This window comes from Drosophila takahashii, chromosome 2R (assembly GCF_030179915.1).
Source record: "Drosophila takahashii strain IR98-3 E-12201 chromosome 2R, DtakHiC1v2, whole genome shotgun sequence".
NCBI lineage: Eukaryota > Metazoa > Arthropoda > Insecta > Diptera > Drosophilidae > Drosophila > Drosophila takahashii.
This window is the reverse complement of record NC_091679.1, coordinates 8,790,908-8,853,165: the sequence shown is the minus strand read 5'-3', so window position 1 is coordinate 8,853,165 and position 62,258 is coordinate 8,790,908. Positions and strand designations below refer to the sequence as shown.

Genomic DNA, 62,258 nt, shown 5'->3' with positions numbered 1-62,258 from the left:
GGAATCAAAGGCTCGAAGGACCAAAATGAAAGGGATTCCTGTAATAAGGATAAACCTTCACGTTTGAGTTCTGTATAAAAACTGATTTTATTTCAATAAGTCTTTGCTTACGTAACTAACATGAAATTCTTATAATATATCTATCTATGGTATACGCAGAGACCACATCTGTTTGCCTGAGCGGGAGCCTTATCAACGGTCTCCTGCAAGGCGAGCCTTTGTGCAGTGTGAGAACTATATTTACGGTCAGTCTCAAGTGACCTGTACTTAAGATTACAAGTGTTAGAACTGCAACCTTGGTTTTTAGTTACAGATCGTTATTTACGGCTCTAGATCAATTAACATATTGACATATACTGAACTCGTAATGTATTAGATTTATTATAAAAAGTGTTCTTTTTGAAGAGTCTTCCATATTGAATATCTTTAAAACATTTTTATTATATGCAGATTGACTGAGACAAGTTTGATCATTTTTTCGATCAATTTTTATGCCAAGAAAATTTTGTATTTTACATAGGTCAGTCATTTGAAACGTACTTGAAAGAAAAGTTTTAAATTTAGACATACTTTCGCAATTACTGGTTGCAATTACCACATCGTTAACATATAATAGTATATATATATTTTTACTTATATCTCCCTTATTGAAAATATATATACAACGGTCTACTTCTAGATTCTGATATCCAAAATTTTTAAAGTTAACTTTCAAAAACCTCAAATCAGCATCGTGCAATTTGCTTAAGGCCAAAAAGAGCTTTATTTAGTTTACATACGTTATTATACCCGTTACTCGTAGAGTAAAAGGGTATATTGTATTCGTGCAAAAGTATGTAACAGCTAGAAGGAAGCGTTTCCGACCCCATAAAGTATATATATTCTTGATCAGGGTCACTAGCCGAGTCGATCTAGCCATGTCCGTCTGTCCGTTTGTCTGTCTGTCTGTCTGTCTGTCTGTCCGTCTGTATGAACGCTGAGATCTCAGAAACTACAAAAGCTAGAAGGTTGAGATTTCCCACACATATTCTTTGGCTTCCTACGCAGCGCAAGTTTATTTTAGCCGAGCGCCACGCCCCCTCTAACGCCCACAATCGCCCACTAACGATTTTAAAATGTGTCCTGCGCCCACATCTTTAAAGATTTCCGAGAAGTATGAATGTAATTTTGTTGTGTATATTTATACCTATCGAAATGTAGAAAACATTTTTTAAATCGGACCATTCATTAATAAGTTATACGCAATCAAAATTGTTTATATATCTATCTCACTCGCACTCCCTTTAGCTGAGTTACGATTATTAGGTAGTCGGGACACCAACCCGAGTACAGCGTTAGCACTCCCTTTAGCTGAGTGACGCGTATTAGATAGTCGGGACACTAACCCGACTATAGCGTTCTCTCTAGTTTTTATATTGATTAGAAAATGCTAAAAGAAATCTGAAACTAGAAATTGGTTCAACAGGTGCAAAGGTCTCTTCATAATTTATCATATATTCTTGGGTGAAGCCCCTTGCTACCAGTCTTGCCTTATATTTTAGTAAATTACCCATTAAAAACCCACTTGCAATCTACTATGTTTTTATACACGGACCTTTGCACTAAGCACCATGTATTATTTAACAAACAAGAAAGGAAGTTAACTTCGGCTAGCCGAAGTTTATATACCCTTGCAGGTTTTCCTACTTAAAATGTTGTTTTTACAATGTCAAAAATTAAAACGCCTACTTTCTACAATGTTTTTTTCTATTTTTTTTTTCATTATTCCTATGGGAGCCATAAGATATTGTGGTCCAATCCGGCTCGTTCCGACATATGTACTACCTGCAATAGAAAGAAGACTTTTGGGAAAGCTTCATCGCGATAGCTTTAAAACTGAGAGACTAGTTCGCATAGAAACGGACAGACGGACAGACTGACAGACGGACACACTGACAGACGGACAGACGGACATGGCTAGATCGACTCGTCTAGTGATGCTGATCAAGAATATATATAGGGGAGAGTGCGGCAATTTCGTCACTGGGGCAATTATGTCACGCAATATTTAGAAATCCATAAGTCGTAAAAATATATAATTTTTTTGTTTTAGTCCTTCAAGACGGCATGACACAACCAATGCATTTTTTTTGCACAGAAGGTTAATAAAGCTTTAATATTAAATGTGTTTTAATAGTTTAAAAGCTACAATTAATTATCGACGAAATTTTTTCTGTATGCCACAATTGAAAAGGGATAAGATACAGCTTTTTTTATATAACACACAGTTCTATAATGTGAATTTCTGTGTTATTGATTTGTAACTTCGCGCCTAATTTCGGCAGAAAAATAATTATTTCTAAAAAAGTACCGTGTGGGGAAATTTCGCCACCCTATGCTTAGGGTAAATTTTTAAAAACATATTTTTTTATTTGACGAGCTGGCCAACGAACAGACTACCAACAGCAGCAACAAATATAGGACGTCAACAAAAATGGTACGCTTGATCAGTGTAGCATACTTACAGGCGTTAAACTCACTACATTTTTCAGGTGACGAAATTGCCTCAGTGGTGTGGCGATTTTACCCCCCTATGCGGCGAGGTTGCCCCAGTATATTGGTTTTACTTTTTAATTTTTTATAAATCACCAAGGTAATTAAAAAAAAAGGGGAATGTCACATATTAATGCTTGGTGCTAACCGCATTCAACAATAAAAATAGAAATATGATAACGCGTGTCAAGATGGACAAAAAATAGCTTTGAAAAAATGCTGACGAAATTACTCCACTCTCCCCTATACATTCAAGAACATCACATGGACGTACACACATAAAGCTAAAAATACCCTTGAGTTCTGGCGTCCCATGTCGGGGACAATTCCTTAGGCCAAACGCTCGGCCGCTGTCGACGTCAGCAGAGCAGTCGGTATTTATATATTGCGCTCTCTTTCCTTGTCTTATAATTTGTTGTTGTACTGAAGGAAAAAGCGGAACTCCCATACAATTTTCTCTATGTGGCGTCCTCGGTGCGTCCTCGAGTACAGATGACCTGTCCTCGGGTTTTCCTTTGGTGATTACTGAGGGAAAAGTGACATCTGGTACTGAAGGGTATTATCACAGGATGTCGTTGAGTTCAGGTACAAATTTTGTGGTGGAATGAGAGAAGGGACCTCAGAAAATTGCTTATTAAGGGCATCTACATCAAGGTCTGATTTAGCCACTGCGTTTTGTTTACCTATCCCCAGGCTCCTCAAATCCTTCCAAACTTGACTAGGGGTCTCTGCACTGGCGAATTTATTGTTATAAAATCTACTTTTAGAAGAGGAGATAAGGTTTGTGACTACATTTCTCAGTTGTTTGAAAATAATGTGCAGACTCTCGGTTTTGTATCTTTTCCAGCGTTTATAGGCATTATCCCGCATGTTAATTTGTTTTTTAATTTCCAAATTAAACCAAGGCTGATTGGCTGGTTTATGTATTTTTGTTTTTAACAGGACACAGTGTTCAAATAACTGTCGAATGTTGGAGTTAAATAATAGGAGTTGGTCCTGTGCCGAAGTCAAGTTATAAATACTGGTCCAATCATACTTGTCAAATAAAAAGTCGTGGTGTATTATCAGAAATAAAATCATATGTCAAAAAAATCTAGTCATGTTTAGAGAACGATGGCACACACAATTGATCATAGAGAATAATTTTGGACGGATCACTAACAAAGAAAACATCTAACAAAGAGCTGCAGGTACTACACCCAGAAAAATGATAGACAACATTTCAGGTCATGCATAGCCTAAAACATTTTAAATGGACTAAAAGTTCCTTTTTAGGTCATGTACTGCATACAAATTTAAATTTGTGATATATTTGCCCTACTATTTAGGTCCCGTATTTAGGTCATCGTGGGCCTTAAAATTAATGCATTTTACCTAAATAAATTTGCACGGAACTCTGATACCGTTCTGGCGACGCTGTAATTCCCAACCAGTTCTAGCGCGGCTTGCATGGTAACCCACTTCGATCGTTGACCAAGACAGCGATTTCACTGCTGATGATTGTATGCATGTACAGTGAAGCCTCTTCGCTCCTTTTTGTGTGTTGGCATAATGACGACTTCTTGAAGACTAAACCGACATTGACCTCGAGTTAGATACATTTTTCAGTACATATTTTTAGGCCAAAGAAAGCCTTAAATTTTGGTTAGGGGTTTTCTCATATTTTTAGGCAGCCAATTACCTAAAATCTAGGCCAAAAATTACCCCCATTTTAGGCCATTAATGACCTAACTTTTTAGGTCATGGAATCCTAAATTTTAGGCCATTCAAGGACTTAGCTCCAGTTTTAGGCCAATTTTACGTAAATTCTAGGCGATTTTTTGACATTTTAGGTAATTTTTTTTCTGGGTGTAAGCTGTATCTAATATATCTGTTGGGTACGAAAACGTTATCCTGGCTGGAGATCTTAATAGCAACATAATCAAAGAACAAAATGTGCAGAATGATTTTAGATCTCTTGGACTAAACTTGGTTAATTCCAACTTACCTACCTCGATGTACATCAAATTTTGGTCTGCACGAGCCCTTTCGCGTTCTATGTAATAACTATAACGTTCTTTATCATTTAATTTGCACATCAACTTCTATCCCGGTATTAAAAACTAACATTTTAACTCATTTGCTTCACTCCTAACTGCATGTTTTTTTCTTTTTATACCCGTTACTCGTAGAGTAAAAGGGTATACTAGATTCGTGCAAAAGTATGTAACAGCTAGAAGGAAGCGTTTCCGACCCCATAAAGTATATATATTCTTGATCAGGGTCACTAGCCGAGTCGATCTAGCCATGTCCGTCTGTCCGTCTGTCCGTCTGTCCGTCTGTCCGTCTGTCCGTCTGTCCGTCTGTCCGTCTGTCCGTCTGTCCGTCTGTATGAACGCTGAGATCTCAGAAACTACAAAAGCTAGAAGGTTGAGATTTCCCACACATATTCTTTGGCTTCCTACGCAGCGCAAGTTTATTTTAGCCGAGCGCCACGCCCCCTCTAACGCCCACAATCGCCCACTAACGATTTTAAAATGGGTCCTGCGCCCACATTATTAAAGATTTCCGAGAAATATAAATGCAATTTTGTTGTGTATATTTATACCTATCGAAATGTAGAAGACATTTTTCAAATCGGACCATTCATTAAAAAGTTATACGATTTATAAATTGTCAACATATATCTATCTCCCTCGCACTCCCTTTAGCTGAGTTACGATTATTAGTCGGGACACCAACCCGACACAGCGTTCGCACTCCCTTTAGCGGAGTGACGGGTATTAGATAGTCGGGACACCAACCCGACTATAGCGTTCTCTCTTGTTTTTTATTATTTGTCCCGTCTTTATTGGTTTTATGTATTCTTCCTCGCGAACCCGCATTTTTGCCCAAATTTACAAAAGGGCCCCGCGCGTAACAAGCACGTGCTTGGTGTCGTTGGGCCACTTGTTTGTACTTCTCGTAGTGCATCAACGTCCATCATATATTTCACTACACCCAGTCATCTATCAGGGGAAGCGGGTATCCATCACGAACAGTTATTTTATTAAGTTATATATAACACAGGCCGACAAAATGTGACATGGGTCGGTGTCCAGGCCTGCCACCATTTTATTTCGATAAATGATGCTTTTTTAAGCATAAGTTGCCACTACGCCTATAGTCCATCAGCTCTGGTATTTGCGGTATCTTTAATTTAAGAAAATCACAAAATTTCTTCGTCTTTTGGGATATATCTTCAAGAGTTGTCCACCAATTTTGGTAATCTTTTCGGAATTAAATAGTCACATGTCTCTTTTATACGGCCGTTTTGGAAAATTCAAACTAACTCAACCACAAGACATGGTGGGCGCATTCAAAATTTTAAAATCACAGCAAAGTTTAAAAATCTTCATTTGTAAACAGCATTTAAAAATTAAATAAAAATATTTTCTTCTACAATGCATTTTTGATACAGGTGTGACTGAATTTGCTGTGCAACCAGGCGTTCAAATGACTTGGACAGAAATGGTAGTATTGAGATGGGTCGAAATTCAGTTTTAGTTTTAGGAATCGGGAGTATATAAGTGGTAAATATGGTATTAAAAATGTGGGAGATGTGATGAATTAACTTTGTTACCAATATTTTTAGGAATTTTGGGCTGATGTTGTCCAGACCTTCAGCATTGGATTTTACCCTTAGTAAACATTCAAGAACATCACTTAGACGGACTCACATAAAACTAAAGATACCGTTCAGTTCCAGATGTCACTTTTCCCTAGGTAATCACCAAGGGAAAACCCGAGAACAGGTCATTTGTACCTCAGGACGCACCGAGGACGCCACATAGGGAAAATTGTATGGGAGTTCCGCTTTTTCCCTTAGTACAACTCAAAGGAAATTTTTTCAAAGTCCCGGGGATATACCAAGTGCCTTATACGAATTTGTCCTTTGAGATGTCCCGATGTTGGACATGACCCGTTAGATTTCACGGGGGACATTCAGAATTTGTCCTTTGGGTTGTCACTTAGGAAATCCATCATCGTGTCACCTTGTGTCATAGGTGATTTCATGGATGATATAGATAAAATAAAATACATACAAATTTATTTTTAATTTTTATTTGCTCTTTCATTTTATAAATTGTATTTTGAGTTTGTTTAACCTACATTTTCTTACAATTAATTATAAATAATACCCCTTGTTTTTTTTGTTTTTAATATTAATGTAAGATCGCCGTCCTCATGAATTTGTCCGGGTACGGACACGGGTACGGTGAACATTTGCCCAAGGATCCTGAAAAAATTAAAGACAGACATACATATGTTTTAAAAATATGTTTTACTTGCATATTTTTATATTTACCTTTTTTAAATCAAGTAGAGACCGCAGCGAGCATTTTTAGCGCTGGCCACGGGAAATGTATGTATGTACATACAATAAGAAAAAAAATCGCCCTGAATTTTAGAAAATCGCCATACTTTTTAAGCCAAAGGCAGCTCGCCTTGATTTTTAGAAAAAAGATTTTTAAAAATCAGAAAACAAAAATTCTTAAATTTAGGGTTAGTTTTTGCAAAATTGAATGAGAAGAAGAAAAAAAAATGGGGAATCGGGAAGTTATGCCGACTCCACCCCTCTGTCGGAGTGGGGTGTTGTTGTTGGGGTTCCCGTTTTTCAACTTAATTTTCTCTCCTCTATTTAAACAAATGGATGACGTCACGATGTTTGTACACAAACACACTTTTAATCTTAAATTGTAACTAAAATAATAACTGAAATTATTATATTATTTATTAATGATAAACATAAAAATCAAATAACTTACTATCTTGAGAAAAACATTTTGGTCGCTCGTGGAAATCGAACCCCTTACCTCACAGTTTGCAGTCAAACACTCTACTACACTCATAAAAATAAATTTTTAAATTTTGGAAATCGCGCCATTGAATCGGCCTACCTTTGAAAATAGAAAAAAAATTTCTTGTTATTAGAAAATTTGCCTTTGAATACAGAAAACCTTTCTTGATGGAAAAAATCAAGAATGAATTTTTCTTAAAAACAGAAAAAAGAAAATCTCAAATGTTTGTTTTGCCGTCGCAGCCAAAACATTTTTGTACGTATTTAAGGACAAAATCACCTTTGAATATATGAATGAAATGACCCTAGAATATAGAAAAGTAGCCATTGACTTCCTTCGGCTGCCGAATATTAACGACAAGAAAAACGAAGTGGGACGAAGGCCCCACTCGCCCCGACTACTACCCGGCTACCGACTTCTCTGATCACCCGAGCATCAGTTGTGAACGTGACGTGATTTTCAAGCGGACAAGAGGTGAAGCCTTTTTCCAAATATTCAAAGGTATGTAAATATATAATTTTTTGTATAGCGCGCGTACAATTGTATGTATGTAATTAAATGATAAATTCCAAATCTTTTTACCAAGCTTATACCAATTTAGTTGAATTGTTTTTTAGCTAAGAGCTACGTACATACATACATTTGTACATAAATTTGTGGGTGTAGAGCTCTATAATAATTTATCTTATTACTCGCATTTTATTTATTTTTCAGAGTGAAAATACCTGCAGTTGCATCAGCCAAATAATTTGTTTAGCGAAGCTGTAATTTTGTTTTAAAACCTTCTGAGGTAAGAAAAATATGTTGTATTTGTTTGACATACTTATGTATGCATGTAAATATCTATGCATGTACGCAGCTCACCCGATCTGAAACCCGATTTTCAACCCTTCATTTTCTACCTGTCTTGCTCCTCTCTCTCGGTCGTCTGACCAACGTGTTTGTATTTTGGCTATTATTAACATTACATTATTTCAAAAAAGTTGTTTATCTAAAAACAAATCATTGATATCCTAATAACTCTTTTTTTCTAGATGAGGAAAAGCGAAAAAAATGGATCACCTTAGGTCATATGAAGTTCAACAGACCTTGGGTAATAATAATTTTTTCTTAAGTCAAAAATGTGTTATTTAAAAATGTTTAAATGTTAAGTGTTAAATGTTTTAAATGTAACTAAATATAGTATGTAAAAGAAAAAACCAAGTTACATTTTTTTTTTTTGGGTTTCAGTGTTAATATAAAACTTTCTTTCAAGAAATATTATTTCTTAAATCAAGAAATAAAATTTCTTGAAAGGAAATTTGAACAAGAAAGAAATTTTTTTGTTTAAAAGGTGCCTTTCTAAAAAACCCTTTCTTGAAACAAGAAATTTAATTTCTTGAAACAAGAAAGAAAGCTCCTTTGAAACAAGGAATATTATTTCTTAAATCAAGAAATAAAATTTCTTGAAAGGAAGTTTGAACAAGAAAGAAATTTTTTTGTTTAAAAGGTGCCTTTCTAAAAAACCCTTTCTTGAAACAAGAAATTTAATTTATTGAAACAAGAAAGAAAGCTCCTTTGAAACAAGAATCGCCTTTCTTGTTTCAAGAAATATTTTTTCTTCTTTTAATGGTGGGTTTCTAAAAAACCATTTCTTGTTTTAAGAAATTTAATTTCTTGTTTCAAGAAATATTTTTTCTTGTTTTAAAGGTGCGTTTCAAAAAAACCGTTTCTTGAAACAAAGGCGAGGTCACCTTTGGCAAAAATTCAAAAAAAAATTTTCTAGATTTAACGGAAATTCTTCGATTTTTTTATGAGTGTAGCTGCGCCAGGGAAGCATCACGAGAGACGCTGTACAAAGTACATTCTAATTCTGTTCTCTTGGGTTCTAGGTTTATACTCTTTTTTATCCATTATGTGTGTGTTAGTTTACCTAAATCCTTATTTGTATAAAAGTATACAATTTATGAGCCAAAAAAAAGACTAAAAAAATGTCCGCCTCGACGTGGGATCGAACACACGCTTCCAAATATAAGCGTAGAAAACAAATAATCCGCTTGCATTAGATTGGGCTACCGATTGGGCCAATTTCTTAATATGTAAGGCGATTTTTTCTTAGTTTGAAAGAAACATTTCTGAATAACTGAAAATGTTTTTGAAAGTGGATAACAAGAGGAGTTGATCTAATCAGGGTAAGTTTTTCTTATTATTTAGAAAAATATTTCTGAAAAATAGAAATATTTTCTGAATTTCAAGGCGATTTTCAAAATTTAGGGCGATTTTTTTCCGAGTGTATTGCAAGAATTTTTCCACACAGAAACAAAAGCAAACGGGACATAAACCTACCGGTTATTTTAAATGAATTAAAATGTCACTTACCTGACTTTCAATGCAATTGGTGAACAAATTTTTTAAGTCGCCAATTACAAATTGTCTACGCACAAATTTAAGCACGTTGTTCTCTTCGATTGACAGTCAAAAATTACAGCCAGTCACGATTTTGCTTTCCCGGTTTCTTTTTAATTAATCGTCGCTATTGCCGCGTGCCAATGCTCCTATGTATACCCTTTCTATTGAGTAAAAGCACAATATATATTTTATTATTTAAAAAATTTTAATGGACAAATTGGAATTTTGGAATATTATAAAATCAATTTAAATAATAAACTAAATTAGTTAAATGTATTTTTAAAGTAAATTCAATTTAAGTTTATAAAACGAAACTAATTTTTTTATTTCGGAATACAAAAATGGTCCTAAAATGAAAGGGCGTACACATGTCGCTGCGTCACACAAATTTTGGTTGCTAAGGCTCAGATGACACATTCAATTTTTAACGTCAATTTATTGTGGCAATTTTTCTTTAATGGGACTTTAAACGAGCGCGAGAAAGAATCAAATATTTTTGGCTTCTCTTAGTGGTAGAAACCAATAATAAAGGCGCGATATCATATTAATCCTGACCCGCTTGCACTTCTTTTAACTCACACAAATGAAAAATTGTCACAATAAATTGACGCTAAAAATTGAATGTGTCATCTGAGCCTTACTGTAAAGCGAAAAAGAGAATGACGGACCGGCCGAAATTTGTCACTGCTAGCGTCGAGTGCAGGCAAATTATAAGACAAGGAAAGAGAGCGCAATATATATACATATATCGGCTTTTCTTTCTTTCATGTCGACACTGCGCCGTCTGCTCTGCTGACGTCGACAGCGGACGAGCGTTTGGCCTAAGGAATTGTCACCGACACGGGATGCCAGAACTGAAGGGTATTATCACAGATGGATGTCGAGTTCAGGTACATATTTTGAGGAGGACTAGAACAATTTACGCGAGCAAACTTTTCATTAAGAGCATCCACATCTAGGTCTGACCTAGCAGCCTGAGTTTATTTGTCTATCCCCACACCTCTAAGCTCCTTCCAAACCTGACCAGACGTATATGCATTTCAAATTTATAGTTATAAAACCTTATAATCCCTATAGCTTCCCTACAGGAAAAATGCGAACTAGTCTGAAAAACAACTAGTTATACAACTAATATAAAGCAACCGGAATTTGTCTGAATGCATTTGGACTACACAGGGTCTAGAAAATTTGTGCTAGTCGAAAAAATGATTAATACAAAACTAGTAAAAAATAAACTTGTCTCGGACTGGTACCTTTCTAACAAAAAAAAACCTTAAAAATATTTAACTGGTGGAGCAAATACATGTTAGGGTCTAGTTAAAAGGCAACTGGAATTTAACTAGTTGAAAATGAATCACATATGATCCAAAAATATAGCCTAGAGTGTAAATGTCTCGGGAAATTTAGCACTAAACAAATCAAACACTCGAGGTCCTCGGTTCAATCCCCAGTCTCTGTACATTTTTTTTTGTTTTTTGTTTGCTAGGTGATGCTTCAGTTTTATTTTAAACTTTGTTTAATCTGTCCGACGCAATATATATGTGTAAAATCACTGTTTATGAATTATGTCACACTAAAATTCATAAACCTTGTTAGGGAATTACAAAATGTGATGCGTGTATGGCTCAATCAGTTAGTGTGTCTACAAATCCAAAGGTCCCGGGTTCAAGTCCTAGAGAGGGCGACTTGCCTCAAAAAAAGTAAGTTTGTTTTAATTCCATTTAATTATCATTTAGGGCCGGTTTCTCGAGTGCCGGCTAACATTTCTCGAACAGATAAAGTCCCTGCTAAGGCATTTTGGCTTACTCGAGCATAAATGTGAGAGCTAACTTTGACAGGGACTCGGAGTCCCTGTTAAGCTTTTTCGACTCGATAGAATGACAGCTGATTTCCCAAAGCCAACTATGAAGAAGACGCGAAATCACAGCTGACTTTTCCTTTAAATTATACCCAAACAGCTGATGAAATAATCGAAGCATGCCATTTTTTGCGCTTTACAGCACAATTCTGTGCGTTAACAGCAGTCTGTAATTGTTTCTCGTTCAGATAAATTAAAGCAGTCGAGAAAGCGGATTTGCTTTTACGAACAGTTTATCTGGTATTTAAGTTTTTCGAACAGATAGCTATCAGTGACTTTGACAGGGACTCGAGAAACCGGCCCTTACTGTATTTGATTACATAATAATTATCAGAAATTCTCTAAGGACCGTGCCTATTGATTGGATACTAAATTAGGAGAGCGTCAAGTTAGGCATGGTCAAGTACTAGTGAAATTCAATCACTTGATGGTTTAGAGATTATTTTTAATTTTTTCGTGAAAATATTTTTTTGAGTGTAGTTTAACAGCTGTAACTATAAATTGGTTAACAGTCATTAGTGCAAAACTAGTAGCAAATGGACTAGTTGTTTACGACGACAAGCATATGAAAAATGGACCACTTCGTTACAAGGAAATGGACATAACTTGAACTAGTTAACCTTCTTGACCCAACTAGTATTTTAATAGTCCAAAACTGATTCCGTTTCCTGCAGGGTTATTACAGATAGTATGTTGTCAGAGATAAAATCATACGTCATAAATATCAGGTCACGTTTGTAAAAAGCAGGATCGCACATTTGGTCATATAAAAGAACTTTTGACAATCACTAACAAAGAATACATCTAACAATGAGCTACAAGTATTTGTAAAATAGGTAGGTGCGATACAGTTCCAATTAAATTAAAGTCATTGTGAACCAGATTTTCGGTTATCATATTGCTGTTGAGATCTCCTGTTATAATAACATTTTGGTACCCAACGGATAGGACTGCCAGCGTTCTCATAAGGTCACTGAAGTGGTTTTGGCGGTGGGGTCTGTATATGCAGCAGATGAGAGCTGATTCTACTGTACTATCATCTTGACTGACATGGATACATTTAAAGGTAAATTTCTTACTGATATAGATATCTACGCCACTGGCATGGCCACCCTGATCAGACCTAAACAACATGTGCCCCTCACACATAAATCGGACATCACTAGAACCATTGACAAACCAAGTTTCTGACACACAAATTACATCAACATGAGATCCAACAAATAATTCTCTAAATTCATCCATCTTTCTTACTATGCTTTGGGCGTTTATGTGAACAATCCAAACAAACAAACCTTCTCTTTTTTTACATAGAATATTTAAGAGACTGCTCGCAATATTATTATTCGAAACGCTCTGCATTAGGATAGGCATTTAACCATATTATTAGTACGCATCACTTTCGGCATTCTGTGTTTCCCTTCGACAGACCCTACTTTGGCTTTTAGGGAACTTAGCTCCTCTATATCCCGCTCTAGTTTGTCCAGGTGCTCGGCCGTGATGACCTCTAGTTGCTGGACTCGCGTTCCGAAGTCTTTCACAGCACCAGATAGTTGGCAAAGCTTAGCGTCGAATTTTTGGTCAATTTCCCTGGATAACGCTTTCAATAGCCTTTCTTCAGTCTTCCGCGAAGTGGCGTTGATGTGCTCGGTCAGCTCAGCGAAACGAACGTTGATAAGCGCTGATAATCGGGCGTCTATTTGCTCTAACAGTTGCGGCGATAGAGCATCTGAAGTGCGACCAGTTTTCCCGGATCTCAATTCCAGAGACTAGTCAGTTCTAACTTGTTTCGCCTGTTGGTTTGACATGTCTGTGTGGTGCAACAGTAATTTGCAAAGAAAAGTTTGTGTTGTTGTTGATACGGTTCCCTTGAGTTCTGGCGTCCCATGTCGGGGACAATTCCTTAGGCCAAACGCTCGGCCGCTGTCGACGTCAGCAGAGCAGTCGGTATTTATATATTGCGCTCTCTTTCCTTGTCTTATAATTTGTTGTTGTACTGAAGGAAAAAGCGGAACTCCCATACAATTTTCTCTATGTGGCGTCCTCGGTGCGTCCTCGAGTACAGATGACCTGTCCTCGGGTTTTCCTTTGGTGATTACTGAGGGAAAAGTGACATCTGGTACTGAAGGGTTCTCTCAATTACTTTAGATCAGCTGAGAGCGCAAACGAACCGACGAGTTCACGGGTGGCCAAACAGCGTTGATTTTGCAGAAATTGAATAATTATAATGTTTACTGCTCGTGTCGTGAGTTTTCAACAGCGGAGGACATTGCGAGACACTTCTTAGGAAAACGCGCCGAAAGCAGAACAATAAATAATTCTTTATTCAACGAAAAACGTTCGAACTTTCGGAGCTCCAAAAAACACGTCTGCTTGCCAGAGATGCGAGATGTGCTATTTAACGGTTCCTTACACCCCACAATTAAATGGTGTTGCAGAGCGGATTATTAGGACAATCACCGAAGAAGCTCGCTCTATGATTAACTGTACTAAGGGCCGTTTTCTCGTCCGCCTGTTAAATTTAAAGTAGGGTTAAAACTTTGATTTCCCATACGATTTTAAGGTTTTAACTTTACTTTAAATTTAACAAACGGACCAGAAAACGGACCCTAACAGCAACTTATTTAGTCAATAGGTCCCCAAGTAGAGCTTTGGAAAATATAAGAAAAACACCATATGAAATATGGCATAAAAAAAAGCCAATATTAAAATATTTAAAAATATTTAGATCGACTGTATACGCACTAAATAAAGTGCGTAAGCGAAAATTTGATGAGAAATCGATCAGGACTATACTCATCGGGTATGAGCCAAATGCCTATAAATTGTGGAATCTAGAAAATTTATTATAGCTAGAGATGTAGTGGTGGACGAAAAAAGTTTAAATCTTTGACTTTCAATGAAAACAAGAGAGAACGCTATAGTCGGGTTGGTGTCCCGCTAAAGGGAGTGCGAGGGAGATGGATATTGCGTATAACTTTTTATTGAATGGTCCGATTTGAAAAATGTCTTCTACGTTCGATAGGTATAAATATACGCAACAAAATTGCATTTATACTTCTTGAAAATCTTTAAAGGTGAGGGCGCCAGACATATTTTAAAACTGTTAGTGGGCGATTGTGGGCGTTAGAGGGGGCGTGGCGCTCGGCTGAAATAAACTTGCGCTGCGTAGGAAGAATATGTGTGTAAAATCTCAACCTTCTAGCTTTTGTAGTTTCCGAGATCTCAGCGTTCATACGGACGGACAGACGGACATGGCTATATCGACTCGGCTAGTGACCCTAATCAAGAATATATATACTTTATAGGGTCGGAAACGCTTCCTTCTCCCTGTTAAATACTTTTGCACGAATACAATATATACATACAATATATCTGTAGTAAAACATAATGATGTTAGCAGAAGTCATGGTTCTCCAATTGAAGAGAATGAAGAGTTAGATTTTCCATCAGAGGAAATGAATGAATCAATGGATTCAAAGTCTGGTGAAAACTCAAACTCAAGAATACCGATCCAGTAGTTGGTGACTGGTCATTAGTTTACACATAGAACCATTTAAATTTATGTCATTATTCATGCACCATCTTTGAAATGCATTGAGATCTGATTGTAAAGCCAAACTTTGTGCGGAATCATTAAATTGCAGGCACAACTTAACGTCATCTGCGTACATAACTACACGTGAGTTCGTAAGGACTAGAGGAAGGTCATTTATAAATAATTTAAACAGGAGCAAACTAAGATGATTTCCCTGTGCAATAGAAAGAAGACTTTCGGGAAAGTTTCATCGCGATAGCTTTAAAACTGAGAGACTAGTTCGCATAGAAACGGACAGACGGACAGACGGACATGGCTAGATATACTCGGCTATTGGTGCTGATCAAGAATATATCCTTTATGTGGTCGGAAACGTCTCCTTCACTGCGTTGCAAACATCTGAATGAAATTATAATACCCTCTGCAAGGGTATAAAAATGTTTCCTTACTATACTTACCTACTTTAACTTCACTTTTTCTTATTTAAACTTGTTTGTCACCTTGACCCAAACGAACCGTAACTTTCTTACCTTCACATTTACATCACCTTTACACCTTCTTTACATTACTTTTACCTCAATCTATCTAATACCTCCGTAATCGCAACTTAACCCCGCACTAACCTCACCTTATAATATTATATAAATATATAATTTTTGTCAGCTTAGCGAACGCAGAGAAAAACTCTTACTATTTCTTTTAACGTTTTTTCGAACAGATCTAAAGCCCAAAAACCTTAAAAACTTAAAAAAGAATATATCAAATGACTCTCTCTGCTCTCTCGCTCTGCTTCTGCTCACGTTGTTTTTGTGAGAGAGCTGTGTTCGGAATTCGTTCGTGAGTGCTGCGAACTGCCGAAGCATACAAAATACAAAAACAACGTGCTGCCAAACAGGCCCCATAAACCCCCGCAATCTTACAAAAAAATCATTTAAAATCAACCGTTGGTCCAAAAAAAAATTGCTTACTGATTGTATGGCATAGCTCCACACTTTAAACCAAAAACGGATCCGATCGCATAATCGGTGCGGAAAAAATAATTAAGTGCCCCCAACCGGAAGTCGGTTGGGGCTCATCTTCTGGGCTCTCAAAGATTTCCACAAATAAAGCTTAAAATAAAACAAGAACGGAAGCTACCTTCGGCCAGCCGAAGCTTATATACCCTTGTAGATAAAGTAATGCTCACTCGGTGCAGTTCCAGGGATTCCAGATTCAGCGTTTCTATTTTAATTTAGTTTATTCATAAATAGGAAAGAATCAAAATGCCTACTTCCTACAAAGTTACAATGAATTTTCTTATATTTGTTTGAATATTCCTATGGGAGCCTTGAGATATAGTGGTCCGATCCGGCTCGCTCCGACATATGTACTACCTGCAATAGAAAGAAGACTTTCGGGAAAGTTTCATCGCGATGGCTGTAAAACTGAGAGACTAGTTTGCATAGAAACGGACAGACGGACAGACAGACAGACGGACATGGCTAGATAGACTCGGCTATTGGTGCTGATCCAGAATATATATACTTTATGTGGTCGGAAACGTCTCCTTCACTGCGTTGCAAACATCTGACTGAAATTATAATACCCTCTACAAGGGTATAAATATCAACTTGTTTGGTTGAAAACTGTGGGAATGGTTCATGTTTTAATCCCGCGATTTCGCATTTTTCAAAAGTCCTGGGAGACCTTAGGAGCCGAATTTTAAAAAATCCTTTCTTAGTGCACACCTCTAACACACAATTCAGACCCAATTTTTTTCCAGAATTTTAGGTCTTATGGTTTGGGATGGGGAAACATGACGCAACTCGACATCTACTTTTTATACCCTTGTAGAGGGTATTATAATTTCAGTCAGATGTTTGCAACGCAGTGAAGGAGACGTTTCCGACCACATAAAGTATATATATTCTTGATCAGCACCAATAGCCGAGTCTATCTAGCCATGTCCGTCTGTCCGTCTGTCCGTCTGTCCGTCTGTCCGTTTCTATGCGAACTAGTCTCTCAGTTTTAAAGCTATCGCGATGAAACTTTCCCGAAGGTCTTCTTTCTATTGCAGGTAGTACATATGTCGGAGCCAGCCGGATCGGACCACTATATCTTAAGGCTCCCAATCAAATATAAGAAAATTCATTGTAACTTTGTAGGAAGTAGGCGTTTTGATTCTTGACTACTTAAAAACAAAATTGAAATAAATCGAAACGCTGAATCTGGAATCCCTGGAACTGCACCGAGTGAGTATTCTTTTATCTACAAGGGTATATAAGCTTCGGCTGGCCGAAGGTAGCTTCCTTTCTTGTTTATAGTAATACTCGATTATTCTTCACCGAAAAATAATTTTGTTTTAATATTTTTTTTCAGTAATTTGGGAAATGTTTATAAAGAGCGTGGGCAATTGCAAGAAGCTTTAGACAACTATCGCAGAGCTGTCCGCCTAAAGCCTGACTTTATTGATGGATACATAAATTTGGCTGCAGCATTAGTAGCTGCGCGTGATATGGAGTCTGCTGTTCAAGCATATATTACAGCGTTACAATATAATCCGGTAAGCTTTCTCTTTAATATTGAAAATAACACTTTTTATAAATCTTTATGTAGGAACTGTATTGTGTGCGCAGCGATCTTGGAAATCTACTTAAAGCCCTTGGTCGTTTGGAAGAAGCCAAAGTATGTAAAAACCAGCCATCGTAAAATAGCACTCACTACTTATTTGGCCATGTTGATCATAAGAGCACAGCAGATCTCTAGTGAAGACTTTGAAAATACATATCACTGTATTTTTGATTTCGTAAACAGAAGCTTGGTAATTCATGTATTGCTAAGAGTAGATATTTCGTGGTCTGCGATTCTGCTCTTTTACGAAACCTGAGGGAAACCGCCAAATACCACAAAGAATAAATTAACTTAATCTTTATATTTTTTTGTAGGCATGTTACCTGAAGGCGATTGAAACGTGTCCTGGCTTCGCAGTTGCCTGGAGTAATGTAGGATGCGTGTTTAACGCTCAGGGAGAGATTTGGTTGGCAATACATCACTTTGAAAAAGCTGTAACTCTTGACCCCAACTTTTTGGACGCGTACATTAATTTGGGAAATGTTCTGAAGGAGGCGAGAATATTTGACAGGTAGGTAGTGTAATTTCAATCAGAAAATCGCAAACGACTCCACATTAAGGGCCGTTTTCTCGTCCGTACTTTAATTTGCCTGCCGGGACAACGGAGCGATAAACAAAAAATGGTTTACTCGTCCTTATGTTAGCAAAGGTTGCGACAAATTTTGTCTCGGTACTTCATCCACCGTGCAAAATTTGTGCGGTTGGATTGTGCGCAATTGTTGCCAGACATTTGAGCGTTGTCAATCTGGTTCCACTCTTCATTCGAAAACAGGTGATTCTATTTACAGTTAAATATAAATCAAAATTGCTAAGGTCATCCAATTTATTTTAAAACAAGAAAGGAAGCTAGCTTCGGCAAGCCGAAGCTTATATACCCTTGCAGATTATTCCTATTAATTTACAAATCGCAAAAATGTTAAATTTCCTATTATTTTACATTAATTTTTCGATCGTTTCTATGGCAGCTATATGATATAGTAGTCCGATCTTTTTAAAATTAAAATCGAAATCCGATTTTTAAAATATTTAATTCGAAATTCAGAAATATATAAAAAATAATATTCCCAAGAGTAAAAAGTAATACTTGAAAAAACACCGATGCTAGAATTTTTTAACGTTTTTTTTTCCGATCGTTCCTATGGGAGCTATAAGATATAGTTGTCCGATCCGGTCGGTTGCGACATATATACTACCTGCAATAGAAAGAAGACTTTTGGGAAAGTTTCATCCCGATAGCTCAAAAACTGAGAGACTAGTTTGCATAGAAACAGACAGACGGACAGACGGACAGACGGACAGAAGGACAGACGGACATGGCTAGATCGACTCGTCTTGTAATGCTGATGAAGAATATATATACTTTATGGGGTCGGAAACGTCTCCTTCACTGCGTTGCAAACTTCTGACTGAAATCACAATACCCTCTGCAAGGGTATAATGAATTCCCTGGCAATTTCTCTGAAGTGTGAACTTATAGGCGCAGATATCAAGACCAAAGAAATTACTTCCAACATTACAGTGATGAAGAATTTGTTAAAAGGGTTCGCTTGCGAAAAAGCGGTGCTATTTGGTTTGCAAAAAATTGTTTTGCGACATGAATCTAAAGTAATGAAGTAAGTGCATTCATTTGATTTTACTAATTCTATATAGTCAAAAACCATTATTGCAGGGAAACGACAATATAGTCATGGGTTAATTTTCTAATAACTCTTAGATTCTACGCAACTGGCAGTTTTCTTATAACTGTTGTCGATTGTTAAGCAAGTTCCCTTTGCTATGACGTCTTTTTCAAAACAATTTATGAAGTACCTGCGTATTGAAGATCTTCAATAGACAAGTTTCCGAAAGTCTTTGGAGCCATAGATGGCACGCATGTAAGAATTCAATCTCCCGGAGGCGATTCCGAAGGCACCGGTCCTGTTCATCGGCAATTTTTTTTTAATGCGAAACTTTCTTTCTGCCGACATGGTTTTTTATTAGTTTTAAATTTTGTTTATATCATTAGCTGTTAGTATGACTGTATATCGATAGTTTTTCGATTAATTTTTGACAATTAGTTAACTCTTCTGTTGTGGGGCTGCCACCCAGTCTGAAATTAGTGCGCCTTTTATTTGGAGTTTTAAATGACGGACGAGAAAACGAAGCTAAATTTTACTTTGCAGGACGGACGAGAAAACGGCCCTAAGTATATATTTACTGAATTAGCACCAACATCCGAGTCCGTCTTTGTCCGTTTCTATGTGCCTCGCACTTTTAAACCTATAGGACGAAACTTGCCCAAAGCTGTTCTTTCCACCATTGGATCTTATGGATCTTATAAGGAAAATAATAGAAAAAACATTATAATTTTGTAGGAAGTAGGCGTTTGGATTTTTGACAAAGGTTAGTAATGGTTTAAAATAAAAACAAGAGATAAAGCTATAGTCGGGATGGTGTCCCGACCATCTAATACCCGTCACTCATCTAAAGGGAGTGCGAGGGAGATTGATATATACAATTTTTTTGATTGCGCATATCTTTTTAATGAATAGTCCGATTTGAAATATGTCTTCTACATTTCGATACGTATAAATATACACAAAAAATTGCATTTATACTTCTCGGAAATCTATAAAGGTGTGGGCGCCAGACAGATTTTAAAATCGTGGCTAATGTGGTATAATATATGTAAAGGAGTGTAGGGTAATGTGACGAACTCGTCGAATCTCACATATGACGTCACGATAAAAATTCCAAATAAATGTAGTCGTCTCCTCTTATCCTCTTTTTCCAGTAATATTATTAAGAAGTCACGTAATTTGTTCGTGTGGTAATTTTTTCTAAAAAGGTGGTGCACAAACTAGCAAACCTATTCAATTTATTTGTGTTTCAGCAGTGCCAGAGCGAAGATAAGTGGAAAATAAAATCAGATGAATATATGCTCGTGTAAATGAGATCTTAATCAACAGTTTTAGGTACCTGGCGTTTTTATAACCGTTACTCGTAGAGTAAAAGGGTATATTGTATTCGTGCAAAAGTATGTAACAGGGAGAAGGGAGCGTTTCCGACCCTATAAAGTATATATATTCTTGATCAGGGTCACTAGCTGAGTCGATATAGCCATGTCCATCTGTCCGTCCGTATGAACGCTGAGATCTCGGAAACTACAAAAGCTAGAAGGTTGAGACTTTCCACACATATTCTTGGGCTTCCTACGCAGCGCAAGTTTATTTCAGCCGAGCGCCACGCCCCCTCTAACGCCCAAAATCGCCCACTCACAATTTTAAAATGTATCTGGCGCCCACACCTTTAAAGATTTCCGAGAAGTATAAATGCAATTTTGTTGTGTATAATTATACCTATTGAAATGTAGAAGACATTTTTTAAATCGGACCATTCAATAAAAAGTTATACGCGATCAAAAAAATGGCATATATCCATCTCCCTCGCACTCCCTTTAGCCGAGTGACGGGTATTAGATAGTCGGGACAACAACCCGACTATAGCGTTCTCTCTTGTTTTTGTTTGCGCCGTTTGCGAGTGACACCGTTTTTGCTCCAAGTGTACCTTGTAGGGTATCGTGACGAACCTTATGTAGGGTATGGTGACAAATTTTTTTATTCACGAATTTTAATTGTTAACGTTGATTTTGTGTAAAAAACTATAATATTACCTGATAACATTAAATGCTGCATTTTTATTGTAGTTTTGTATTCATCTTAGTTGTGTCGTCAGTTGGAAAGGATGGTTCACGCCAAACGCTGTGGGATTTAACTCCGATGGAATTTCGAATCGTACTTTTACAGAAACATGCTCAGTGTATGTCAGCAACTTTCTGCTTTGACACTTAAAAAAAATTGATTTTTAGAAAAGTTACATTCAAAAAACGAATCGTTCGTCACCTTACCCTACATTCTACTATATAAAGGGGTGGTCAAAAGTATTTTCACAAATGTTAATGTCTTTCTGTACTTATATTTTGAACTTATAATATAAACTTTTGGCACCTATAGAAAGAGCACTTCAATTCCGTTTAAATGACACAAAAATTGTCTTAACCCATTAAGACCCCTTTGAAAAGTGAGCAAATTTTGCGAAATTCAAATTTTCAACTTTTTTCCTGGGGCTTAAAACAAAAATGTTTTGATGCAAAGTTGTTCCCCAATCAAAATTAATAATAACTGCAAAAACAAATTTTTCAAAAAATTTTTCCTTGTATTTTTTATGATTTTTTGAATGGAGACCTCTCAGTAAAATTTTATATGAAAAGGAAGAAAAAGCGGCAAAAATAGCTATTTTCAAAAAATCATAAAAAATACAAGTAAAAATATTTTGAAATTTTTTTTTTTGCAGTTATTATTAATTTTGATTGGGGAACAACTTTGCATCGAAACATTTTTGTTTTAAGCCCCAGAAAAAAAGTTGAAAATTTGACTTTCGAAAAAAATTGTCTAATCTGCCCACTTTTCAAAGGGTGCTTAATTGGATAAGAAAATTTTTGTGTCATTTAAACGGAATTGAAGTGCTCTTTCCATAGGTGCCAAAATGTTTATATTAAAAGTTCAAAATATGAGTACAGTTAACATTCAAATTTGTGAAAATACTTTTGACTAGGGTTGTATATGTAAACATACATATCTGCATAGTTAGTTTTCGATTTTAACGGGTGGTATTTGTGAATTTGCGGTGTACAAAAATTAGGAGCATTTATTGCTTTGATTTAAGATATCTAAAATATATTGATATTTTTTATTGATACCTATGCCAAAAAAAATGGTTAAATCAAAGACTACATAGATTTTAGTTTTAAAGAAAATCGTTAGAGGACATTATTAATGATTATTTTTTTGTTTTATTTTCCGCCTAACAAATAACGCTTACTTTCTGATTTTTATTTTCTGATTAAAAAATAAAACTTATTCCTTCAGTTTTATTTTTCGAGGTCTTATTTCTTTGAATTCAAGAGGTTAGGTCTTAAAAGAGGTTAGCAAATATACTAAGTAGAACACGGCGAACACATTAAGGATATTTTTTATTTGCACAATTACCGGGAACCGCCAAAAACAAAGACAAGGTACTCGCCTTAAGCAAGTAGAGCAAAGAAATAAGTAACGCTGCAGTCGTGTTCCTTGTCTTCTCAATTAAAATGGGCACATAAGAGCGTTCCTAGCGTTCGGTAGTGACACCGCTGACCATGCAAGGCATCTAAACTTAGTTACTCTTAACTTTTTTGGCATGTATTGAGAAAAATCAATTTCAGTTTACCCTGCAACAAAATTAAAGGTGTTTTACAAACTCAAGGCCTTATATCTGGACGTTGATGCACTGTGGTCAGTACAATGAAGTGGCCCTTACGACACTAAGCAATGCTTGTTACGCGCGGAGCCCTACACCGTTTTAGGCAAGTAAACGAAATCGCGGACAAAGAAAAAAACAATTTCACAATAGACAATTAAAAATACATGCAGGTCAAAATACGAATAGTCAAGATACATAAGTAAAACTACTTATTTGCTAGGTAGGATAGTATTATTGATTTAAAGATAGGCAGTGGGTCGGTAGTAGATATTAGGTGGTATAGTCTATTATAGTCATTGCAGAATACTCTAAAAGGTTCATGCATTGCATAATAAGAGATACAATGATTTAGAACTAGAGGAATATAGTTTCTTGTGAATCTATTAGGCACATTAAAATGCAGGCGACCCAGTAACTCGGGGCTCTTCACATCACCATGAATAAGATTCCTGATAAATGTAATACCGTTCTTCGGTTAACTAATGATGGTAAATTAATTAGAAGTAGTCTACTAGAGTAGAATGGCAGTATTAGGCTTGTATCCCAGTTAAGTCCCCGAAAGGCAAATATTTAAAAGTTTTTTGCACAGACTCAATTCGGTCTATATGCACCCCATATTGGGGACTCCAAACTGGAGCGCAGTACTCAAGAATTGGTCGGACTAATGAAATAAAAAAAGGTCTTGGTGACATAGGGATCATCGAATTCCTTCGACCACCTTTTGATAAATGCAAGTACGCCCCTGGCTTTATTTACCATGGTAGTAATGTGATCCGAAAATTTAAGTTTGGGATCCATATAGACTCCAAGGTCGTCAGCATGCGTTATTCTATCTAACACACAACCGCTCAAAGTATAAGTTGAATAGTGAGGACTGACACGAAAAAAGGTCATTAGTTTACACTTAGAACCATTTAAATTTAAATCATTATTCAAGCACCATGTTTGAAATGCATTCAGACCAGATTGTAAAGCTAAACTTTGTGCGGGATCATTAAATTGCAGGCACAACTTAACGTCATCTGCGTACATAAGTACACGTGAGTTCGTTAGGACTAGAGGAAGGTCATTTATAAATAATGTAAGCAGGAGCGGACCAAGATGACTTCCTTGTGGTACACCAGACGTAACTCGGATTTGGGATGATAAAGAGTTTTTAAAAATGACCCTTTGAGTCCTGCCATTCAAATAACTTAAGATCCACCTAAGAAGATCATCAGGAAACCCCAAAAGGTCCAATTTCCGAACTAAAATCGGATGGTTTACAGAGTCAAACCTTACTGAAATCAGTGTACACCACATCAGTCTGACAATTTGTTCTAAAACCATTTAACACAAATGAAGTAAACTCCAAAAGGTTGGTTGTCGTTGACCTACGTTTTATAAATCCGTGCTGACAAGAGGAAATAAGAGACCTACAACTGTGTTGCAAATGATGTTCTCGATGAGCTTCGGAATAGCTGATAGCTTTGAAATATCTCTGTAATTACATGCGTTCAATTTGCTCCCCTTTTTAATGAAACGGGATAACAAACGATTCCTTCCATCTATGCGGGAAATCTGACGTTTCTAAAGACGAAGTAAAAAGTTTATGCAATGGTCTACACAAAGTCTCAGCGCAATACTTGATCACACATCCAGGGACTCCGTCAGGACCCGAAGAGTAGACTGGTTTGACCCTTTGCTAATCTAAAAGAAGTGAGCTTTCACATATAAATGTACAAAAATTAAAGTTTGATTTAGGAATGTCATATGGGTAAGACTGATCTGACGGACTTGTTGTTGAATAGGTGGTTTGGAAAAACTGTGCAAAAAGATCGGCTATGGTCTGATCAGTTTTTGCGGCGGAATTTTCAAATTTAAGGGTTGATGGGTAACTTGAAGATTTACGCTTTGTGTTATCAAAATTATAAAACTGTTTTGGATCCAGTGTAAACTGCGTCTTACAACGAGCTAAATAGTTTTTGTAACACTGAGCGTTAAGCACGGTAAAATCCGACCGAGCACTTAAGTATCGGGAAAAGGTAGCTTGTGATCCGGAAGCTCTAAACTTTTTGTAAAGTCTAGACTTCACATTTTTAAGTCGTGACAACTCTTTACTAAACTACGGAGGTCGGCTAGAAATTTTAGGATAATACGTAGGTACGCATGTATCAAAAACTGCGTTTAATACATTAAAAAATATATTAACAGCTTCAGCCATATTGGAATATAAGTACAGATTAGACCAATCCGAGCAAGCGATAAGGCTATTGATAAGTGTAAAGTTTGCTCTACGGAAGCAGGGAATGCGTTTAGCTGACTTTTCACATATTTCAATTAATTTTGTACCCGTGTCAACAGTCAGCTCTAGCGTTGGGTGATATGGGTCTTCTGGTAAAGTAATTGCAGAGGTTTTAACTATGCAGACACAATCTGGACTTGAAACAAAGCATAGATCCAGTAATCGTCCTAACGAATTTAGAACATGGTTTACTTGAGACAATGAAATATCAAGCAAACCATCAAGAAAATCATGCTGCGTTGAAGGTAACAATATATTCGAGGTTTCGACGGTGGACCATGTCGCTCTAGGTATATTAAAGTCACCTAAAACTATTAACTGATCCCTATCTGATAGTTTACTTGAAATAAACTGGATAGCGGACAGATGATTAGCATATATTGGGAATTCAGATGACGGCGGAATATAAGAACATGTTATGTATATAGAAATACCCTGAAGGGATAGTTTTATACACAGAAATTCAATGTCCATTATTTCGTCGGACGTTATTTCTTCAGACGTTAATTCTGAGTTGACTGCAATTAAAACTCCACCTCCACGTCGGGAGGGACGATCAAGCCTGTACGTTGTGAACTTACTTGGAAAATAGGAAAGCAGAAGATGTGGATGGCTCTTTAAAGGCATTTCCAACTTCCTTTGAACGAATTTTCTTTTTTCTAGCTTCGTACTCTTTAACAAAAATGCCTGCAGGCCAAAAATTGGGTGAGTACATCGTTGCAAAATGAGCACAGGGAACACCGATATTAAATGATGATACTTCCCTAGCATATGGAAAATTAAATCGTTCAACCTTTAGATCACACAGGAACACAAAATTAAACTTTGTAAAATTTCCACGAACCATTTCAAGTTTTCCATGATATTTGGGTGCTCCTGAGTAAAAGTCCCATACAAAATTATTTTCCATCACCTACAGGTTCCGCGGTATAGCTAAGAATACAAAAAACCGATGTTTGCCGACATTTTGAATTACGTGGCCTATATAATTGGACCAATATTTATTATTCTCGGTAGGACCTACTCTCAATACATCAAGGCATTCCTAAAAAATAGTCCCCATTGTGAACCATTGCCCATGTCTTTGGAATTCGACGCCAAAGTTGAAAATCCCAAAATTGTAGAGATTTTTCTGATGGAAAAACAATTCTGAGGATTAAATCTTGAATGGAAGTAATTTTAACTATTCATTGTATCTATTGTTCATTGTATGCTTTAATTTCGGTTTAAAGCGATTTCATGAGAATATTTTTATTGAATTTATTATACTAATAAAACCGTTTTTTTTATTTCATTATCTACTCCTAAATGTTGTCAAATTTTAAAAAAGTCAAGGCATCCTACAGAATGGGAGTAAACATTTACATTTCTCTGTGTATGTTCAGTGAACGTATTTTAGTTTCTTAGTTCTAGAGGTTGCCATGACTTATTCAAAATTTGACAACATTTAGGAGTAGATAATGAAATAAAAAAATCGGTTTTATTAGTATAAGAAATCCAATAAAATGTTCTCATGAAAACGCTTTAAACCGAAATTAAAGCATACAATGAACAATAGATACAATGAATAGTTAAAATTACTTCCATTCAAGATTTAATCCTCAGAATTGTTTTTCCATCAGAAAAATCTCTACAATTTTGGGATTTTCAACTTTGGCGTCGAATTCCAAAGACATGGGCAATGGTTCACAATGGGGACTATTTTTTAAGAATGCCTTGATGTATTGAGAGTAGGTCCTACCGAAAATAATAAAGGTTGGTCCAATTATATAGGCCACGTAATTCAAAATGTCGGCAAACATCGGTTTTTTGTATTCTTAGCTATACCGCGGAACCTGTAGGTGATGGAAAATAATTTTGTATGGGACTTTTACTCAGGAGCACCCAAATATCATGGAAAACTTGAAATGGTTCGTGGAAATTTTTGGCTGTGTACCTGTGTCATCAATCTGAACTTTGTTACGGATATAGGCCGTAATGTCCAGGGATGAAAGGTCAGGATTCAGCCGAGAAACAAAAATTTGTTTCCGCTGCGGTACACAGGTGACTGTTTTAGGTATCACGCATGTGACAGGTTTTGGTACTGCAGCATTTATGGCTGCACTACCAGTTCCAGTCGGTACTCCAGACCTTAAGTCAACATGCGGCGTTGGAGTCATTTCTTTATTTTTTTTAACAGATTTTTCGGATGTCTCATGCGGCAAAATCTCACGATCTTTACATTCGTATACCGAATCTTTTTTAGCTTTCGACCTCAGTACCATTTGTGCGGCAGCTGAGAACGACTGCTGTGCTGCAGACCCCGGATCGCCAGAGAGAGATGCACTAGCGTCTTCCGTGGGTTGTCTATCGACCGCGATCTTTTTACGCTTAGGAGAATCGGGCTCAGATAGCATACGGCTAGTGAGCTGCGACTCAAGCGCCACAAGCAGATCCGTATTTCTACGGCTGTTACGAATTAATTCCGTTACAGTGCTTTTTGTGAGCCGTCTTATAGAGATTGCCTGGGTTTCATACGCGATACATTCTTCACAATAGTAGTGCAAGCCACTTCTCATGTCGATTGTATCGCGAACCAGGCCCGAATAGCCAAGACGTTTTGCATGAAAAATACTATCGCACGAATGGCACGGAATGCTCTGTTGTAAAGCCAAAATCAACGACTTGCATTTCTTCGAACAACAGACAGCCATTATCGCTATATTCCGAACCACGGTGCAAAGAGAAAAAAGCTACGAGAGTAAGAGAGAGCGGGAGAGAGTGAGCGGGAGTGAGTAAGCGGGGGAGCGTAAGTTTAAGCTGTGCCAACAACAACGTTTTATGCGGGAGTGCGGGTGAGCGGGTAACTACCGTATAGATTCTTACCGCTCCAAACAGCGTTTGGTAGAAAAGGAGAATGCAATAAGATAAAACAATAACAACAAACACTGCACAGAGACTGGGCGTGCAAACTAATTTAGTTAATTTAAACACGAAACAATCACTATGCACTCGCGAAGCGAACGGATGTTGTTAGTGATATAAAAAGCTATTTAAATGTTAGAAAATTCGAATTAAACCCCGATGGTTTATGGACAAAAAGAACAAAAATTCGGAGCGCAAGACAAAAACACGACCGTTCACTGAAAGAGCGAAATAAAAATAAATAAAGGTCTTTTTGGCCTTAAGCACGTTGCACGATGCTGATTTGAGGTTTTTGAAAGTTAACTTTAAAAATTTTGGATTTTAGAATCTAGAAGTAGACCGTTGTATATATATTTTCTATAAGGGAGATATAAGTAAAAATATATATATACTATTATATGTTAACGATGTGGTAATTGCAACCAGTAATTGCGAAAGTATGTCTAAATTTAAAACTTTTCTTTCAAGTACGTTTCAAATGACTGACCTATGTAAAATACGAAATTTTCTTGGCATAAAAATTGATCGAAAAGATGATCAAATTTGTCTCAGTCAATCTGCATATAATAAAAATGTTTTAAAGAAATTCAATATGGAAGACTGTTCAAGAAGAACACTTTTTATAATAAATCTAATACTTTACGAGTTCAGTACATGCCAATATGTTAATTGATCTAGAGCCGTAAATAACGATCTGTAACTAAAAACCAAGGTTGCAGTTCTAACACTTGTAATCTTAAGTACAGGCCACTTGAGCCTGACCGTAAATATAGTTTTCACACTGCACAAAGGGTCGCCTTGCAGGAGACCGTTGATAAGGCTCCCGCTCAGGCAAACAGATGTGGTCTCTGCGTAGACCATAGATAGGTATATTATAAGAATTTCATGTTAGTTACGTAAGCAAAGACTTATTGAAATAAAATCAGTTTTTATACAGAACTCAAACGTGAAGGTTTTTTCCTTATTACAGGAATCCCTTTCATTTTGGTCCTTCGAGCCTTTGATTCCTTGAGGAACAATTGGCCACACCTCTCTGTAGTCTTTCCCCACCAGTGGTAAGAGACTCAGGGATATTCTGCACCTTAAAGATTCTGCAAAGTGCTAGACACCTGCAGCTAAAGGTAGCAATAGATTCACACGATTGTTTTCCCCCACCAGAGGTAAGAGACAAAAGTGTTGAACAAAATAAAAGCAAAAAGACAAGTAAAGAGTCTTTTTTGTTTTTAATCACATTAAAGATTCTGTTTTTTAACAGCTAAAGGTTGCTAAAGTCGGTAGGGCGTTTCCGGGGCCTTAACATATAGAGAAATATAGGTATTTATATATTAAAACCAATAAGTTGGTAAGGCGTGTCCGTGGCCAAAAAGCAGGTATAAAAAATATACAATTTCGTGAAAAGTGCATTAAAAAAAGTGCCAACAAAATAACATTTATATTAAGTGCCTAATTACAACCCAGCGGGAAAGTGAGAAGTTGGTTTTTGTGTTCTTGAAATCCTGTTCCTTTTTGCAGGCGGCGGTGTGGGGATAGATAATTTCTGAGCGTTAAATGGGGGTTGGTTTCTGAGTAGCATCAATCTCAGGCCACTTATGCGCTGTGTGATTTCTGTGGCACTACGATTATAATATTTTTTAACAAAAAAATCACCAACTTATAATATTCAAAAATCCTATGACACCAAAACCAAAAGACTTGTTCTCACATTTAGTTTTAATTTTTAGTAATTTTAAAATTCGGCGAAAAAATATTAATAATTTTTAATCAAAAAAATTAACTATTATCATAATGTCTATAATGATAATATTAATTTATTTTACTCAACATTTTTCAAATAATAATAAGAATGAATGTGGGATTCAACCAAATTATAGAGAAAAGCCACGGTAAGACGATTAAAATATTTGATCTCATTTATCAAGGAATTACATTAAATTACAAAGAAAACTATTGTTGTTTTTTACATTTTTAAACATTTTCTGTGAAATAAAATAATTTGATCGTCAGATCGTGGCCTAAGCCATTTTTAAGTGTTGTTAAAATATAAAAATTCGTGTTGGTGGTATTGATAACACGAAAAATGGCTAATATACCTATAATATACGTAACCTTTAATGATTACGGTCCCTGAAAAGTATTGTTTAAACAAAATATTTATTCGGCGCCAAAGTGTGACCCTAATTTACACCAAATTTATCTGCAATAATTTTGGTATTATCAAGAATATAATGCAGGGTCACATCATTTTTAAATTTGTTGGAAAAAGTTAAAATAGTTAATTTTAATATAAAAAACAATAAAAAGGGGACTGATAGAATAAATGTTGTCTTTTAATAATCGTTATTTCAGCGTTACAAAGGTTAGTACCACAGATATTTTCGCCATTAATAAATAAACGCCTCTGGATGCTATCTTCAACACAAATTCTGCATTGCAGTGACACTTGAAATGTTTTTAATCTTTACCAGTGGTAAATGGTGTGAGGTGTTCATTAAATGGTTGTATAAATAGTACTTCAGTACTAACTTAGTTGTTTAACTTAATCAAAATATTACATTTATTTCAGCCAGGCCGACTGAGACTTCTTGGGACCAGAAGTGTTGCGCCTGCGTTTGTCATATTTTATTTTTTCTTCTCATAGTTTTTGATATAGATACCCGACATAAAACAACTGAACAGAGGGTAAATGATCGGCCATGGCAAACCTGGCATAATTTCTGGAGAGATCCTTTAATTTTGTGCGGAGGCCTAATAATGGTAATTACTCTTATTATTATTCCTGGTCTTACATTCATATCTTAATTATTTTTGATATTTTCAGAAGACAGACAAGAAATGGATACCTAAGAACTGCATTCGGCCAAGCAAAACCCGGGAATGCTTCAGGCATTAAAAATTTGTAGTTCCAATGCTTCGATTGTAAATATTATTAACTAGCAGGGTGCCCGCAGCTTCGCTTGCGAATAACCCAAATATCTGAAGCTACTTTTCATATGAAATAGTTTGCAGTAGAATTATATAATTTTGCATTTTAGAAGTTAGTTTAAATTTATTTGTAGTTTTGGATGAAACTTTTATTAACCCTCATTTCCACATTCGGCGCGTTTTTTAAACGTGGTTTCCCCTAAATAGGCCTAGTCCACAATATAAGTTCAAATATTTTTAAAAGTTATTTTAAAACCTCTCTGTAAACAACATTTTTTGTTTGGCCATCAGGAGATAGGATGATTAAGCTCTTTGCTGAGCTAACTCTTGAACAGGCCACATAAAATTGTCCATGGGAAAAACAATCGTCCCTAAGATCTAATCCAGCTACTTTCAAAGTCTGCCCTTGTGTCTTATTTATTGTAATGGCAAAACAGACCTTTACAGGAAACTGTAGACGTTTAAACTCAAATGGTAAGTTGGATGACGTTAGAGGAATTCTTGGTATGAATACTGTCTCTCCTTTGGCACAGCCGGTAAAAATAACGGCTTCAATAACAAATTTGTGAAGAGCTTTAACTTGCAATCTCGTTCCATTGCATAACTTTGGGGGACTTAAGTTCCTTAGCAACATTATTGGTGTACCAATTTTTTGCGTAAGAACGTGCAAAGGCAATCCTGCTGGATTCGGCATCTTAAGAAATTCAGTAGGATAATGCACAGCATCTTATACCTCAGTAACAGTGTCAACTGATTTGTATGTAAGTTCCTCACCGTTAAATGATTTTGAAAGATGATTATTTATTGAAGCAGCTCTGTCATTTCTTGAAGCTAATATTGCTCTTTCTGATAGCAAGTCCAATGACTTGTGAACAATATTTGAAATATCTGGAAAATTTTTTGATGTAAGTTCTTCCAAAGTGTTAACAACTGTACCTAAACTTGATGAAATTATTATTTTTCCATCAACAGTTGGATAATCTCCATCTCCTATTTTAGGTAAAGTTTGGGCAAAAACACCGGCCGTTCTATCACCTAGTAAAAGAAATATAAATATAGTTATATCAACTTTAATTATTTTTTGTAATGGTATTTCGAAGAAAAAAATGACAATCATAAAGCAGAGTCAGGGGGTGGAAAAAAGATGGAGATATATAGGTGCAATAAACTATAAACTAAAGTCTACAGAAATTAAAACCGTATTAAAGCACATTTTATGTTTTTAAGGAAGCGCAGGGAAATGCATGGCAGAGGACGAGGGAGGGAGACGGAATCATTTGTTGACAATTTGTATGAAAATGCAGAGAGAAATAGCAATATGCAGGCAGCAAACTTACATATGATGCTTATGGAGACACTTGAATTCGATAATAGATCGACTTTTTCTTATTTTCTTTGTTTAAAAGATAGCTAAAGCTTTGGTAAAACCTTTAAATGAATCGTTAAAGCCTAAGGAAAAACTTTACCGAAGGAATTTTTGATATTCAGTTTAGAAGTACTATTTTTCGACGTTTGAAGATATTTTTGGCTAAATTGTAATTTTAGGAGGGGTTCTAAAAATAGTAAAAAGCATTAAATCTAAGCAGTCATATTTTTTAAACATGTAATATGCCTTAAAGTATTTTTAGGCGAAAACACGGATTTGATTGGTTAAACGGTTTAGTGTCCAGAATTTTATAAAGGAAAATTTACCTTTTTTCCAATTGGAAGCGATTGGGGCCACTTGGAGAGCCCCAATAAATCTTAGCAAATCAGTTTAAAGTTATAAGAATGTAATAGAAATGCATATTAATATTGTTAACCAGTGGTTTTGGCTGTGCGTTGATTCCCAGTTTTCTTACTGATAGCTTTATATATATAGATAAATAAACAAACAAATATTACAAAAAAAAAATGATTTTTATTGTGGAAAATCAGATACTGCAAAGCAGTGCAAAACCAAAACTGCGAGGGTCTGGAAAAACCAAAACTGGGAGGGTGTAGAAAAGCAGATATTGCAAGTGGAGGAAAACCATAACTGGGTACGTGTAGAAAATCTATAATGCGGGAAATCGAAAAACCAGTGGGTTTTGGCCTGCATTCTAATGCCAGAGATCCAGATAGAAACCTCATTTCCCCCTTACTTTTTGTGTCACCCCCGTGTATTTGGAATCCAGAGATGGAAGAAATGTAAGGGGTGAATGAGGTTTTGTCCCTTCCGCTTGTATGCAGAAACCTCTTGAAAATATGTTATTTTCCAGAGGAATTTTCCCGGTGGGCGGTCACACTTAAATTGCGACAGCAGGACATACATATGTACATACATACATGCGCCAGCAGAAGACGAAGCGAAAGACGTATGCGATGGTTCGAATGCAGCGAGTGTATGAGCTGATGTGAGTCAGCTGTTGGAGAACATGATTGCTGATCACAGCCGTGGTGAATGTGCTCCTTCGTTGCTCTGCTTTGACAATAGTTGGATCGATATCGATGATTTGCGGAGTGGTTGGCCACTGGGACGATGGTTGGGTCAAGAACTGTGGACCTGTGAACTACATCGATGCTGCCAGCTCAGTTGTAGCAGCTTCGCGCGAAACTATGTCCGCCGGATTGCTCTCACCTGGTACAAATTTCCACTGGCCATCTGCGGTCCATTCTTGAATTTCGGAGATTCGGTTTCCAACGAATGCTGACAGTGTGACTGAGTGCTGTTTTAGCCAGTGAAGCACAATCTGCGAGTCCGTCCAGAAATAGACCGAGAATTTTCTGTCCGCTAATAGAGGCTTCAATTTCGCATACAGTTGGCCCAGCAAATGCGCTCCACACAATTCCAGTTTTGGAAGGGATTTTTTCTTCACAGGAGCCACTCTCGATTTGCCAGTCAATAGCTGCACTGCGACATCTCCCGTCGACGTTTCCGAGCGTAGATACACGCAGCAGCCGTAAGCCCTGATTGATGTGTCACAAAATCCATGAAGTTGAAGTGATCGCATCTTGTGTTGGAGGCAATAGCGGGGAATCGATAAAATTGAGACTGTTTGGAATGATTCTAGGCATTTGCTCCAGGCCGTGTGTATGTTTTCTGGAACGCTCTCGTCCCATTGCAGGCCAGCGAGCCAAAGTTCTTGCAGAAGTATTTTTGCGACAACAACAAGCGGTGAGAGCAAACCAAGCGGGTCGAACAAGGCGGATGCGGTGGACAAAATACTTCTTTTGGTGATACGCGTTGCGTGGTTCCTTGGTATGAACTTGAAGAACAGTGTATCCTTGTGCTGGTTCCAGTTCACTCCAAGAGCGCTGGCTAGTCCCTCGCCACAGGAACTTAGCTTCTTGGATGCATGATCTTCCATGAATCCAACGTAGTTGGAATGCCATTTGGTGAGTGGGAAATGCCCTCGACGAAGAATTTCTGTGACTTGATCCTTGATAATGCGAAGCGTCTCTAAGTCGTCTGCACCCGTGAGTAGGTCATCAACATAGAAAGACGACTTTATGATAGCGGCCGATTTGACAGTCAGCTTGATGAACATCAGCGAGGTGGTTGAGGCTACGTGTTGCCAAAAATGGGGCGGCTGCAGTGCCGTAGGTTACCGTATTCAATTGATACGTGCGCAGCGTGTCTTTTGGAAATGCTCTCCAAAGAATGTACTGGTATTTGCTATCAATAATGTCGAGATTTACTTGCCTATACATCTTGGTCACATCTGCAGTGATGGCGTAACGATGAAGCCTGAACTTTAGAAGCTGCAGGTACAAGTCCTCCTGGAGTGTTGGGCCAACGCATAGCAAGTCGTTGAGTGATAATTGATTTGACGTCCGGCAAGAGGCGTCAAACACCACCCTAAGCTTAGTAGACTCACTGCTGGGTTTGAGGACGCAGTGATGCGGGATGTAGTAGTGCGGCTCGTGCAGTTTAGGATGAATAACTGGGGACATGTGCCCCAATTTCTCATACTCCTCCATGAAGTCGCAGTATTGTTGACGAAGTGCTGGAGATTTCGATAGGCGACGTTCCATGCTTAGGAACCGACGGCGAGCGATATCAAATGAGTCTCCCAACCGAGTTGGGTCAGCCTTGAATGGCAGTTTGACGACAATCCTACCAGTGCTGTCGAGACAAGTGGTCTTCTCGTACTGTTCCTCGCAAATAGCATGCTCCGGCTTCTGCAGAGGTGGCGAGTCGACTGCTTCCAGTTCCCACAGACGTTTGAGGTTGACATCAATTGAACTTGCGTTTAAAGCCATGCAAGTGGAAACTTCTATTGTCGCGGTTTGCTGCAGTCGGCCGGTTACGACCCAGCCAAACTGAGTTTTCTGCAGCAGCGGGCCTTGAGGTCCCAGCCTTATTTGCCCTACAGTTAAGGCGTCGAAGAAGGCTTCGGTTCCCAGTAGCAGATCGACGTGGCGTGATTGGTAGAATCTTTCATCAGCGAGCGGCGTATTTTCTGGCAGCTTCCAAGTCGAAACGTCGATGGCCAGATCGGGCTGGTATGAGATTTGTGGAATAATACATAGATCTGCGGAGAGTACGAAAGATGAAGTGCGAGATTTGACAGATGCAGTTGTGCAATATTTAATATCTGTTTGCGAATGGCCGATGATTCGAATTTGGACTGCATGTCTTTCCCTCCGTAAGCGAAGCCGTTGCGCGCAGTCTTCCGTCACGAAGTTCACTTGAGAGCAGGAGTCGAGAAGAGCTCTTCCAGGCCAGTAGGTTCCAAACGCATCCTTGACGAGAACCATAGCAGTGGCAAGCAACACCTGAGACTTCTGGCCAGAATGCGAGTGCGAGTGTGTTGCAGCTTCCAATGGCGGTGCGGTTGGATACGGTTGGTGCGAGCGAGACGAATCTAGCGAATGGTTGTTGTGCAACAGGGTATGATGTGCCTTGTTGCAGGTGCGACAGCGATTTCTCGATGGGCAGCTCGACAGTTGGTGACCTCTACACAGACAGTTTAAACACAGACGGTGTGTTTTAACGACATCAAATCGCGCGGTTGGATTAAGGTCCTTAAACTTGTCACATCCGAGCAATTTGTGTGAGGGTGCGAGGCAGTATACACATGGTGCGTTGGTCAGCGAAAACGACGAATTGTGAGATCTTGCGGAGGGACGAGTCGGTCTTGGCCGCTCCGATCCATAAGATTGCTCGTCAGACAGAAGAAACTGGCAGTGGCGCTCAAGTATCTGCGTGCATTGGCTCCAGGATGGCAGAGTGAGATAATCCAGTGATTCGTTCCATTTTGTTTTGGTCTGTTGATCGCACTTCTCCATGACCACGTAAATGAGCATCGCCTCAGAAATTTGAGCGTCCGAGCCTAGCGATAAAAGGGCACTATATAACGCGGATGCGTTGTCGATTAGGCTGCGGAGCTGTTAAGCACTTGACGCAGCAGCCGGCGGCAGTTTAAAAATCGGGGCTATCGTTTCGACAAAGATTAGGGCAGGCTTGTCATACCGGTCCTTCAGCCGTTCCAGCGCCTTCGCATAATTTTCTCCAGTGACCGGGAAGGCTGCGACAGCTTCCAGTGCAGGTCCCTTTAAACAATTACGGAGATGATTAAATTTGTCTATATTAGATATTTGCTCACGATTGACCAGTTGCAGAAACGACGAGATGAAGTTCTTGTAATCCTTATGATTTCCATCGAAGCTAGGTAGTGCCAATCTTGGCAGTCGAGACGGCGCGCTGTAGCTTGGTGCAGAGATGTTGTCGAAAACTGTGTTGTGCAGATCCTCTCCAAGAAGTTGCTGAATTGCCAACTTTGTAGTTATGTAACTGTCCTCCAGGTCTGCACGTCCACTATCTGTGGATTCCATGGTCTCAATTTCTGATTGTACCGAAAGGGCTTGCTTAAAATATGACTCTAAGATTCCCAAACGGCACTGAAGTTCAGCCGGCGATTTCTGCTCTTCTTCTTCCTTGGCATCGACCATTCCTCTTATGCGCGTAATGTTGCGCTTAATATTCGAGCGTTGCCGTTTGAGAGTCTCCAATATAGCCGTTGCCATTGCTTTGTATGCGGTTATGACAATGTTGAGTTGCGATGAGCGGGTCGAGTGAATAATTGTTGCGGGCGATAGTTCGACAATTGTTTATGAATTAATAAATTGTTAATAATTTGTTTAAAGACTGCCACACGTTGGTCGCCAAAATGTTTAATGCACAAAGCGTCTTTTGTGCTGCATAAGATATCAGGTTGGGGGGTGCATAAACTAATTGCAATCTAAAAACTCAGGCGAGAAAAAGACAACCGTTTTCCAAGATCTAACATCAGCAACTGCCTTTTATTAGCAGCTGCAAAATAACATAATGTTCTAACAGAGTAATTTACAGAGATTGGTTAATACATGTTAATGAGCTTTGTTTACATTTGTATAGGCAAAGAGAAACAGTATGTAAGACGAAAAATATTGTGAGTTTGACCGAACATCGGGTATCTATATAATATGACAAACGCAGGCGCAACACTTCTGGTCCCAAGAAGTCTCAATCGGCCTGGCTGAAATAAATTTAATATATTGATTAAGTTAAATAACTAAGTTAGTAATGAAGTTCTATTTATACAACCATTTAATGAACACCTCACACCATTTACCACTGGTAAAAATTAAAAACATTTCAAGTGTCACTGAAATGCAGAATTTGTGTTGAAGATAGCATCCAGAGGCGTTTATTTATTAATGGCGAAAATATCTGTGGTACTAACCTTTGTAACGCTGAAATAACGATTATTAAAAGACAACATTTATTCTATCAGTCCCCTTTTTATTGTTTTTTATATTAAAATTAACTATTTTCACTTTTTCCAACAAATTTAAAAATGATGTGACCCTGCATTATATTCTTGATAATACCAAAATTATTGCAGATAAATTTGGTGTAAATTCATTGTAAAGTAGGGTCACACTTTGGCGCCGAATAAATATTTTGTTTAAACAATACTTTTCAGGGACCGCAATAGTAGGGTGGATTTGTATGTTCTGGCTCACTTTCGCTTTTTTCTGGGTTTGTTCTGGCTCACTTGGGTCGGCCGGCCGGCGCTTATCTGGTTGGGGCGGAAGTGGCTCGAGCGAGGCTGGGTGTTATCGCGTTCACTCCCCCGCCCTCTCCCCGCCCTCTCCTCAGCCTCTCCTCAGCCTCTCCTCAGCCTCTCCTGTCGTTCTACTCCCACCCCCCCTCCCCCTCTCCCTCCCCCTCCCCCTCCCCCTCCCACTCCCGCTCCCGCTCTCCCTCCCTCTCCCACTCCTTCTCCCACTTGACCACTTTTGTTTTGAAGGTCATATAAATTGTTATCATGAAACACACACACACACACACACACACACACACACACACACACACACACACACATAATTACTTATTACTTATTTTAAATAGTTTTTAAACGGAAATTGTTATCTCAAAAAAAAACTCTAATATGTATTAGAAAATAATTTTTATCGCAAACTTCGTTAGATTTTTCGGTTGGCGGACTGGTATAAATATGGGGTGTATAGTCCTAGAGTAATTCAGAAAGCAAAAATCAAACACGGAGTAAGAAGTCGCTTACACTGTTTGGAAATCCCAGATCATCATCAACTTCACTTCCAGAATGGAGAACTTCACGGCCCAATGGAATGAGCTTGGTGCTGTTTCGCTTCCACCAATAAAAAGTGTTAAGGCGCTCCCCTTCGACGTACCAATCCCGATCACTAATGCCGAAGTGAAGTTCACACGCTTCGGACCCAAAATAATGCTGACATGCGACGATTTTGTGGTGTTCTTGCCAGAACGGTTTAGCACGCTGCCATCGAAAGCCGTGGAGCACATGGCCACAGGGAACTTCAAGTTTGTTAAGCAGAAAACTGAAGGAGACAATTATACCTTAAATTTTTATAACGAAGACGAAAAAGAAAACTAAAAATAAAGTTTCTTAAAAGTTAAAACAAAAAAAACAAAAAAAAAATGTCTAATGTTTTACAGAACAATAATAATCCTGGGTCTAGTAACAATCCTAACGCTGATGAAATCCGATATTGTGATGTCTGTAATTTAAATGTTGCTAAAATTAGTTGGTCACATCACTTACGCACCAACTTGCATAAGCAATTATCTAGCGCGCAAATAAGTGATAACTTGCGGTGTATAAGAAGCGCATTTCGAAATCGTATTGAAACTTATATAATCTCAAATAATAATAAAGAATGTCTGGATATCAACTTATTTCAACAAGCAATCAAAGAACAAGTGATCACTCTACTTCAAGAAGCTCAACAAAAACACGTTAATATCAAATTTAATTTCGAACAATTCTGTAATTATGTATTGATTAAAGAGAGTCAAGATCATTGTGAAATAAATCTCAAATCATTTCAAACAAAAATGCAAGTCTTAAATCCATCGACGAGTCGCACTGAAAATCTAAATGAAATAATCAATAAGTTAAATGACTATATAAAAAGTGAAATGAGTGAGTTTCAAGAACGAGACAGTGGTTGGTCCCTAATTGAAATAGTACATTTAGAAGTAAATATAAATAAATATCAACTCATAAAAGGTTCGAATTACATTGGCTTACCGAGAGAAATATTAAACAGGAAAGCCTGCATCAATGTGAAAAATAAAGACGAATATTGTTTTAAATGGGCCTTAATATCGGCTTTTATAAAACTTCGCAAAAACAATAGTCGACCAAATCAATATAAACGTAAAGGCATTTACAACATTCACGCAGATATAATAAATATAAATAATAAATCGATTAACTTTAGTGGGCTAAAATTTCCCACACCGGTCGACAGCATAAAAGTTTTTGAAGAAAATAATCCTGAACTTAGTATAACTGTGTTGGGTGTAGACAGCGATGGAAAGACAATCATCGGTCCATATTATTTAACTAATAATAAAACTAGCAACGTCACACACACTATATACCTATTACTTCTCGAGAAGGATGATAAATATCACTATGTTTGGATTAAAAATATTTCCAAGTAAGTATTAAAGTATAAACTTAATAAAATTTTATTATAACTATTTCTTTTATTTTCCATTAGATTACTTCGCAAACAAATAACGAAAAGTACTAAGAAGATTTCTCTATGCAATGGCTGTTTTCAACATTTCGATGATGACGATAAACTGGAACGACATACTATGGAGTGTAATAGAATTATAACTGAGATGCCCTCAAATGATATGACGATTTTAAGATTTAAGAATTTTAAAAATCAATTAGAAGTTCCTTTTGTAGCATATGCTGACTTTGAGTGTATTTTAGAAGGGATGAACTTGAAAACTTCAGATAACATAAATCTAATTCAAAAGCATATACCGTATGCATATAGTTATTATATAAAGTGTTCATTTGACGATAGTTTGGATATATATAGAATATATCATGGTGAAGATTGTGCAGCACATTTTGTTGAGAGTATATATAAAGATTGTTTAATGCTATATCAAAATCACTTAAATGTAACTATATCGTTATATCCGCTATCAATGGAGCAACAAAGAATAATTGACTTAGAACAAAATTGTAGTATATGTGGTAATTTATTCACTAATCAATCTAAAAGAGTAGTAGATCATTGTCACTTAACAGGAAAATTTAGAGGTGTAGCGCATAATAATTGTAATTTAAACTTTAAAATAGCAAAATTTTTCCCAATATTTTTCCATAATCTTTCGGCCTACGATGCGCATTTATTTGTGAAAGAATTAATGAAAATTCCTGGTGAAATTTCTATAATTCCGCTAAACAAAGAGTTTTATATATCTATCTCAAAGAAAATTTTTATAAATTCGAAGGAAAGGTTAGAACTTCGATTTTTAGATTCATTTAGATTTATGTCTTCCAGTTTAGATAGCTTAGCCAGTTATTTAAAAGAAGAAAATCTAACCACAATAAAATCCTTTTTTGCAGACTCGAACAAATTTCAAATGGTTAAACGTAAAGGTATATTTCCGTATAGCTATTTAAATTCAGTTGAACGCTTGTCAGATACACAATTACCGTCACGCGAAAATTTTTATAATCAATTAACTGATAGACACTGTTCTGAAGAGAGTTATCAGCACGCACAAAACGTTTGGAATACCTTTGAGTGCACAAATTTATTAGATTATTTATTGTTATATTTGAAGATAGATGTGCTGTTGCTATGCGATGTATTTGAGAATTTTAGAAAAGTATGTCAAAAAATCTATAATTTAGATCCTTGTCAATATTATACAACTCCTGGTCTGTCGTGGGATGCTATGTTGAAGACAACTAAGATTGAATTAGAACTACTCACAGATATTGATATGTATAATTTTATAATGAAAGGTATTAGAGGAGGTCTTGTTCAATGTAGTAAACGGCATTCTATTGCAAATAACAAATATTTAAAAAACGAATACGACTGTGAGAAAGAGTCAAATTATATTATATACTTAGATGTTAATAATTTATATGGATATGCTATGTCGCAAGCTATTCCGTATAAAAATTTTAAATGGTTAGAAAAAACAGAAGACGGAAATTTTGAAAATTTTGATTTAAACACATGCGTTGATGATCAATCAATTGGTTATATTTTAGAGGTAGATTTAGAATACAGCGAAAACTTACACAGCCAGCACAATGATTTACCATTTTGCCCACAAAACAAAAAGAATGAAAATATGCTACAACCAAAATTGATTGCAGACTTGACAAACAAATATAATTATATAATTCACTATAGAAATTTACAGCAATGTCTTCGACATGGGTTGATTTTAAAGAAAATTCATCGAATATTACAATTTGATCAATCTGCTTGGCTTCAAAAATATATTGATTGCAATAATCATCACAGAACATTGGCAGTTAATGATTTTGAAAAGAATTTTTTCAAACTGCTAAACAATGCAGTCTATGGTAAGACTATGGAGAATGTTGATAAGAGAAAAGAAATTAAATTAGTATCCAGTTGGGAGAGTAATGGGAAAAGATTGGGAGCTAGGGCACTTATCTCAAAATTTAATTTTAAGAATATATTACAATTTAACAATAATTTGTTCGCAATTCAATTGAAAAAAGCGCATGTTATCTATGATAAGCCTGTCTATATTGGCTTTACCGTTCTAGAGCTATCCAAATTTAAAATGTATAATTTTCACTATGACTATATGAAGCCTAAATATCAGGACAATATCAATTTAATGTATATGGATACTGATTCTTTTATCTATGATATTAAGACCATAGATTTTTATGATGACATTCGTTTAGAAATTGATGAGCATTTCGATACTTCAGAATATGATAAAGATAATGTTTTTAATTTACCATTGATAAACAAAAAAAAATTAGGTATGATGAAAGATGAGTGCAAGGGAGATATAATTAAAGAATTTATTGGACTCAGAGCTAAAATGTATTCAATACAAATCTCTAAAATAAATAAAGATGAAACAACAGAGATCAAAAAAATTAAAGGAGTAAAGGCGAGTGTAACGTCTAAATTAACTATTAACGATTTTCGAGATTGTTTGTATAAAAAAATAAAGCAAGTTGGAACAATGTACTTATTTAAATCTAAATTACATCAAATTTATACACAAGAGTATACAAAAGTCACCTTAAACTATTTAGATGATAAGCGCTATGTAAAAGAGAATAATATAGACACCCTTGCATGGGGGCATAAAGACATAGACCACTAAGTTAAACCAAAAATAAAAATATTATATTTTCTTTTTTTGATATATATTACATTTTATTTTTTCGAAATAAAAATTTTAAACATAAATGACCACAGTTATATGTATTGAATTTTTGATCATTTCTATAATTATATTCAATGGGTGGTTTTAAATAATTTACAATTTCAATGGGCGGTTGCAAATCACCAAAACTATCATAGTATTCTTTATAATTTCTCTTCTTGAAATATGCTACCCAATGCGTGCCACTACCGCTTTCGTTATCTAAATTTATTATCCCACATTCGTTGGTCAATGGTTTCTTGGGGAGACGATCACGCATAAAAACACCACGAAAGTGTTGAAAATGTTTTTTACCAAAATCAATTAAATCAATATCGGTAAGTGCTTGTTTGGGTAGCATATCTATTAGTTTTTTGGTGAATAGGGCTTATAAAATAGTCCATAGCCTTTCTTGTATGGTTTGAGGAAAAGTCCTTTTCCCATCGCAATTGATTCCATGTAGCGATTATGACGTGTCGCTTCGGCTAATTGTTCTTTACCATTTTTGACATCGTTTATTGCCTTGACAACAGCAGATCCACCACTAGCAAGACCACCAAGTGCACCAAGTGCAGTCAATATTGGTATTAATGGTAGGAATCCACCAATTTTTGGTAATGGTATCACCCTCGGAATATTTTTTCGTCGTTGACCGCGAAGAAAACTTGGTGGGATTGATTGTTGTGATATCTGAATTGCTTCATCGATACTCGTAGGATTTCTTCGTTTCAAAATTCGTTTAGTTTGACTCACAATGCTCGCAAATGATTTTTTTTTTGCTTGCCTACGACGTCGACGTTGTTTTTTATTACCACCTGATTTCCTCTTACGTTGACGTCGACGACGAGATTTGTTTTTAGTCATACCTAGACCGAATTTAACTTTTGTTTTCATAGCGTTTGTCACAAACCAAGCAGCAGAGCGTTCTTTTAGACCGCTATCTTTTGCTTTAAAACGTTCCCACGCTCTATCAGCTAATATATCATCAGCCTGATGACGATTTTTCAAGTCTTTGAATTGTGAATATGCAATATCGTGCTCTCGACACGCTGCATCTAGCGGATTAATCCCTTTGTCTCCACGTTTCAAACGTTCTGCAAGTTTTGTGCCTGGTCCACAAAATTGATAACCGGGTAAATGAAGTTCAATTGGAAGATTGGTAATCAAGTTGTTGACGAACCCACTACCAATTCGATACTGATTCGAATTTAATTTATGTTTATAATTTATACGCATTATTTATTGTTTTATTTGAATTAATGTATGAGTGTGTGTGTGTGTGTTTCTTTAGGTCTATTCTGTTTCGATGACAATCATAAATTAAACAAAAACGAAATATATACTCGAATATTTATAGTATTTTCATTAGTAGTTGTAAAAATTTGCTCAATAAAACAACAACAACAACATCAATAGCAATAACAAAAATGCGATTTATAAAACAAACCAGACAAATTAAGGTTCGCAACGTCGACCAGATTTGTGGCGAGGGGGATAGGAACGGAAAAATTACACATAGTCCATTGCTACCGAATTCGATAAGGGCTCTAATTGTGGGACCATCCAATTGCGGAAAGACGAATGTAATGATAAGTTTAATCGAAAGTCCCAATGGACTTAAATTTCGAAATATATACATTTATTCAAAATCGTTGTATCAGCCCAAGTATCAATATTTAATGAAATTGATTAAACCAATTAAGGGGATAAACATGTTCACGTTTTCAGACAAGGAAAAAGTCGTCAGTCCAGAAAGAGCTAGACCACACTCAATAATGATATTTGATGACGTAATCTGTGACAAGCAAACAGCAATAAGAGATTATTTCTGTATGGGGCGTCATAAACACATAGACTCCTTCTATCTATGTCAAACCTATACGAAAATACCGAAACATTTAATACGTGACAACGCTAATTTGTTAATAATTTTTAAACAAGATGAAATGAATATTAAACATATTTACAATGATCATGTTATAGGCGATATGTCTTTTAAACAATTTTTAAAAATTTGTGAGGAATGTTGGAGACAAAAATATGAATTTGTTCTCATAAGTAAAGATAATGATATTGATAAAGGACGATATAGAAAGGGATTCGATAGTTTTATACAGCTATAAATCAAACACACGGCTTTCGATCAGCTCTGGATCAGCTCGGTATCAGCTTTGGATCAGCTTTCGATCAGCTCACGATCAGCTTTAGATCAGCTCCGTATCAGCTATATATATAATATACGATAATTACATATACTCTACTAGTAAATAATTGGATTTTAAACAAACAACAACAACAACAACAGCAGCAATGACGAAATCAAAAAATAATAGCAAAGTGCTGGATGATCTGGTTCAAACCAGATTGTTGTTGACGCAGAAATTGAGGAGCATGAAGTCGAATGAAATGGATCGAATGAATATGCTAGAAAATACATTTAAACCAATTACAAAACCTTTGAATGTGATTGCGGAAAATTTTCTAAGAAAGAACAAGAAGGTGGTTAAATACAACGTTGAGAATCCGACTAACCCTAACCCTAACCCTAACCCTAACCCTAACCCTAACCCTAACCCTAACAATAACAACAACAACAACAACAACAACAACAACACTGGACGTGAACTGGTAAAATATGATGTTCAACAACGAGGTCGTTCAGGAAGACCACAGCAGCAACAACAAGAACAAGAAAAACTATATGTTGGAATGCTTAAGAAGAAAAGACGATACTCTCCAAAGAGGGTTACGAGAAGAAGACTTGATAACGACTGGGATAAACCGAGAAAAGTAAAATCCTATAATGGGAAAAGAAGAAGAAGAAGACCTTATCACCGAAGAAACAGTTGGGGTGAGAATGATGAAGACGAAATGGTGGTTGATAGTTCGCAACGAACGAGTTTTCCAATAAGCAACAGCAACCCACCCGACTTGTTAGATACTTCCGAAGATATCCTTGCAAACTATTCCTCGTTTTTAGATAGCCAAAGAGCAAAATACACTAATTTATTAATTCCTACACACAACGCTCAAAACGGTGATGACGATGATAATGCAGTAGTTAGTAGTACATCTGCTGCTGCTGCTGCTCTCCCTCTCCCTCCTGCTCCCCCTGCCCTCCCAGCACCACCTGTCCTCACAGTACTACCTGCCCTCCCAGCACCCCCTACTGCTACAGTTGATGTTTATGCTAAGGATGGTGATAATGGTGATGATGATGATGATGTCCATAATGATGAGGAAATGGAATTAAGTCCTTTTAAAAATCTCAAACGTAATCTGAACATTGAGAATTTACCTTCACCACCAGTCAAGCCTAATAAAACAAAGAAAGTTAGATTACCTTTTTTTATGCAGCCAAGAGAATCAATGCTTGAAAAAAGTCAATTGATTAATGGACCCAAATATCATAGATTTAAAAAGACCCCAATGAGAAATATAAATTTTTCACCAAATCTACAAAAACGAAATGCTTTCACAGAAAATTTATCTCTGGCCCATCCTTCTTCCAATAAGAAATTAAGATTAAAATTATCAGAAAGAGAATCTGTATTGGGAAAAAGTTTTTTGATAAATGGACCCAGATATACAAGATATAATCTAACAAAACCACTACAAAAAAAAAAAGAGTCAAAATCACCGTTTTTGCGTAATATTGAGCTTTTAAAAAGTCAAAATCAATTGGACATGTTGTATGGTCTGAATATAAAAGAAAATGGTGGTTGGTATTTTGCTAATAGTAAATTGAAATATAATAATAATACTATTATTATTGATAAGGTAAAATGGAAATTGACTCCTGGTCTATTTAAATTGCTATTTCACACGAAGCCCGCGCATTATTCAAATCTGGATTTGAAAAATTATCGAGATATTTTGTTAAGAACAAACGCACACAAACGACAATATCAGAATAATTCACAAGTTAAGGGGACTAAATCCTTTAAATACCAACATATTATAAAAAATCTATTCAAACCGAAAACTGGACTTATTGGTAAAGGTTTGACTGTAGCAGGAATAACAACAACAACAAAATCTTACTCAAAGGAGGATAGAGGATATAAGTATTGGGATGATCCGAATGAATTAATTGAAAGATTGCGTTTACTATTAGCATCCGAGAGTGCTGGAAATACCAATCACAAAAACGAAATTATATCTATTATAGAGGAGCTTAGAGAGGCAAATATAATAAAATGATAAACAAATTTGGTGAAAGCTCGAATTCCACATCGGATGCGTGCGGAGTAGGAGGAGGAGCAAAAGGAGGAAGCGCATCAAGTATAAAAAAATATATCTTAAATCGTCAAGAGAAAACGGATATTGATTTAAAGACTATGAGACAGAGTATAAATGTTATGACAAGCAAAATAATTACATTAGAAGAAAGCCTTAAATCAGACGTTGCTGAAAGTGCGAATTTTATGCAAACAGCCCTCGAGGACTACTCTAAAGTTATTCACGCTAAGTATATAGCGAAAATAGAAGAAAATATTAACCAACTTCAAGAAGTTCTCTTTAAATTAATCTCTACACACCTACCCAAGGAAGACGTATCTAAAATAAGAGTTAGATTCCCCACTGTTATTAAATATTTAGATGATACACACGATGAATGACAACAACAGCAACTTGAATACAGATAAAAGACAACTCACCGAAGAGTTGCATAGACAAGGACGAAAAAATTTTATCAGACGACGTGTGATAATGAAAGGGATAGATGACTTATGGCAAGCCGATTTAGTTGAAATGATACCCTATCAATTATATAATAAGGGATATCGTTATCTTTTAACTGTTATTGACACGTTTTCAAAGCAAGCATGGGGTGTCGCTATTAAAGACAAAACTGGAGCCAGCGTTACAGCAAGTATGAAAAGCATTTTCGATGAGGCACAAAGAAAACCGAAAAATTTACAAACAGATGATGGTAAAGAATTTTTCAATAAGACATTTCAAAATCTAATGAAATTAAATCATATTAATCACTATTCGACGTATAGTATTTTAAAAGCCAGTATCGTTGAACGATTTAATAGAACCATCAAAGGTATGATGTGGAAAGAGTTCAGCTTTCAAGGTAGCTTTAAATGGCTTAATATCTATAAGAAATTGATTACCAAATATAATAACACATACCACAAAACAATTATGATGGCGCCAAATAATGTGAGTTTTCTAAATGAAGCATTACTCCTCGATACCGTTTACAACCACCTAAAAATCACCCATAGACCAAAATTCAAAGTTGACGATTATGTACGAATAAGTAAATATAAACATGTGTTTGAAAAAGGTTACACTCCAAACTGGACAACTGAGATATTTCAAATCAAACGGATACAAAATACCAATCCCATTACATATATATTGAAAGATTATCAAGGAAATGATATTAAGGGAGGATTTTATGAATATGAGCTGATGAAAACTAAATTTCCCAATACATATTTAGTGGAGAAGGTTATTAGACGTCGAAATGGTAGAGCATTCGTTAAATGGCTAGGATTCTCATCAGAGCATAATTCCTGGATTGATATTTAAACCTATATATGTGTGTGTGTAAAGTCAATTAAGATTTCATTCCCTTGCGAACCGTTAAGATGTCGATAACATTAACACTAACAGGCAATGAGTCAGTACTTGTTGCAGATTATTTTCCTCCAATTGAACTTGATCAAAACTATCAGTGTGCCCTAATCAGTTTAGACACTTATCATTCGATTCCAAACGTTGACGTAGGAAATAATTTATTTCATATTGGTGAACATACGATAAAAATCCCTGTAGGTTCATATGAAATCAGTGATATTAATGAGGTTTTAACACGAAAATATGGAAAGTTAACGCATACTGAGTCCGAAGGAAGTCCTAAATTTTATCTAGCTCCAAACTATAATACTTTACAATCGGAAATTTTCTCCGAAACTGATGAAATATATTTCAATAAGGAAAAGTCAATCGGCTCTCTATTAGGATTCAGTGCGAATGCATTAGCCGCTAATATATTACATACTTCTGATAAGTCAATTGATATCACAAAAATCAATAGCATTTGCGTGCATTGTAATATTATAAATGGAGCGTATATAAACAACGAAACATCTCACACACTACATCAGTTTGCAATTGTCGTTAGTCCTGGTTATAAAATAACTGAGGTACCACAAAACGTTATATATCTACCAGTAAACACAAAAGAAATACATTCGATAACTTTAAAAATCTGTGACCAAGACGGTAATCTGATTAATTTTCGCGGTGAGAGAATTACAATAAGATTGCATTTAAAACCAATATAAACAAAATGATTATATACAACAACAACAACAACAACAGCGTCTATAAAAGGGCATTATCAGTTAATTCTCCCTCACTCGCTCTATCAACGTTGAGCAGATTAGCTACTCGTGAGCAACGTCGACGACAACAGCAGCAGCAGCAGCAGCAGCAGCAGCAACAACAAATCCCATTAACGGAGTGCAATAAAAAATTTCTATTAAGCTTAGGCTTCAAATTAAAACAAAAATGACGCATATAATTAACGTGCTCGAGAAACCGACTATTGATAATTCAATAATAAAGAAAGATTATCATAGTTATTCACCCTATTTACGTTCGTTTGAGAACAATGATGAAATTCGGATTTCCATACAAAATCAAGATTTGTATGTGTTGCCAAGCGAAAGTTTTCTGCATATTCAAGGGTATATCACAAAAAGTGATGATAGTGTAATATCACCAACCACAGTAGCTTTATTGAATAATTGTATGGGATATATATTTAGTGAAATACGATATGAACTGAATGGCATTGAAATTGATCGAACACGGCATTTGGGTGTAACAACTGATTTAAAAAATTATCTATCAATTAAAAAAAATCAAGAACATTTGCTTGAAAATTCTGGATGGGACATCAATGGAAATTTAAAACTTGAAAAAGGAAACTTTAATTTTTGCTTACCGTTGAATTTGTTACTTGGATTTGCTGAAGACTACAACAAAATAGTGCTTAATGGTAAACATGAGCTAATTCTATTAAGAGGAAAAGATAACGAAGGTGTTTATAAAAGCAATGATATTACTCTATCAATGTCGCAATTGAAAATGACGATTTCGAACATTGTTTGGAAAATGCCGCATGTACAATTGTCCGATGCCTATAAATTGTATATGTTTAATGTGATAAACAAACAAACACCATTAGTGATGCCCTTCAGGAGTTGGGATATATATTATAACCCAGTAGTTCCAGAGACTACTACATTTATTTGGAGCGTCAAATTGGCGGCTGAGACCGAGCGCCCCCGCTATGTTATTATCGCATTTAAAAAAAATAAGAAGTATATTCATTGTGATTTAGTCGATGTGAAAGTATATCTAAATTCTGAAGTATATCCGTATGACGGATTAAATCAAAATTTTATTTTAAATAGATATGCACTGTTATATGATATGTATATCAATTTTCAAAAAAGTTACTACGGGTGTGAGCCACAACCGTTATTATCGTTAGAAAATTATAAAAATAAAGCTCCCATGATTGTCTTAGATGTGACACATCAAAATGAATCACTAAAAAGTGGTCCCATTGATATACGAATTGAGATTAAAACACAAATTAATATCCCCGTCGCAACATCTGCATACTGTCTCATAATTCACGATAAATTATTTGAATATACACCGCTATCAAACGAGGTTAGAAAAATATTATAAATTTATAGTATATAGAAATATTTTTCTATTCCGTTCTCTGCGAGAATGCAAGCAAGCAAGCAAGCAAGCAAGCAAGCAATCAAGTAAAGCAAGCATTAGTAGGAAGTCGAATCGCAAGCTAGAAACTACAAAAACGGGAATAAAAAATAATAAAAATGTTGCGAATAATATTCGCAGCAAGTATTTTACTATTCAGTTGTAATTCGGGAGGAAATTGTGAGCCTATTCCGAATCCTGCAATTACTTCTGTTTTGAATATCAACAATAATAATATCAAAACAAATACAAAAAGTGTGGAATTTAATATAACATTATCGACCAACGATGTGTTAAGAGTAAACCTTTCATTCGAGTTAATGAGTCAACCATCACCGTTGGGAGCATCAGCACCATCTCCACTAACAACCACAACAATAAAAACTAGTGAGTGGGTGGAATTGACAACGCCCACAACAACAACAACAACAACAACAGCAGCAGCAGCAGCAGCAGTACCAGTAAACGATCAGGACTATGATGATGAAGGTGGTGATGATGCTGATGATATTAAAGTTACGGTGGAAGAGGTAGTCGAATTGTTTCAAAAAACTCTAATAGAAAAGGAGAAAAATATTGGAGGAGTGCTGAATGCAACAGCACCATTCTACAGGCATTTTAATCTCCAATACAAAGATTCGGTTATATCAATTCGTTGTCTATATAAAAGTAATTTTGAGAAGAAAACATTAATTATAAAATGCACACAATATATTGAGACAACACTGGTGGAACGTTATTTGGCAAACGGAGAGATTGAACAAATATATGTTCAAAAAAATCCTGACGCTCTGAAGGACGTTATCCTCAACGAAGACATCACCAAGTATGTGCAAACTGAGCATATGACAATCACTTAAAGGAAAGGGCGAGCGCTAGAGGTCGATGGGGGCAACAGACGTAACCAATCGCCGATAATCAGCAGAAAGCCGGAGCCCGAGAGACCAGACAAATAAAAAAACTTTTTTAATCTTTTTTCTATATATATATATTCATGCGCTTACTTAAGCACAATTCTATATATAAAAACTAGTGTTACTAAGCTATCGACTACACATATATGGAGCTAATACCCGATTATCAGTAAGGAGCCAGACCCGAAGCCTAAGAGAGAAGCGACAAAAAAATGATAACCCTTACACTTATACTTATATATACACACATCATACGTGCATCCAGTGCACTTACTTAATCACAATTTTGTAAAACTAGTCGCTAAGCATTCACCCACGGGGAAAGTATATAATCGCATAATAAAATATCTCAAAAAAAAAAATGAAAATAATTACGGTTTTGATATTATTATTTGTACTTGGAGTCGCTGTCGGAGGTCGTCTTGGGGTCGTTGTCAAAAAAATTCCCTATCATAGGGAAATCAAATACTCTAGATTTGATCTCGTTGTAAACGAAACATTGACTATCCAAGTGAATTTAATTTTTGAACTTAAGACCGCACTTGTGGAAGTGATTCAAGAGAAGGGGAAAAATCAACATGATAATAGATTTAAACGAAATTCGCCATACGAACGAATGCCGGCTGCTTTCCCCACAATCGATGAGGCAGTTGAAAATTTCCGCCGAGAGTTACTTAAAAAAGAAATGGATATTGGTGGAATAATTGAGTCGCCCACTGTGGTGTGTAGAAATTTCAGATTAAAATACTTGAGAAGCATTTTCAGCGTTCAATGCCGTTATCATAGCGATTTTAAAAATAAAAAATTGCGAATTTATTGTCAGCGCTTTAATGCTGCTCCTACTTCTGCAAGCAGAACCAATGTGCGAGCCCCCGTGATGGAGAAAAGTTATATGTTCGAACGAGACTTTAACGGTGATGAAAAGGAGAAGGAGGAGGACGAGGAGGATCACAACCCCACCAGCTTTCAGTTAGTGAACCACATCGGAACGTATAACATCAATGATTACGAGCAGATCTGGCATATGGATATTCAATAAATATACATCAAATATCAATAAATATCAAATACCAAAAACTAAAGAACAGCACAAAAAAAAAACTCAAAAAAAAAAAAATGACGTTTACAAAAATAATTATTGATTTCATTCAAAAATATCTACATATTCTGTCGCCGGAGGATAAAGAAACTCTCCAAAGTATACATATGCGATTAGAACATATTAAAAATTTGAATATTATCTTTAATCAAGTGGACACTAATAAAGAAGCGAATAAAGAGAATTCCAATTCAAATTATGCTGCTGCTGCTGCTGATGATGATGATGATGATGATGCTTATAAAAGAGAACAACATTTCAAATACATTCAACAAAAATTGATTGATGAACATGACGCATTACAAATTATGACTTCCTATCAAATTTTGTAAGTATACTACTATTAACTATCTATAATTATATTCAATATATGCCCTACAATTATTTTATTTGTTGTGTATTTTAGATCGACATCATCGTCCTCGTCGTCGTCGTCGCCGTCCTCATTTTCTAGTATATCTGAATAATAAGTAGGAGGCTTCCTATGAGTGCGTGTGGGTGGATGCATATTAAAAGGAAACAGCAAAAAACAAGAGAGAACGCTATAGTCGGGTGCCCCGACTATCAGATACCCGTTACTCATCGAAAGGGAGTGCGAAGGAGATGGAGAAAAACTTTGATCCACCGTAACTTTTTAACGAATGGTCCGATTTAAAAAATTTCTTCTACATTTCGATAGGTATTAATAAACACAATAAAACTGCATTTTTACTTTTCCAAAATATTGAAATTTTTAAAATCGTATATAAGTGATTGTGAGAGTTAGAGGGGGCGTGGCACCCTTTTGAAACAAACTTGCGCTGCGTAGGAACTCCTAGAATCTGCATGCAAAATGTCAATCTTCTAGCTTTTATAGTTTCCGAGATCTCAGCGTTCATACAGACAGACAGACGGACAGACAGACGGACAGACGGACAGACGGACAGACGGACATGGCTAGATCGACTCGGCTAGTGATCCTGATCAAGAATATATATAGTTTATAGGGTCGGAAACGCTTCCTTCTACCTGTTACATACTTTTGCACGAATCTAATATACCCTTTTACTCTACGAGTAACGGGTATAAAAATGATAAAATAAAGTAAGATAGAATGCAAACTGCGCATATAGTATGGATTCAGCTATAAAATTGACTGTATGCTGGCTAGTAGAGTTAGTTTGTTGAAAAATATTCTCGAGTCTCTCTAGCATTTTGAACACACAAAAAAAATGCATTTTTACATATTCCTATTACTGCTAGTATGGGCAGTCGTTGGAATCACTTTAAATCAAACGCCAACAACAACAACAACACCACCACCACCCCCGACAACAACAACCACCAGCAGCAGCAGCAGCAGCAGCACCAGCGAAGAACTGTCCCCAGTGTCAACAACAACAACAACAGCAGCAGCAGCAGCAGCAGCAGCAGCATCAGAAGAAGAAGCAGCAGCAGCAGCAACAGCATCCGATGATAAAGCAGACGATGGCGAAGATTCTTCTGAATTTGATATTGATAGCATTTTAAAAACACCACTTGGACCGAAATTTGTCTATCATGTGAACATTACTCTTCTATTATTAGTCTTGCTTTTGTTTGCCTTTCTTGCAATTGCAATATGTCAACTAATCTTTTCTTGTTATCTAGACTGTATCAATGCTGCAATGATGGTCGATTCAGATCGCATTAATAATAATAATCACGAACTTTCTACTGTTTATTATCCTCACAACGATTAAAAAAAAAAAAATAAAAAAATTTTAATATTTCATTTTGTGGTGAAATAAAATCATATTTTTTACATTTTGTTGAGCGGGAGGGGGAGCGGGAGGGAGAGCGGGAGGGAGAGCGAGAGGGAGAGCGAGAGAGAGAGCGAGAGAGAGAGCGAGAGAGAGAGCGGGAGGGGGCGTTAAATTTAAATCAAATCACAATTATTGCGTAGTTTAAAAATTTTTTTCGAAAAGAAAACCGTTACTTATGGTTTTATCGGGGAACATTTTTTTTATTTTGTTTTTAGCACGCGCATCCGGAAAGTTTCAAAAGTGGGGGAGAGAGCGGGAGGAGGGGTTAAAGTTAAATCAAATCACAATTATTGCGCAGTTTAATAAACATGTTTTTTTATTTTTATAGTTTTATTGCAAATCTGTCAAAATGTTAATTTTTTTTTTTTAACACACGCATCCGGAAAGTTTCAAAAGTGGGGGAGAGAGCGGGAGGAGGGGTTAAAGTTAAATCAAATCACAATTATTGCGCAGTTTAAAATTTTTTGATAAACATATTTTTATAGTTTTATCGCAAATCTGTCAAAATGTCAAATTTTTTTTGAAACACACATCTGGAAAGTTTTAAAAGGGGGTACACACGCGCACACACACACACACACACACACACACACACACACTTATTTAGTACTTGCCAATTTAAATCAATCGCATTTTATTTTTTAAGCGTGCAGCTTATCACACACCCACAGCTAGAAATTTAAAGCGCAATTTTTTGTTATCACACTCACACACAGACACACGCAGAACTTGAATTCAGGCAACGCCACCTACTCAAATAGGAAAAAACTTAGTGTGGGAGGTAGAGGAGAAAAATATAAAAAAAAAGAGTTATTTCCATTGGATACAGTTATCAAGCATCCGGGGTTCAAGAACAACACACCAAGAAAACAACAACAAAAAAAAAATCATTGTAGTAGGGAGTGAAATTGCCAATAAATAGAGCCGGACAGTCAAATTCAAAGGCAGTTCATAATTGAATTACATTAGACTACATCTCCAAAGTACGGGAACTATATAACCGAACGTCAGGATCCTAGACTTGAAATCAGTACTAAGCAAAGCAGTAGTAAACATGATTTCGCTAGCCGAGAAAAAAATTAAATTCAAGCAAGTGACAGTGGGAAAAGAAGATGAACCTCCAAAGGAGTTAACAGCGAAGGTGGTTCCATGCACTACGTGTAAGGGAGGTGCATATTACCAACTCTTGGACGTTGACGAACAAGACGAATACAACAACAGACGGGAGATCTTAACCCAAGTTCCTGAGGACGTCATTACTGATGATGAAGTAGGTCCACACCATAACCATACCTGCTGTGGCTAGACAAAAAAAAATTCATGTATTTTTTTTTTTTTGGTTTGTTAATTAAAAAAAGGAACCTCAAATCCGAAAAAAGAAATCTAACATTGGTGGTGGTGATGGTGATAGTGATGGTGCTAGTACTTCTGCTGGTGCTGCTGCTGCTGCTGCTGCTGCTGCTGCTGCTCCTACCGATGTTGACGAGGAAAATCCACGAAACAAAAAGTTGGCTTTAACTTGGATTGCTCCGGCTATTAACCATGCTACTCATGTTAGCCCTGCTAGTGCTGCTGAGAAGGACCTTCAAGAAATAAGGGATGAAATTGAAGAATATCGTAGGGACTACGATGACATACTAACTAATACTGACTTACGGACTTTAAGGACTATAAAGAAAATTTTGACAGTAGGAACAAAACTTACGGTAGGAGAATACAAGGCCTTACATCCAGTCAGGGGGCAATTCATGTGGGCAGCCTTTAATCAAATGCAGCAGTATCGTCATTTGCGTGAAAACTTGCGTAAAAAAAATTCGCGAATCAATTTTTATGAAGACTATGACGAGGATAATAGCTTGATATACAGGCCGAGAAAGGAGATGAATAGTTTTGAGCTTGAAAGTTATATTTCTTCAGATGACGTTGAGGACTTAAAAAAGGAAATGGATGAGTTTTTTTATGAGTTTGAGGATATTATGATTGATTTTGATTTTCAGACTTTACGTACTTTGAGGAAATTATTGACAGTAGGATCGACTGTGACAGAAAACGATATTAGGAATTCAGAGAAGATCAGAAAATGCTTTAGGATTGGAGTTTATGTTGTAATGAATCGCTATCACGATATTCCCAGATTTATTCAGTAATAACTCACTGTCAGAATATTCGCAGATTTATTAAAACAATAATTATATATATATACACGCATATAATTCTCTATATATATATCAATAAAAATACTTATTGGAACATTACAAAAACAAAAAAAAAAACCTCCCAATCTCTTAATATAAAACGTTCTAATTTCAGTAAAAAAAAAAAAAAACAAAAAAAACAATACCATGTTGGAAAAAAAAAGTATTGTTTCTTTACTAACATCCTATTGTCGGTATTAATATTTGATAAATAAGGCACTAGAACGTTAGAAAGAAACAATATTTAAGTGTCAAGTGTGTGTGTGTGTGTGTAAATGTGTAAAGTGAGTTGGAGACTAAATTGTTTTTCTGGCTGCAGGTTAAAAGTAGTTGGTTGTTAATATTTACACGCAATTGCTTTCTCCTTGCAGTCAAAAAAACAAATATATCCTTTACAAGAGTATGTACTCCTGAAAATAAAACCTAATAGAAAATATATTGTTTTTGTGAAATGATCTATAGCCAGATTTATTTATATCTTACATAATATGGCAATATTTCATTGCACATAAATATATATTTATACCCTTCAACTTGAGTAAAAGTGAAGTAAGAAAAAGTATATTGATTTGGTGGATTCGCTGCGAAAGTTCTGTTAATTTAATAGTCCTTTCTTTTCGTATCCATCACATAAATATATTTACAGCTTAAAAAAAGAAAAACACGATTATTTATTATTTTATATAGTGGAATAGTGTGCTATCACAGAAAATAATATATGTATAGAACCTTCAAAACAAAAGTGGTCAAGTGGGAGAAGGAGTGGGAGAGGGAGGGAGAGCGGGAGCGGGAGTGGGAGGGGGAGGGGGAGGGAGAGGGGGAGGGGGGGGTGGGAGTAGAACGACAGGAGAGGCTGAGGAGAGGCTGAGGAGAGGCTGAGGAGAGGCTGAGGAGAGGGCGGGGAGAGGGCGGGGGAGTGAACGCGATAACACCCAGCCTCGCTCGAGCCACTTCCGCCCCAACCAGATAAGCGCCGGCCGGCCGACCCAAGTGAGCCAGAACAAACCCAGAAAAAAGCGAAAGTGAGCCAGAACATACAAATCCACCCTACTCGCAATCATTAAAGGTTACGTATATTATAGGCATTAGGCATTTTTCGTGTTATCAATAAAAACGAATTAGTATATTTTAACAACACTTAAAAATGGCTTAGGCCACGATCTGACGATCAAATTATTTTATTTCACAGAAAATGTTTAAAAATCTAAAAAACAATAATAGTTTTCTTTGTAATTTAATGTAATTCCTTGATAAATGTGATCAAATATTTTAATCGTCTTACCGTGGCTTTTCTCTATAATTTTGTTGAATCCCACATTAGTTCTTATTATTATTTGAAAAATGTTGAGTAAAATAAATTAATATTATCATTATAGACATTGTGATAATAGTTATATAGTTTAACTTTTTTGATTAACAATTACACTATGCAGCATCAAAAATTAACCTCGATGAATGCTATATTTTTGGATTCGTTACGAATTCCCAAGTTAAACTGCGTTTTCCAAAGAGTTCCCCGACGCAAGGATTCTTAGCAAATAGACCTCAAAGTTCGAAAAATGCTGAAATTGACCAACTTTGCGGAGCTCTCAGAGGCAAATGGATGCATGGCTTGGTTCGAAGTTAAAGTTTTTTAAAAGAAACACCCTTTATCTTTCAAACCCCATACATAAAATAATTTTAGGATTTTTTTTAAGGCAGAAATAAATTCCAAAAAACATAGTCAAAAAAACCACAAAGAAATGGGTCACGAAAACAATAAGTTCCATTTTCTCTAAACTGCTGCTTGATTCTATGTCTTTATGAGTAGGACCAAGAAAATATATTATTTGTATTATCGCCACACCATAAGTGAATTCACAGATGCGGATCCCCTCCTGTGGATTTTCTCATGGTGTAATTTTAAAAATATATGAAAAGATTTATCTCATTTTAAATATGTTTAATTGAAAATTACCTGTTTTTGAACGTGACGCAGTTTTAGTGTTTTGAGGTTTTTACAAAGGGAATGAGGAAACTATACATAATTGTAGTATTGATTACAGTATGCGTTTTGATATTTTTTTTGTAAGCTTTGTTTGTGGAAATCTTTGAAAGCCCAGAAGATGAGCCCCCACCGTCTTCCGGTGGCACTTAATGATTTTTTCCGCACCGATTATGCGATCGCATCCGTTTTTGTTTTAAAGTGTGGAGCTATGCCATACAATTAGTAAGGTATTTTTTTTTTTTTGACCCACGGTTGATTTTATATCGTCTTTTTTGTTTGCGGGGGTTGCGGGGGGCCTCTTTGGCAGCACGTTGTTTTTGTTTTTCGCAGCACTCACGAACGTCAGCAAAAGCAGAGCGAGAGAGTAGTGAGCAGAGAGAGTCATTTGAAGCGAAAGAGAGGCGGCCAATGTTTTTTTTCGAGCTTAGAAACACCTGATAACATTTGTACTATTTGGATAGCAGAACGGATTATCTAATGGGTGCAATTCTAAGTCAAAGTGTGTAGCCAACCCATTAAATGCATAAGGAATTTTTGTTTTGATTTTAAAAAAATTTTGGATTGGGTTTCAAGGGGAGAGCAGGGAAAAACTTTCAGTCGTCACATTTGCATGTGAGAAACGCAATGACACATACACACATGAGTAATTCCACGTGAAACGTGACAGGTCACTTTGGGTCAAATCTCAGAATCGATCGAAACTTTTTTTTTCGATAGAGGATTGAAATATAAGGATGGGTTTTTGTTTTTTTTTTTTTAACTCTTACAGTTTTTTCTTTAAAAATTGTTTAAAGAATTATGCTCCGATTTGTTGGTTATGCAGCACCTGACACTCGTTTGAGTTATTTTAATATTTGGTATGCCACTTTGTTCGATATCTCAATATCTTTCAGAAAAATATTTTTCAAAATTTTTTAATTTAAAATTAAGTATTTTTAAAGTTTAAAGTTTTAAATTAAAAAAATTCTGTACGCCGGAATACACGCGGTTTCCGAATAAAAAAATTATTCTCATATTGCTTAATCGATTCTTTACAAAGTGGTAAAAAAAAATGTTTGTATTTGCAAGACCTACTAGTAAAGACAACGATTTTAGTTCAGCAACTTTGCATCAAGCAACAACAGCGCAACGTGTAAGAAAGGGAAAGCACTATTCCTGCTCTGCCGCGCTCGTGTTGCTGCACTGGAAAATCTATAATGCGGGAAGTCAAAAAACCAGTGGATTTTGTCCTGCATTCTTCTGCCAGAGATCCAGAAACCTCATTTCCCCCTTACTTTTTGTGTCACCCCCGTATATTTTGAAACCAGAGATGGAAGAAATGTAAGGGGTGAACGAGGTTTTGTCCCTTCCGCTTCTATGGAGAAACCTCTTGAAAATATGTTATTTTCCAGAGGAATTTTCCCGGTGGGAAATGCAATACTCTTGCATTGGAAAAAGAAAAAACCACAAGGGAAATAAAATTGCGCACAATCCAAAAATTTGGAAAAAAAATAACAGTGAAAAGTGCATACAAATGCTATAAAGCCAAGAAGCTACATATAAAGCATAAAATTAAAAAATCCGACTTAATAGAAATATTATTATTAAAGAAAAAGTGCACAATAAACAATAATATTACCATTAGCTTTGACTATGGTTAACAAGAGCCTGCAATATAAAGATAAATATTGCAAAAGGGTCTTGAATTGAATCGCAATTATTGCGACCGCAGGACCTGGACACCAAGGGATCATCGAAATCGTCGCTACAAGAACGTCGTCGACAACATCCTTATCTCGATGAATTGATTTGTTGTAATGAATTCAAACATAAAGAGAATAGTTAAGAATCAAATATAATAGATTCACAAGCTTTATTATCGAGTCCATTAAAAGAGAAAGAGATAGGTAGCTTAACCATTTTAAAGATATACACTGCCGTAATATTCCGCCGGCAGGACCTCACTTTGAAGGTGAGGTTGTTTTTAGTTCACCATCCGTGTTACTTAAAGTAAATGACGTTCTTACAACCGTTCATTTAGTAGAAGAAGAGTCAACAGACAAAGAATTAATAAATGGAAGTCCTATGACAGTTACGATATGCAACACAAACTATGTCTGTTTAATTATACAGTAAATGTTAAAAGAATACATGAAAAGGTATCATGTTAAAATTAATGATTTAATAATTAATGAACCAAGACCGTTGCAGGTGTCTAAACATATACATAACTTAAAACACAAATACAATATATCGAATTACATATATATTCAGTCTACTAATTTCATATTTGCATTTTTAACAAAAAGAATCTAAGTAATTGATAATCCCTACACCGCATCTTGGTCGACCTTGGCAGAATGTTCAAGAAGAACATTTTTATACCCGTTACTCGTAGAGTAAAAGGGTATATTGTATTCGTGCAAAAGTATGTAACAGAGAGAAGGAAGCGTTTCCGACCCCATAAAGTATACATATTCTTGATCAGGATCACTAGCCGAGTCGATCTAGCCATGTCCGTCTGTCCGTCTGTCTGTCCGTCTGTCCGTCTGTCCGTCTGTCTGTCTGTATGAACGCTGAGATCTCAGAAACTATAAAAGCTAGAAGATTGGCATTTTGCATGCAGATTTTAGGAGTTCCTACGCAGCGCAAGTTTGTTTCAAAATGGTGCCACGCCCCCTCTAACGCCCACAATCGCTTGTATACGATTTTAAAAATTTTAATATTTTGGAAAAGTAAAAATGCAGTTTTATTGTGTTTATCAATACCTATCGAAATGTAGAAGAAATTTTTCAAATCGGACCATTCGTTTAAAAGTTATGCGTGATCAACGTTTTCTATCTCTAACTCCATCTCCCTCGCACTCCCTTTACCTGAGTAACGGGTATCTGATAGTCGGGGCATCCGACTATAACGTTCCCTCTTGTTTATAATAAATCTAATACTTTACGAGTTCAGTACATGTCAATATGTTAATTGATCTATAGCCGTAGATAACGATCTGTAACTAAAAAGGTGAAAAGGGTGCAGTGCTAACACTTGTAATCTTAAGTACAGGCCACTTGATCCTCACCATAAATATAGTTCTCAAACTGCACAAAGGGTCGCCTTGCAGGAGACCGTTGACATAGAGTAAGAAACTATACAGAGGCACCATTTGCTCTGCCCGAACCTCTGCCCAATCTCTGCTGAGAGCCAATTTAAGGCTAAGTTCGAAGCAAACATTGATTTCTCACCGCATCCAACATGTGCGAATCAACAGCAGTAGTGGTGAGAGTACACATACAAAAACAAAACAGTGAGTGAGAGCGGTGCAGATATATAAAATCCCATAAAACTCACCATGGCACAGTGGTAGAAATGACTGATTTAGCAGCGATTTATTAATATCTTCTGCAAGAATAATGATATTTTTGAACAGATTATTTTTTATGGTAAGGATTCGAACCACAAATCAAAATTAATATACAACAAATTTTTGCAGAATTTTTTTTATTTTTAATTTTAATTTTTGTTTTTAATATTTAATTTTTTTAGTAAAATTTTTTATTTTCTCAGATATTTTGGCGCAGTCGATATTGTTATATATATATATATATAAATCTACCATAATATTGTTGTAGACGTATGTAAAAAAAAAATTTTTTTTTTTGGAAGCATCATTTTTTATCAGCGGTACTGAAAATAGCACACGCTTGGACA

At 36.3% G+C, this 62,258-nt stretch overlaps 2 protein-coding genes and 3 long non-coding RNA genes across 6 annotated transcripts; 3 read left to right on the top strand and 2 right to left on the bottom strand.

Annotated features, from left to right (window-relative positions):
- Positions 1-6,681: 6,681 nt before the first annotated feature.
- LOC138912808 (uncharacterized) lies at positions 6,682-10,369 on the bottom strand. Its single transcript, XR_011418366.1, has 3 exons — positions 10,107-10,369; positions 9,711-9,901; positions 6,682-6,790 (listed from the first exon to the last, which is right to left on the bottom strand). It is a non-coding gene; the product is annotated as an uncharacterized lncRNA (long non-coding RNA).
- Positions 10,370-17,494: 7,125 nt separating this feature from the next.
- On the top strand, positions 17,495-23,061 carry LOC123003481 (O-linked N-acetylglucosamine (GlcNAc) transferase sxc). Of its 2 annotated transcripts, none has more exons than XM_070213338.1 (4): positions 17,495-17,678; positions 17,732-17,800; positions 18,061-18,257; positions 22,986-23,061. In XM_070213338.1, the coding sequence occupies exons 1-4, from the start codon at positions 17,631-17,633 to the stop codon at positions 23,044-23,046; spliced, it is 375 nt and encodes a 124-aa protein (XP_070069439.1). In that variant the 5' UTR covers positions 17,495-17,630; the 3' UTR covers positions 23,047-23,061. The 2 variants fall into 2 exon arrangements, with proteins under 2 accessions (XP_070069439.1, XP_070069440.1); XM_070213339.1 differs by lacking the exon at positions 22,986-23,061 and adding an exon at positions 19,909-19,966.
- Positions 23,062-33,664: 10,603 nt separating this feature from the next.
- On the bottom strand, positions 33,665-37,124 carry LOC138912095 (uncharacterized). The gene is made up of 3 exons (XM_070211952.1): positions 36,497-37,124; positions 34,794-35,629; positions 33,665-34,684 (listed from the first exon to the last, which is right to left on the bottom strand). The coding sequence occupies exons 1-3, from the start codon at positions 37,122-37,124 to the stop codon at positions 33,665-33,667; spliced, it is 2,484 nt and encodes an 827-aa protein (XP_070068053.1).
- Positions 37,125-39,953: 2,829 nt separating this feature from the next.
- Positions 39,954-40,350, top strand: LOC138912266 (uncharacterized). Its single transcript, XR_011417783.1, has 2 exons — positions 39,954-40,088; positions 40,152-40,350. It is a non-coding gene; the product is annotated as an uncharacterized lncRNA (long non-coding RNA).
- Positions 40,351-46,955: 6,605 nt separating this feature from the next.
- Positions 46,956-53,328, top strand: LOC138912535 (uncharacterized). Its single transcript, XR_011418084.1, has 3 exons — positions 46,956-48,009; positions 48,075-52,939; positions 53,018-53,328. It is a non-coding gene; the product is annotated as an uncharacterized lncRNA (long non-coding RNA).
- Positions 53,329-62,258: the final 8,930 nt, after the last annotated feature.

Coding starts and splice junctions, on each gene's coding strand:
- LOC123003481 (XM_070213338.1), top strand. CDS start 17,631: ATGGAGTCTGCTGTTCAAGCATATATTACAGCGTTACAATATAATCCG. Junction 17,801..18,060: donor GTCGTTTGGAAGAAGCCAAA/GTATGTAAAAAC, acceptor ATTTTTTTGTAG/GCATGTTACCTGAAGGCGAT. Junction 18,258..22,985: donor GAGGCGAGAATATTTGACAG/GTAGGTAGTGTA, acceptor AATCAATTTCAG/TTTACCCTGCAACAAAATTA.
- LOC138912095 (XM_070211952.1), bottom strand. CDS start 37,124: ATGGCAACGGCTATATTGGAGACTCTCAAACGGCAACGCTCGAATATT. Junction 35,630..36,496: donor GCCGCCGGCTGCTGCGTCAA/GTGCTTAACAGC, acceptor TACTCTCCGCAG/ATCTATGTATTATTCCACAA. Junction 34,685..34,793: donor TGACCAAGATGTATAGGCAA/GTAAATCTCGAC, acceptor ACGGCACTGCAG/CCGCCCCATTTTTGGCAACA.